Raw genomic sequence first — 72,089 nt, forward strand, 5'->3', positions numbered from 1 at the left:
AACGAAAAGACCGCGCATACGGAAACCCTTGGAAAGCAGTTACACCAGCAGCTGTATAAATAGCAGCTAATTGGGAAGTTCCAGCGGCCTCCGTTTTTCCATGCTCAGATTGCCGAAGCTCTGCCCATTTTTCTTTTCACGCTTTTGCTTATTTTTCTTTTCCAGCACTTAACATTGTTTATTTTATTTATTTCTTCTGCAAGTTCTACATTCTTTTTCCCTTGCAATTTACCTTTCCCTTTTTGGCATTTAGATATTTTTCGCATAATAGTTTCTACACCGGAAACTATTGTGCAACTTTTTATCGGATCTAACCTTACGTTAGATTCTAGTTTTATTTCCTTGGTTTAATTTATTGTTTAATTGAAGAATCGAAGAACAAATCCTACCGGCTTGTGGTGGAGTGTTCAAGACTATTGTATTACGCATTCAGGTTCTTTAATCATTATTTAATATTTTGTTTTATTATTTATCTATATTATCTGTCTGGAATGAGTCTGTTTATGCATGATATGTATTCTTGTTTATTTAGCATGTCTGGCTAATTCGCCTAGGTATCGGTATGTAAAGTAAGCAGAATAAGGGATCAAGACTGAGTCGGTCTATCTAAACTTAAAATTAAAATCAATCTTTTTACGGTCTCAACTTACAGGTTTAATAACAAGATTTTTTACAAAAGTAAAGGACATAAAGAAGTTAAAATCAATAGAGCGAGAGTTTGAGGTTTTAACTGGACAGTGTAAGTTAGGCATTAATTCTAGATCAGGGCGAGAGCAAGTTTTAGAGTTAATTAAATTCTGACCTTTTCCAAAAAGTATTTTTAAAGATTGAATGTGAGGACGAGAGTTAAGCATTTGGATTTGATTATATAACCTAAGTCAACAGAGCGAGAGTTTGAGATAAGGGTGTTTAAAACGGTCAGTATTTTCTTAAAAAGAGTTTCTGCAACTTTATTGTTTTCAAAATATGATTTTTGACTTAATTATAAGTGACAGCTACATTAATATAAAATCATGGTTTATTCAACAGAGCGAGAGTTTGAGATAAAACCTTTAACCAATAAAGTTAACCGAAACGATTTATTTTAAAACCAAGAAACCGACAAAGACTTGATTCCCTAGTTCTGACGAACTACATACCGATATCCGTTTTATTAATATTTAATCTAGATCTTAGTTTAGCTCTTAGTTTTTCCCCAAAAAAATCAAACATTTTCACCTTAGATTTACGTAGTAACCTTAGATAACGGTATATCGATTCATAAGTCCCTGTGGGATCGATATCTTTTAAAACTACGCGATAGAACTGTGCACTTGCAGTTTGTATCCCATTCTCGACTCACACAGTCGAGCGATCAAGTTTTTGGCGCCGTTGCCGGGGACTTTTATTTAATCGATATCGTAACTCTTCCGTTACGCTGTAGAGACTAAGGTTTCTTTTTCTTCTATTCTTTCTTTCGTTGATTTGTATGCCACGCACTCGCTCACAAGGCGAACCGCTCTATTTACGAATCAACGATATCGAACTATATCTCCGAGTCTTACGACGAATTCGGGAATATCGTGCTGCGAACAATCTCCCTCCTATAGACTTTCCTGATCTCAAAGATCTTCCTTCTTTAACCGAGATGGCAGAACCAGCTCGTGCTCTTAGAGATTACGCCGCTCCATCGCAAGATGAACCGCATTCAAGTATTGCTCCACCCGCAATCGAAGCAAACAACTTCGAACTCAAACCTTCGCTGTTGCAGGCTGTGCAACAGAACCAATTCTCTGGAAATCCTACCGAAGATCCAAACCTTCATTTATCCGTATTTGTCCAATACGCTGATACTGTTAAAGCTAATGGTGTCACATCAGAGGCAATTCGACTTCGTCTTTTTCCTTTCTCATTAAGAGACAGCGCTAGAAGATGGCTTCAATCTCTCCCTTCCAACTCAGTCACCACATGGAACGAGTTGAAGAAAGTTTTTCTTGCCCGATATTTTCCGCCAAGCAAAACAGCTATGTTAAGAGCCCAGATAAACGGATTTAAACAGAAAGACAACGAGTCTCTTTTCGAAGCATGGGAAAGATACAAAGACATGATGAGACTTTGCCCACACCATGGTTTGGAAGACTGGTTAGTAATTCACACATTTTATAATGGCCTCTTATACAATACAAGGTTAACAATAGACGCCGCTGCAGGTGGTGCACTAATGAACAAACCTTATGCTGATGCTTACCAGCTTATCGAGAGCATGGCCCAAAACCACTATCAGTGGGGAACCGAACGAACAACGGTGGAAAAACCTCAACCGAAAACTGGCATGTACGAGATAAGTAACCTTGATCACGTTAATGCAAAAGTGGATGCTTTGGTCCAGAAAATTGAAAGTTTAAACGTATCACCTCCAGCCGCCGTGGTTGCTATAACTCAGAATTGCGAGGTCTGTGGAATCCAAGGCCACACTCCTACGGAATGTCAACTCTTGACTGGAATCCAAGCAGAGCAAGTAAACTATGCTCAAGGAAGCCCCTATTCGAATACCTATAACCCAAATTGGAAGAACCATCCAAACTTTTCATATAAGAGTAATAATGCTTTATACGCACCTGGACAGTCTCCAAATCAAGCCCCATCTATACCTCCGGGATATCAGAAACTGAATCCATCCATACCTAACAATAATACCCCTAGAAAATCCAACTTGGAAATCATGATGGAAAACTTTATAGCTTCCCAACAACAAACCAATAAAGATTTCTTAAACCAGAACATACATACTGGCGAACAACTTAAACAACTAGCAAGCAAAGTAGATGCCTTGGCTACCCATAACAAAATGCTGGAAACACAAATATCTCAAGTAGCTCAACAACAAGCACCTACTGCTGCCCCAACTGGTACATTCCCTGGACAGCCCCAACCTAATCCGAGAAGCCAAGCTCATGCAATTATATTAAGAAGTGGAACGGAAGTGGAAGGACCGTCTGATCCAAGGATAGAAAACCAAAACCCTAAGAAATCAACTGAGGAAAGTGAACCTAAGGAAAAGGAAGAGAGAAATAAGGAAACCCTAGAAAAGAAGGAACCTTATGTACCTCCACCACCTTACAAACCACCTATACCTTACCCTCAAAGGCTTGTTAAAACCAAAGATGCGAGCCAATTTAGAAAATTTGTTGATCTCCTTAAACAATTAAACGTTACAATTCCGTTCACCGAAGCTATTACGCAGATGCCCTCATATGCTAAATTCTTAAAAGAAATTCTTTCTAATAAGAGGAAACTTGAGGATAGCGAAACCGTTACACTCCCTGCCGAATGTAGCGCTATAATCCAAAACATGCCACCTAAACTCAAGGATCCGGGTAGTTTCTCTATACCCTGTCACATAGGAAAATTTGTCATCGACAAAGCCTTATGCGATTTAGGAGCCGGAATTAGCGTTATGCCTTTATCCATATGTAAGAAACTGGAAATGGGAGAATTAAGACCAACCAAAATGTCCGTGCAACTAGCAGATCGTTCCATCAAATATCCTGTAGGAATCCTTGAAAACGTTCCAGTACGCATAGGTCAGTTTTACATTCCCACCGACTTTACAATTATGGACATTAGAGAAGATGATATTACACCCATTATACTAGGAAGACCATTCTTAGCAACTGCCGGTGCAATCATAGACGTAAAACGAGGACGACTCACCTTCGAAGTAGGTGAAGAGAAAATTGAATTCATTCTTTCCCAATTCTTGAAAGCACCTGCAATAGAAGATACATGTTACTTCATGGATATCATCGATGAATGCATAAAAGAAGCAGAGTCAGGAGAAGACAAATCATCAGACTATCTTTTAGAGGACAAATCTAAACAATGCTTAGCAATAACACCGGACCCTACGCAATGTCTTAACAAACCAACCCCTGATTTGAAAACACTTCCCAAAAATCTGAGATATGAATTCCTAGACTTAGAACTTGAACGACCTGTGATAGTTAATGCAGATCTAGGAAGACTCGAAACAGAAAAACTCTTACATATCTTAAGGAAATATCCAACCGCACTAGGATACCACATCACCGATCTTAAAGGAATAAGCCCTTCTATTTGTATGCACCGCATCATGTTAGAAGAAGACTGTAAAACCTCTAGGGAACACCAGAGAAGACTAAACCCGATCCTGAGTGAGGTAGTAAAGAAAGAAATAACCAAGTTATTGGAAGCAGGTACTATATATCCTATATCTGATAGCAAATGGGTTAGTCCTGTACACGTTGTACCAAAGAAAGGAGGCATAACCGTTATTGAAAACGAAAAAAGGGAAACTATAACTAAACGAATCGAATCAGGATGGAGAATGTGCATTGATTATAGGAAACTAAACAAAGCAACCCGAAAAGATCATTTCCCTTTACCATTCATTGACCAAATGTTAGAACGATTAGCAAAACATTCACATTTCTGTTATCTAGACGGTTATTCAGGCTTCTTTCAAATACCAATTCACCCTGATGACCAAGAAAAGACAACGTTCACATGCCCTTTTGGTACCTTCGCTTATAGACGAATGCCGTTTGGTCTGTGTAATGCCCCTGCAACTTTTCAAAGATGCATGATGGCGATTTTCGCCGACTTTCTCGAAAACATCATGGAAGTATTTATGGATGACTTTTCTGTATACGGACAAAGTTTCGAAGAATGCCTTGAAAACCTGGAAAGAGTTCTTGAGCGATGTGTAAAAGTAAACTTAGTACTTAATTGGGAAAAGTGCCACTTTATGGTACAAGAAGGAATTGTTTTAGGACACATCATCTCGAACAGAGGAATTGAAGTAGACAAAGCCAAAATAGAGGTAATCGAAAATCTTCAACCCCCAAGGACCGTGAGAGAAGTACGAAGCTTTTTAGGACACACCGGTTTTTACCGACGATTCATCAAAGACTTCTCTAAGATAACTAAACCTCTAACCGGACTATTGATGAAAGATGCTGAATTCATATTCGACGATAACTGTTTAAAAGCATTTCAAACTCTTAAACAAGCATTAATCTCAGCACCCATTATGCAGACACCAGACTGGAATGAACCATTCGAAATAATGTGCGATGCCAGTGATTATGCTGTAGGAGCTGTTTTAGGACAAAGGAAGGATAAAAAGCTTCACGTTATATATTACGCAAGCAGAACCCTGGATGAAGCGCAAATGAATTACGCCACTGCCGAGAAAGAACTCCTAGCAGTGGTATTCGCACTAGATAAATTTCGTTCTTACTTGGTAGGAGCCAAAATAATAGTCTACACCGATCACGCTGCTATCAGGTACCTTTTAACAAAAAAGGATGCTAAACCTAGACTCCTAAGATGGATCTTGTTACTACAAGAATTCGACTTAGAAATCAAGGACAAGAAAGGAACTGAAAACGTAGTAGCAGACCACCTCTCTAGACTTGAGAACCTTGAACCGGAAAGAACATCAATTAATGATGATTTCTCGTATGATAAACTTATAGCTACTTTGGAAGAGAACAACTCCGACATGCAAGTAGAAACCACCTTAGCTATATCTGTCACACCATGGTACGCTGATCTAGTCAATTATTTAGCTGCCGGAATAGTTCCACCTACTTTATCTTACCAGCAGAAGAAACGATTCTTCTACGACATAAAACACTACTACTGGGATGATCCCTTACTTTTCAAAAGAGGCCCCGATGGTATTTTCCGTCGATGTATACCCGAAGAAGAGGTAGAAAATATAATCCAACACTGTCACTCCGCTCCTTATGGTGGACACACAAGTACATCCAAGACCTGCTCTAAAATCCTACAAGCTGGCTTTTATTGGCCAACTATATGGAAAGACGTACATGCGGCTATTAAGGAGTGTGACAGATGTCAACGCACGGGAAACATATCTAGACGTGACGAGATGCCACAAAAAGGTATTTTGGAAGTAGAGATTTTTGACGTGTGGGGGATAGACTTCATGGGACCTTTCCCATCCTCTTTCGGTAACAAATACATACTCGTGGCAGTTGACTACGTATCAAAATGGATCGAAGCTGTAGCTTCTCCAACAAATGACACCCGAGTAGTAACTAGACTCTTTAAAAATATAATATTTCCGAGATTTGGCATCCCAAGAATAGTAGTCAGTGATGGTGGATCACACTTTATATCCAAGGTACTCGAAAAACTACTATTTAAATACGGAGTGAGACATAGGATAGCAACACCTTACCACCCTCAAACCAGTGGACAAGTGGAAGTATCTAACAGAGAAATCAAGCAAATACTAGAAAAAACGGTAGCCACTTCAAGGAAAGATTGGTCATTGAAATTACCAGAAGCTTTGTGGGCTTACCGAACTGCTTATAAAACCCCCATTGGGACGACCCCATTTAAGCTCATTTATGGAAAATCCTGTCACCTCCCGGTAGAATTAGAACATAAAGCCTATTGGGCTATTAGAAACCTAAATTTGAATTATAAAGCCGCCGGTGAAAAGAGAATCCTTGACATAAACGAATTAGAGGAACTCAGAAGAGACGCCTATGAAAATGCCAGAATCTATAAAGAAAGAACAAAACAATGGCATGACAAGCGTATATCAAGGAAAATCTTCAAGCAAGGCGACGCAGTACTTTTATTTAACTCTAGACTAAAGTTATTTCCGGGAAAACTACGATCCAGATGGTCAGGGCCTTTTCATATCACTAAAATCTTTCCCAGTGGAGCGGTAGAAATAAAAGGACAATCTACAGAACCGTTCACCGTAAACGGGCAACGTCTGAAACACTATCACTATGCGGAAACCAACGAGGATTCGCAAATCCTACACTTAGACGAAACGCCCCCAGGATCTATAGATTATATTTAACAGTTTCTTTGTCGAGCTTGCGACATTTAAACAAAGCGCTTAGTGGGAGACAACCCACAAACTAATTTGTTATTTTATTATTCTATTATTATCATTCCCCTATTTCTTTCTTAATTATTCTTTTAATTTCTGTTTAGTATTCATTCTTGATTTATTCAAAAAAATAAAATAAAATAAATAAATAATAATAATAATCTTTTCTTCTTTCGGCATTTGGCCAAATCCTGACTTAAACTCATGTTTTCTTTTCTCTAGCTAACACTAACCAGATGGGACATTTTGATCGTATGGGTATCAAGTTCAGAGGAATGGCTCAGAAACAAAAGTTTGAAGAACTAGCCGCTAGAGAGATGCTACCTAGTTTATATGCTGATGATTGGGCTATGACTGCCCTTGGACTGAGACAGAGTGTCCTGTATTTGCTGAATCAGATAGGATGGGAGACATCCCCTATTCTGAGACATTTCACCACCTACCGGAGACTCACACTAGAATTCCTTAGCTCACTAATCTATCTACCCAGCCATGGAAAAGGAATTAGCAGAGGTTTTATCCAGTTCAGAATGTTCAATATGGAGTACCAATTTAATATTAGAGACTTTACCAACCTTTTGGGTTTTCCTACCTCCTTTGATACATTCACTGTAAGCCAGGAAGAACTTTTTGAATATAGAGAGCTTGAACACTTTTGGGGTAAGCTGACTGGAAATGATGAGCCCGAAGAACATGAGTTTCTCTCTGGAAACATACATAACCCGGCTTTTCGCTATTTCCATAAGATCCTAACCCACACTTTATTTGGGAAGAAGCCAAATAGTACTTCAGTTTCACGTGATGAACTCTTCATCATATTCTGTGCTTCCCAGAACCGTCCAGTAAACGGTGCTACTTTTATGTTAGCTAATTTGGACCACCTTATCCAGGATGAGCGAGCACCCATTAGAATAGGCGGTTTGATAACTATGATAGGTAATGCTATTGGATTACGTCAGCCTATGCTTGACCTTAGCCCTTTTTGTGGCATTACTACTATGAGTATACCTTTCCTCTTCAACACTATGTTTATAGCAAACATAGGGTCTGATGAGTTTGAGCTTATTATTGATAACCAGGTTCTCTGCCTATTCACCATGCCCGATCCTAGGACTAGTGTTCATAACCAAAGGAACTGGCTCTATAACCTGAATGAAACCCCAACTCCTGCTGGATCCACTGAATCCATCCAGGATTATGAGATTTGTGATGACTATGAGAATTATGTTGACCAGATCTCTCATGCTGAATCTGACCCTCAGACACCATCCGGCTATCATGATATTGACCCTCCTCCTCAGCCTGTTCCGACCGAAGAATCAGCCATACCTGACCTCCGACATCATATGCCCGGAACTGATTATAACACCGCCATTGAAGCTTTGATGTCAGAACAAGACGCCCTCAGAGGAGAATTTACTAACATGAGAGACGAAGTTCTAGGATACATGAGCAGTATGACGAATCAGTTTCACGAGTTGCTACATCATGTTAACTCTTTTGCTCCACCGGCCAGAGATCGTACAGAGGGATAGAGTTTAGTTACTTTCCTAAGTTATTTAGTTTTAAATTAGATTTTTCATTAATGTTATTTGAATTCATGTTTATTTCTATTTCATTTCATTGTTTTCCTTTCCTGTATTACATTATGATCAATTTTTATTGAAGTTGTTTATTTAATTTTATTATGCAAAAGCTATTATGCTCTACTGTTGCTTCCTATGAATTATTACTATACAAGCAGATTAAGCGTGCACAATAAATTAAACTGCATACTAAACTGATCATAAGCAAAACAAAACATTAAAAATACGCTACAAGTAATTCTGTGAAGCGCCACTAAGCCTTTCCAAAAAGGAATGTGTGACGAGCGTCACACTATCCATAACGGACGGCACGCTTAGTGCCTGTTACGAGCGTCACACCCCTGTGACGAGCGTAACACTCCTCAGACTAGTGAACGTTAAGGAGCCGTTGGAGACGAACGTTACACCTTTAACTTTTTACCTTCCCCATTCATTTTTCATTTAACCACACTTAATTACTTTTCAACCACTTTTTCTTTTCATCTTCCAAATTCTTCTCCTATAAATACCCACCAAACCTTCCTTCATTCACCACAAAACAATTCTCTCCTATCAAATACATTTCTTTTTCTTTCCAAATCATCCCTTCAAAATTCATCACAATGGCGGGAAATCAAAATTTCGGAAATATCATCTTCCGATCCGTAGATGACAATTATCAGAGGGAGCAATTCGAGCGTTTCCAACAGCGAGGCGTCGTTTCCACCAGGTACCCCGATTTACCTTGTTTACAACAATTAGGCTTACTCCAAGGTATCGAATGGATGCTCCGTCAAGCCAACCTAACCTTCCTTTGCACCCATAATCAACCCACCTACCCATCCCTAACCTTAGAATTCTTAAGTTCCTACGACTACACCACCCCCGCCGGTGAAGACGAATTTCTAACTGGTACGGCAACCTTCCGTATGTTTAACACCGAGTACTCTCTAACCCAAAACCAATTGAGTACCATGCTACAATTTCCCACAGAAGGTCTGCTGCATGCCAGAATCCCTCCAACCTCAAACTGGAACACAGTTGGTGTTTTCGGCCTTTTTAAGAAAATTTCCGGTATAGATACCTACAACTGGGAAGAGCTCCTTCTCTCCCATATACATAACCCCACTATCCGGTACTTTATCCGCATCTTGCAAAACACAATTTTTGGAAGGCCAAACAACAACAAGGTCAACTCAAAGGAACTATTTTTCCTCCAGTGCGTCTTCGAACCAGATACTCAGGTAAACGCCGCCTCCTTTCTATTTCATCACATCCGCACCTTATGTGCTAGAGGCCGGCAACCTTTTATAATTGGTGGATTAATAACCACCATCGCACTTGGCCTAAACCTAGGGGATAAACTCCAAACTTTAGAATCCCTACCTCCCCTATCTATGGATATCAGCTACTGTCGATCTAGCCGCTTGATTAAGAACAGAGTAGGCGGAGGATATTATCTTATGGTGAACAACCAGGCAGTCCCAAGCGTTGTTCTACCAAATACTGCCCTCACTGATGTCACAAACCCCGACCGCCACCTCTATGATCTAAACGCTCCTGAAACCACCGAGCCTTCACAAACAAACCCGCAAACAGATGAGTTTGAAGAAATGGAACAAGGTGATCATCCGCCTACACAACAGTCAGTCCCGCTCAACCCTTCCGGCAATACAACTGGCCCATCCTCCCAACGTCGTCGACGAAGAAGGCCTGCAACCAACGACGACATTATGGATGCTATCGATGGCATGCAGGCACAGAATGTCGAAATGCTGCAGATGATGCATCAAATGCAACAGCAACAGGATGCTAGGAATGCCATAACCGACCAGCGGTTTACTGAGTTGTTCAGCAGGTTCGACAACTTAGACTTACGTCAGAGATCACCAGGTCCAAGAACCAGAGGCGGAAGACAACCTTAGTTGTAGTTTCTTTTTCCTTTCCATATTGTATTTCATTTCCTTAAAACATTGGGGACAATGTTTAATTTAAGTATGGGGGGGAAAACTTGTTCTTCCTATTTCCATTTTTCAAGTATGTTATTTTCCCTTTCATTGTTATTTCCCTTTAATCATTATAAAAAAAAAAAAAAAAAAAAATTTATTATAATTTTAAGTTAAGAGTGTGAAAAATTTCTATTATCTATTCCCTCAATTTTCTTGAGCCATAACAAAAAAAAAATTTTTTTAACACACCCAATAAGTATAAAGGTTGCTTACCTCATAAAACTTGAGTGAAATCAAGACAAAAAATCATTACCATAACAACGCTCTGAGAACCTCAACATGTTAGATCGGGATAAGTACCTATTATACCAATCCCTTGAACTTTTAGTTTTATAGTAACCCCGAGTAGTTTATACGAGAAGTCAGCACCATCTTAATAGCAAACTACGTGGAGAGCCGATGAATATAAGTGAATGATCCCCAAAGTAACATAAAATATATGAATATATCAGGAAATGCACTGATTAAATTAGGTGATCCTTACCAGATCATTTAATCTAAAGGTTGCAGATCATGCAAAAACACAATATGAAAAATCCATTATGAGTTGGTTCAGTAGGTATCTGGTACTGAACTCGGTAGGGCGGACTACGGTTCGATCCCCCACAATTTGCAATGGACTGAATAACGAAGTTATCCGACTTATGTACCAGAACTTCTAGCTAAAAGCGGATCATAATCACTAACCGGTTACTCCACTATGTGCGCGAAAAGATAAAGGGCTTAATGTGATTTCGCTAGAATGAAAACGGGTGAAATAAGAGTAAAGGAACTAGGATAGCTATAATAGGGTACTTGAACTGATTTGCACAAGGCAGGTTGTGACGGTAGTTGTTGATATCAAGATTTAACTCAAGTCGCTTCTAAACAAAATCCACTTGCAACCTATTACGAATTGATGTGTGTTTTGAAATTTCATCTGGCTAAAATTTTAAAACGATTTCTATACTGTATTTTGCTTGAGGACAAGCAAAGATCTAAGTATGGGGGAGTTTGATAACTTGAAATTATATCACATTTTAGGACTTAATTCAATTAGATTATATTATCATTTACTTTAATTTATCTCATTTTATCAGATATTATGCGGTATTTTCCTTTCTATTTATGTCAGGCATCCATTTTGAAGCAAAAGTGAAAAAGGGAAGAAAAGGAGGTGTAAAAAGGAATAAAAAGGAAACAAATAACAAAGACAAAGCCCAGCCCAAAGAAAGCGCACGTTATGCCTGTGACGGGCGTCACAAAGGTTGTGACGAGCGTCACACTAAGCACACTCTTGTGACGAGCGTCACACATGGTGTGACGGACGTCACACCATTCCCCTATATTTTTGGCGCTAGGAACTCAACTGACCATGTTGAAAGCTATTTCCACGCACGCTTAACCCTCGGAACGAAAAGACCGCGCATACGGAAACCCTTGGAAAGCAGTTACACCAGCAGCTGTATAAATAGCAGCTAATTGGGAAGTTCCAGCGGCCTCCGTTTTTCCACGCTCAGATTGCCGAAGCTCTGCCCATTTTTCTTTTCACGCTTTTGCTTATTTTTCTTTTCCAGCACTTAACATTGTTTATTTTATTTATTTCTTCTGCAAGTTCTACATTCTTTTTCCCTTGCAATTTACCTTTCCCTTTTTGGCATTTAGATATTTTTCGCATAATAGTTTCTACACCGGAAACTATTGTGCAACTTTTTATCGGATCTAACCTTACGTTAGATTCTAGTTTTATTTCCTTGGTTTAATTTATTGTTTAATTGAAGAATCGAAGAACAAATCCTACCGGCTTGTGGTGGAGTGTTCAAGACTATTGTATTACGCATTCAGGTTCTTTAATCATTATTTAATATTTTGTTTTATTATTTATCTATATTATCTGCCTGGAATGAGTCTGTTTATGCATGATATGTATTCTTGTTTATTTAGCATGTCTGGCTAATTCGCCTAGGTATCGGTATGTAAAGTAAGCAGAATAAGGGATCAAGACTGAGTCGATCTATCTAAACTTAAAATTAAAATCAATCTTTTTACGGTCTCAACTTACAGGTTTAATAACAAGATTTTTTACAAAAGTAAAGGACATAAAGAAGTTAAAATCAATAGAGCGAGAGTTTGAGGTTTTAACTGGACAGTGTAAGTTAGGCATTAATTCTAGATCAGGGCGAGAGCAAGTTTTAGAGTTAATTAAATTCTGACCTTTTCCAAAAAGTATTTTTAAAGATTGAATGTGAGGACGAGAGTTAAGCATTTGGATTTGATTATATAACCTAAGTCAACAGAGCGAGAGTTTGAGATAAGGGTGTTTAAAACGGTCAGTATTTTCTTAAAAAGAGTTTCTGCAACTTTATTGTTTTCAAAATATGATTTTTGACTTAATTATAAGTGACAGCTACATTAATATAAAATCATGGTTTATTCAACAGAGCGAGAGTTTGAGATAAAACCTTTAACCAATAAAGTTAACCGAAACGATTTATTTTAAAACCAAGAAACCGACAAAGACTTGATTCCCTAGTTCTGACGAACTACATACCGATATCCGTTTTATTAATATTTAATCTAGATCTTAGTTTAGCTCTTAGTTTTTCCCCAAAAAAATCAAACATTTTCACCTTAGATTTACGTAGTAACCTTAGATAACGGTATATCGATTCATAAGTCCCTGTGGGATCGATATCTTTTAAAACTACGCGATAGAACTGTGCACTTGCAGTTTGTATCCCATTCTCGACTCACACAGTCGAGCGATCATGGTCGAGCTTTGGAGCCAACGACCTCAAGATCTTTCCAACAACAGATCTTGATGTTAACACTTCTCCACATACCTTGATTTGATTCACCAATTTCATAACCTTGGTGAAGAAATCAGTTATATTTCATTGTCTTCCATCTGAAGCAATTCATACGTCCTTTTGTGAATTTGTAACCTCGTCTCTTTCACCTTCTCTCGCCTCCAAACGATTTCTCCAGAATTTCCCATGCTTCTTTCGCTGACTCTACATCACTAACCTTTTCAAAGTTATTTGCATCAACACATTGATGGATTATAAAGAGATCTTTATAATCTTTCTTCTTCAATTCTTTATGTGCAACATTTTCTTGATCTATCGTGTTTTTTGCAAGGGTTGTTACTCCTTCCTTCACAAGATCCCAAAGATCTTGATAATAGAACACACCATTTATCTGCTTGCACAAATTATCATAATTGTTGTTCTTGAGAATCAAAAGATTTGCTGGAAAATGCTCGTTTGGATGATTCATTGTCATCGTGATTTTCTTCCTACAAATTGTTTAAATCGGAGCTCTTGATACCAGATGTTGGAAATCCCCCATAATGAAAAGAGAAGAACAATGGAGAAAGAAAGAAAGTAAAGAACGATGAAGGAGAAGAAGAATTAAAATTCTGCAGAGTTTCTCTCTGCCCACAAACTGTGGAAAACTTCTTATTCACTTTGCAACTGCAAAATACTGTGAATTACAAATGTTATGAATACTCTACTTGCTTCATTACAAGAATAAGGGTTACTCCCTTTATTTATAGATTTAGGTTACCTTGCACCATAAGTCAAAACTCAAAACTATAAAAGACCAAAATAGTTAACACTACTAAAAATAAGTCTAAGTCGAAATCCTGTGTGAAATAACATGTTTCGACACTTTGACACACTAATGCAACTCAACACAATAGGTGATTCGAAACTCTCTCGCTTCTGTCGAGCAACCTGCTTCGACACAAGGAATTACAATTCAATATGTTAAGTTTTGATATTGAAATATTAAACATTTTTAATTTGTTTTATTTAAAAAATGGTCAATTTGATACATTTTTTTGAACTGGACAATTTTACAAAATTGACTCCGATTCTTTGCTTCGAATGTTTTAGACGATTTAATCCAGTTTTTCTGGTTTTACTCTAGTTTTTATCCACTAGCAATTTTAAAAAATTGATCCAACCGAATTCATCTCCGATTCCCGATCCAACCAATTGAACCGACCGGTTCGATGCGGTTTTTAAAACATGCAACGTCAGGCCTCGTTGACATTCCTAATTTAGATTTGAATACCTCTAAATTAATACATTTTCCTAAATTAATATTTTCTTTTATTTATATATTTTCTTTAATTTTTATAAAATACTCAAATCCGTTAGTATTTTGAAACGGAGAGAACATTGAATACTTAACTACCAAAAATATATTACTTATGAGAGTGTGGTTAATTCCCTCTCTCACTTCTTTCATACCATCGTAGACTATGGACACATCACATTTTACGCCTTCCCATTTCAGGTGAATTATCTTATAAGTGGACGACAAATTGGAAGGGGGTCACATCTAATAAATAGGCGATCGGTCTAAAATACGTGTGATTAGAAATGCGTTATAGGTGAGGTGTTGCATCACTTGCTTCCCATGTCACCTTTCGTGGGACATTCACAAATATACCAATACAACTTTTATTAAAAGAAATGTTTGAACTCACCATCCTACCACCCGAGATAATTAGTCTTATAACAGGAATTAGACTCATATGCTACTTGTTGAACAAACGACTCTAACACACAAGAGGGAGATGAATTATGATAAATGAATTTTAAAAACTTTTTTTTCATGAAAACAATTGATTTAAAACGATTTATGTTAGAAGCGGAGATGAACAAATAATAGGCAGCATAATAGATAAATAGAGGCTGAGAATATAAAAGATAGAAATATAAAGAGATAAGGTAAGAAAGATCACACTAGATATTATCCTAGTTTGACCTAAAACTACACGACTTACTATAGTCTCCAAGAGTTTTTCCTTGATATTTTCACTAAAATCAACTTGAACTTTTACACATGATCAACTCAAACAACCTTTCACAATTAAATTTTTTGTACAAGATCAACACAAATAACTAGAGCTTTCACAAAAGTTCAGGTTAACATTATACCAAATATTTTACAGGTTTATCTTGCAACATTAAAATTTATTACAAACCACAAGAGAAATATGCTCTTTAATAAAAACTGAGCATAAAAGGAAGATACCACAACTCTAAAGATGAAGCTTTTCAGTCTCTTAACACTAAAGCAATGATCAATGAATAAATCTTATAAAGTAAGAAGAATATGAGAGATAGAAGATTTGATAATTTAAAAAATTGGTGTATTGAGAAATGGGGAAAAACCTCCTTTATATAGGAAGAAATCTGGATAAAGGACAACAATCCATAAACTTTGGCACCTCCTAATCAATTAGAATTCCTACCAACTCGATTATGTTGAGCCAAAAAAGTAACTCTAATATTTGACGCCACTGTAGCGGTGTATTCGTCACTATATGATTTATTGATTAAACCATAAGCAAAGTATACAAAGAAATCGAGTCGCCACCACACTTTTATTTATCCAAAGGACTGGCTAAAAAGCGAACAAAAGCCTAAGAAGTTTTACACATAGAAAACTAATGAAAAGATCAGAAAATCTGGGTAAGGGGTAAATTACGCAATGGGAAGGTGTTAGGCACCCATCACGTCCTAGGTACTCCTAGGGAGCCCTTTTCACACTTGTTGAATGAAAATGTTTATTTGTTTATGACATATTGTGCAAACATGAATGGGAATATGAGAAAAGAATATACAATTTTATTATTTTTGTGTTTGAACGGATGAACCCGTTGCCTACGTACCTTCCATCAAAGGTAAGGATCAAAACGCCGTAGTTCGGCTAAAAGATTTCCAAAAATTAGTGAGTTCATTTTAAAACAAGAGCACTAAGGCTTTTTATTACCAATCGGAGAAAACTCAACCTGAATCAACAATCCACCATGCGAGGACGACTTCAACATACTAGTGAGGGGTTAACCCTATAATAAGTATGGAAGACTTACAATCAACTCACTAAGGATAAGGTAAGATTTACATCAACCACTATGGTAATTGAAACCTATGGCTAATGCATGAAAACATATCAACAATGGACAAAGCCACAAAACAATTGGATGGGTGAAGTTAATTGATTATGAGTATTCACAAAATATGGTCAAAGTATGATTAAGATTCAATTCGAAGAAGTATTATGAAATGGAGTTTGAAAAGTCAAGGACTTAGAGTCCAGGTTTCTAATTTGAAAAGAGATGAGAAAGTTTGCACAACATGTATTTACAAGTTTAAAAAAGTCAACAAGTGAAAAAGGGTTTTGAAACAAAAAGGATGTGGATGAAGGAATGTAAAACTTCCTAGAAGTTCACCTCTTGAAATCATATAGAAGATGATTCAAGTGTGTCCTTTGGAATGAGGCAACAAAGCAAGTAAGCAAACAAAAAGCAAGGTGATACCGGATGCCACCAATGGACTTACACCAATCTCACAAACAAAGGCGGATACCGGATACCAATAAATGGATTTACACCAATCTCCTAAAACAAAACCATGATACCGGATGCCAATAAATGGACTTACTCCAATCTCACACACAAAAGCGGATACCGGATACCAATAAATGGATTTACACCAATCTCCTAAACAAAAGCAATGATACCGGATGCCAATAAATGGTCTTACTCCAATCTCACAAAGCAAAACAGAACATGGATATCAGATGCCAATCTATCTGGACTTATTCCAATCTCCACAGGATGATCATAGGAATACAAGTGCCAACAACATGGACTTACAATTGCATCCTCACATACAACAAACAAACAGAAGCACAAGGCTAAGAGGACATGAGTGGCCAATGAAATGGTCTTACACTCTATCCCTTCCAAATCATAGGATCAATAGCCAATGAATGGACTTATAGTTGATTCCTCAATGGGCAAACTCAAACAAGTCACAAAGATATGAAGTGATGATCATGCAATAATGAACAATTAATGATGATAAATGCACAAAGGCAAGCAAGCAAACATGTACAGATGAGCCAAGCGAGCAATCAATGATTCAGTTAGCACACACTATAACCAAGCAATTAGGCTCAAGCAAGGGTTAGACTTTAAAGTCAACTGGAATGGGGTAAGGTGCTCTTAACCTTAACATTGAGAGTTAAGGTGAAGCAGATGAAAGGATATGAGGGGTGTGCCTCATGCTCTTATCCCTGGTCAGGGAGAGCATTGAATATCAGAAGGTGTGGGAGTTCAGAAAGTTGGAACTCTCTCCACAAGTTAATGACTCTATAGATCTTGGGTTAGGATCCACAATGCTTCAACATGTAATGTGAGCAAAGGGAAGACACACAGAATAGTAGGAGATGGACTACACATCTCTTCTATCTACCAATTGCCTTATTAAAAGGACTTTTCCTGCTTGGGGACAAAAATAAACAATCACAAACATTGCCTCTTAAGGAGGACTTCAGACAGGTGCCTGGCCAAGTAACAGACCAGGTCTTCCAGACTACATGAAGAAGAGATGTTATACCTCAATGCTTAAGCTAGCAAGCAAAGCAAAATCAAGTTCACAAAGGAACTATAGCAACTAAGGTACCTGAAATCAATCCAACATAATCAGTATACCAATCACAAAAGTCAAAACAGACAAGATAAGAACCAACAGTCAACACAATCAATCACATGTGCAAAGCACAAGCTCAAATCAAATGAGCTAGAGGCATCCTACAAAACAAACCAAGTTAGTTCATGACAATCCAATGAACCAAACTCAATCAACTTGAATTAATCTCCTTAAAGCAATTGCTTCTTAACCTGAAAATCAAACTCAAACATGAGAAGTAGACCACTAGGACAAGGCCTAGGGTCAAAGGAGGAGAAATAAACCAAAACAGAACATGAAAGTTGATTAAAATCAAGATTAATCAAATAAGAACAAAGTCCAATTGGTCTCATATCAAAACTATGCACCAAATCCATTTCATAAGCAAAATCATGTCAAACTATGCAAGTTGGAAGCTCAATGAGGTAAACAGAATGAACACAAGCATATCAATACCAAAATGGCTCAATAAATTCCAAGAAAAATCATGCTTAAACAGAACACATTCAATGAGCAACATACCAAAAATCATGGCATTTGGATAAAGGGAAGCAAGTCAATTAAAATCCCTAAGTCATGGCATGTTCTAACAAGCTCATACAAGGCACCAAATCATGCATCAACTTCAAGCAATCATAAAACAGAAACCAAACATGATAAATGAATGAAACCAAAGCCATGGCAAACTTCAAGATGTCTATAATACACATGCCAAATTTCAAGTCCATCCAATAAACACCAAGGATTTCCCAAATCATATGATATCATGACTCACAAAAGGTTCACAATTGGTCAAACAGAGGAGAAACTCTCAAACAAATAGAAAATGCATTCAAAATTCCAGGAAAAATCACAAGCAAACTTAACATCCATAAGTATCAACATGCAAAAATCCAGATCAATTCAAGTTCAATAGGCATTACAAATAAAATCAAGAAGTTGGACAAGAAATGGTGTGACACACATTGTCACACCTCCAAAGATCACATCATATCTCACAATCCAGAAATGCAAAAATAGCAAACTATATACCAAAATGACCAGGAATGAGTCTGGATTATGCATGTAAAATTTCAAGAATTTTGGATCAAACATCATGATTTCACAAATGAAATGGCAAGCTATGTGCAAGAAATGACATGTGAAAACAAACCCTAGGAAATTATTTTTTCCAACCGTGCACAAATTCATTAAAAATCATCAAAAAATAAAGGACATGGCAAGGATCATGGCATAAAAAATCTCATGTTGATTGGATTATTATTGAGAGAATTATGATTTTTTGAATGTGGAAGAAAATAAAAAAAATATGAAAGGAAGCATGTTAACATGGAAGCATAATTGAAAAAAATGCAAAAAGCCATATGAAGAAACGCTGGAATCCGGATTCGAACCGTGTAGCATTTCAAACTGAGCGCGCGCCTAATGAAACTATGCGTTTCATTAAAAGATGTGGCGCGCTGCTATTGGTCACATGGCTCACAAACATGAAATCCATGCAAAACAAAGGCCAGGCAAGATCTACACACGATCTGGAAACAAAACCTAAGCAAACTCATCGTGTTCTTGCTGTTCATCATCAACATAATCAAAACTCCACAGAAATGCATGAAAATTATATGGATCGATTCATCATTCAACACACATCAATAATCCAGCTTCAATTTAACCTAACTCTAACTGTATCCAAAGCATCGAGCAAATTAATTTTCATCAATCAACATTCAAATCCAGATATCTTCCTCAATTTTGCATGAAATTGCTAGATCTAAAGTGCAGTGTACTCTACATGCTAAGATCTACAAAAGCCACATGAGAATTGCAAGAAATGGAGTGGTCGAATTCCAACCTTAATGATGAAGCGGATCTTGATTTGCTTGTTTCAAGGCTCCAATTGTGAAAACAGATGCTCAATGATGCAGAGGAAGATGAATGAATGATGTACTTTAGCTCAACAATGCTCAGATTCGAAGAAATCTCCAACTGCCATGTGAATATGCAAGCTGCAACAGATGCGATTCTTCAAGAACTTTCAAAGATTTGCTTCAACAGATCTCCAACAATACCTGCAGATGATGATCAACACAAGAACAAGCAAAAGGAATGGTGAAATTCGATGAAAAAAAGTTGAAAAAGTTTGAGAGGATTTGAGAGAATTTGAGATGAAAATGAGTTTGGATCTGAAATTGTGAATTGTTCCCCCAGAATTCTGTTATGATTAGGGCTATATAGTACCTGTTAATCACACTAGCTAAACATGATTAGGCAAAATGAATTGGATTAGTGAAATGAACATGTTAATGGAAATTGGCCAAAATGCCCTCATGTTATGCTGTGCAATAGAACAGTGCAAATTCACTTGCAGCAAGTCCAAAATTCTGTTTTAAGGCAAATGCAATTGGTTTGGAATGAAAATTATGCATACTTTTCAAAATCACTTTTTCCCACCAAAATTCAAAATGAATTCACTTGAAAAATGCACTTTTTGTATGATGATTTTTGATGAAATGTAATGAATGATTATGATAGCTCATGTCAAATGGAGATTGTAGCAAAAAACCCCACTCAATTTGGCCAAATGGTGTGAAAGTTATCCAAGCTTGAAGTTCAAAATTTCTTGACAATGATTTGATCATAACTTGCCAACCATAAATGAGAAATGGATGTTCTTGGACTTTTTGGAAAGGTGGGAGCAAGATCTCAAACTTTCATGTTGGACAAAATTTCATTTGAAGCTTGCTTGATGATGTAAATTTGAGGAGAAGACCTTTCCATTTTTGGCAGTTTGAAATTACAGGTCACTTACTATTTTTGGAAACTTTTCATCTGACCTCAAATCCTCCAATGATGATGTTTGACATGTTATATGAGGCTTGTATGGACATGAATGAGACCTCTCCAACCTTCAAATCCCTGATTAAATGCACAGTTGACCACAGTTGACTTTGCTAGGGTTTTGGTTGACTGAACAATGCTTTGATGAATTTCAAGCCTCTACCACTTGAGATCTTGATTCAAAATGATATCATAACTCATATGAATATCTTATGAATGATCATGGTGCCCAAATTCTTCAGAATGGCCACCATCTATTGCTCAATGAATGCCTTTGACTGGCTTGGCCTAATGGTTGCTTCATCTGCAAGTAACAAGGTTAGATGACAATATTTTTGTACTTTTGGTTAGTAAACAAATGAAAAGCAATGATATACAAATGCTAGACATGCTTGGTGATCAAGAATCACACTCACAAGATAACCCACCCACAAGAAAGGAGGCAAAGTGCACAATGATCCTTGAGGCAATGATATGATATGATATGATGCCATGAGGGATCTTAGGGACAAAATTGGGGTCTTACAGCCACTTAATTGATTAACAAGTTTACCTAATTCATTAGGAAACGTTACTCTTGTTTTGATCGATTAGATGAATTGCCTAATTGATTAGACAATTGAGTTTTGTCTTGCTAATAAATTAGAAAGCTTCGTAATAGATAAAGTCCTTGTCCGAATTGGTTTTTAAGAAGTTTTAATAAAAAGATGAGAGTTTTGAAATAGTTTTGTGTGTATGTGTATTGTATTAGTAGTACAAGATTTACTCTTGCTTCATTTACATTTTTCCGATCAAACTATAAGATAAAACGCAAAGCCTAAGATTAGGCGAACCTTCACAACTTCACTTCCTTCTTGATTTAACTTTGGTTAGCTCTTTCAACTTGAACTTGAAAACTTGGTTTTGTGCTTGCTACCCATCCACCTTAATTATAACTTATTTAAAATAGAGAAGTTTTATATTTAAGTAATTTTAATTATATACTAACAAGTGTGTGAGATATTGGATCGAACTCTAGTATGGTCGAAGGGTAGCTTCTTGGTTCAACAATTCGACAAGACCTTAGCATGTCATCGAAGTTTGTTCATATGTTGTAGTTGAAGTATACTAGGATTGTTAGCATATCGAATTGGGCCTGACTATTATGCCTAACTATTTAAGTTAGTTTATTCTTTAAGTTAACTTATGTAATGGGCCTGTGTGTAAAAGTCAATTAGTTTAGTATGTTAGTTTTCTTATAAATAGCATACTAGTCTCTCACCCTTGAAAAATTCAAATCTTAATTAGGGTGAGAGAGGTTACTTGCTATTCTGTAACACTTGTAATCTTGTTTCAAAGAAAAAAGTAAAGAATAATAGTTTATAACCAATTTGTTGTGTTCTTCTTGCTTCCCCTTTCTACCATTGTGGGTTTCTTGCCGATAAAAAAATCAATTATACTTTGTAATTTTAGAATCGTTTTCACAATAAGTTTGTGCAATGAGCGTGTATAAGATGCCGTCAACAAAGTATGAGATTAAAAAATTCACCAGAGTGAACAATTTTGGTTTGTGGCGCTTGAAGATGAAAGCCCTACTAGTTCAGGAAGGTTGTTTAGAAGCGTTAAAGGGAGCCGCACCATGGACGTTGCATTAAAGGATAAAGAAAAAATGACTATGGTAGAGAAAGCCCACAATGCCATCTTATTGAGCCGTGGTGGTAAGGTTCTTTAACAGGGTTCGAAGGAGACGACAACGTCGAGTCTTTGGGAGAAACTCGAAAGTTTGTACATGACAAAATCATTGGCCAATCGCCTCTACCTAAAGCAAGCTTTGTATTCATTCAAGATGAGTAAATGCAGAATTATGGATGAGTAGTTGTATATGTTCAACAAGCTGATTCTTGATCTTGAAAATATCGATGTAAAAATTGAGGATGAAGATCAAGCGTTGTTATTGTCGTGTGCTTTGCCCATAACACATGCTCACTTCAAAGAAACTCTCTTGTATGGAAGAAAGTCTCTGACCTTTGAAGAAGTTCAATCATCCTTGTACTCTAGGGATTTGAACGAACGAAAGAAGAACAAGACATCTTCGATTGGTGAAGGTCTATCAGTTAAGGCAAAATTCACAAAGAGAGATGGCAAGTTCGACAAGAAGAAGGGTAAAAGTCAACAAAAGTCTTATAGTGGTGATACATCTGGTATTCGATGTTATCAATGTAAGAATGATGGTCATACAAGAAAAGTGTACCATGAACACCTGAAAGATCATGGAGGTAAGAAGAATGACAACGTAACCATTATTCAAGATGATTTTGACTCATCTGATGTTCTTTTGGTTTCAAGCGTCGACTCAAGTAAAAAGTGGATTATGGATTCAGGTTGCACTTGGCACATGACTTCAAACAAATAATTATTCGAGGAACTATGTGATCAAGATTATGGATCTATATTTCTTGGAAACAATAAAGCTTGCAAGATTGCAGGTGTTAGATCTGGGAGATTCAAGATCTATGATGAGTCAATAAGGTTGTTGACTGAAGTCAGGTATGTACCTGATTTGAAGAGAAATTTAATTTCTCTAGGTGAATTCGACAAGAAAGGATATGTTTTCCAATGAGAGAAAAGTATTCTAAAAGTCATGAAGGGGTCGAAGGAAGTCTTAAGAGGTGTGAAGAAACAAGGCTTGTATACCCTTGAGGCTGAAGTTGTCAGTGGTTCTGCAAATGTTGCATCCACGAAACCTCTATCGAAGACAAAAAATTGGCAAATGAGATTGGGCCATGCCAGTGAAAGAGGTTTGGTCAAATTGGGGAAACAAAACCTACTTGGTGGAGACAAAGTCTAAAAGTTGGATTTTGTGAACCCTGTGTACTTGGAAAATCTTGTAGAATGAAGTTCAATAAATGCAAACAAAGAACACATGGATCCCTTGATTACATCCATGCTAATCTTTGAGGGGCCTACGAGGTGTCCATCACATTCAGGAGCAAGGTATTTTCTATCTATAGTTGATGATTACTCCATAAAGTTATGGGTATTCATCCATAAGGCTAAGGATGAAACTTTTGAGAACTTCAAAAGTTAGAAGACTTTGGTTGAAAATTAGACTGGCAGGAAGGTCAAGAGGCTGAGAACTGACAATGGCCTTGAATTTTGCAATGAGACATTCGACAATTTTTGTGTAACTGTTGGTTGCGGTAAAGCAGCAAGCAAAAGTAAGTATTTTGTTTTATCATCTCCACAGGGATTAGCGCGACATCAAATGTCGTTCAACGATCTATATGTTTCTAAGCTTAATGAAGGGTTTGAAAGTAAAAAGATGCAGAAAGTAAAACATATGCACAAGTAATTAAAGTAACAGGGAGAACTCATCAGGAATGAATTTCATCCACCTATCTAATATGTAAATCTACCAATCAGTTGTATATAATCTAAAGCACTTATCAATATCATCACATATCGCTCATATCAGTGTCCATGTTTGGAACACCACGAGAGTTCTAATGTATTGTCTAATTTACAATCTCTTAGCATATCAGACAATATGGAACCTTAAGATTCGATACTCACGCAGATGTTAGATCTAAAGCTATGTATAGATTTTAGCATTTAACAGATGATTATCCTAGATCTAGATTCGAAGAGTATTTTTCAATAACGGTTTAAATCAATATATAAACAAGTAAACAAGGATAACATCAATATAGATTCATAAAATAGATCGTATACAACACCATGATTAATAAATATACATACTATCAAAACAAACTTACATATAATTCTAACAAGAAAGGTACAAAGAGAAGAATGAAGATAAATAAGAATCTTTCCACGTGTTAAGCAGACTGATGCAAATCCCACTCTGGATCTTCAATATTGCAACCCCTAATATTTTTTCTAAGCTACTCTCCACAAAAAATGATGCCGATGGAATTGGGGTTAAAAGTTTCCAAAACTATCCATAAAAAATCTATGTATAAAAGAATATATAGGGGTTGAAAAAGTGAAATCGCACTAAGCCCAAGCAGAGCTCACTTAGTGCGATAAGTAAAAATACACTTAAATCGCCTTGATTTGCGATAAACGCGCTCCTAGGACACTCATAGCGTGAATTTATCAAATTCCCCCTGCCCCTCTTTTTCTAAGCGCGTTAGGATCGTGCTAAGCCCAAGCAGGAAATCTTAGAATCTTTAAAAAATGTTATTTTATGTCTTGCTTGAAACCATGTTTTTGCCTATAATTTCAATGCTTCAATTATGCATGAAAACCTACAAAAAGAGATGAAAACTATCAAAATAAGAAATATTTACATGATAGCGCAAACTATACAATATATCCGCAAAAGTTGAGGCTTATGCATGAAACTCAATTGAAACAGGTCAATAAGTGCCAATTGTTCACACACACAATTACCACAATTTAGCACTTATTAGCAGCCTCTGGTATTGCAAGGCACAAAATTAATACAGGTACTCCCCAACAAAATAGTTTGGCTGAAAGGTTTTATCGAACCATTTTAGAAAAAGTTAGATGCATGTTGACTAATGTTGGGTTGAATAAGGTGTTTTGGACATAGGTTGTTTCGACAACAACATATATGATAAACAAGTGTCCTTCGACCGCATTAGATATGAAGACACCTGAAGAAATTTGATCGGGATATCCACTAGATCTCGATAAACTTAGAGTATTTGGCTGCATTACCTATGCTCATATTAGGTAGGACAAGGTCGAACCTAGAGCTTTGTAATGCTTGTTCATGGGATACCCTAAAGGAGTCAAAGCTTATATGCTAAGGTGCCTAAAGTCAAGTCACATGAGGTGTGTCACCAGTCGAGATGTAGTTTTCAATGAAGCTGAGATGGCTTTCAAGAAAACTGACGACGTTAGTCGAAGTGCACAGATATCTGAAGAAGAGATGGAATAAGAAAAGATTTATATTGAGGTGGAGCATGTCGGTGCTGAATTGCGTATTCCAGATCAAGTTGACGAAGAAACACAAGATGTTAAGGAAGATGAGGAAATTGTCGATGACTACGTGTTGGCAAGAGACAGGCCGAGAAGAGTCATCAAGCTACCTCAAAGACTCGGGTATGCAAATCTCATAGCTTATGCCTTAATCTCTGCAAGTGAGGTTCTAGATAAAGGACCTAGAGACTATAAGGAAGTTATGAGGAGTCGAAATAAGACTGAATGGTTGAAGACCATGGATGATGAGATGAAGTATCTTCATGATAACCACACTTGGGAACCGATCAAGAAACCTGATGGAGCCAGGTTAGTAAGTTGTAAGTGGATTTTCAAAGTTAAGGAAGGAATCAAAGGAGTGACGTCAAAGAGATACAAGGCAAGATTGGTCGTAGGGGGTTTCACTTAAAAAATAAAGTGTTAACTTTAATGACGTGTTCTCTCCTGTTGCGAAGCACATGTCCATTCAAATGTTACTTTCCATAGTGGCGCATTTCGACCTAAAACTGAAATAAATGGATGTGAAAACTGCTTTATAGTATGAAGATATAGATGAAACAATCCTGATGAGGCAACTAGAAGGGTATGCAGAAAAGGGTAAGGAAAATCATGTGTAAAAGATGAATAGATCTTTATATGGACTGAAACAATTTTCTCGACAGTGGAATAGGAGATTCGACAAGTTCATGGCACACATGTGTTTCATTAGAAGTCAGTTTGACCATTGTGTTTCAGGTTTTGATCTGGAAATTCATTTGTTATTTTGTTGCTTTATATGGATGATATTATCATAGCGAACAACAATGTCGAGGATGTAATGAAGAAAACTAGTTTGTTCCCTTGATGTTATCGAGTTTGTTCCAAGGTGGCGATTTGTGATACATTTGATCGAACTCTAGTATGATCGAAGGGTAACTTCTTGATTCGATAACTTAATAAGACCTTAGCATGCCGTCAAATTCTGTTTACATGTTGTAGTCAAAGTATACTAGGATTGTTAGCATGTAGAATTAGGATTGTTTCTTATGTCCAATTGTTTAAATTAGCTTGTTCTCTAAGTTAACTTGTATAATGGACATGTGTATAAAAACCCATTAGTTTAGTATGTTATTTTTCTTATAAATATCATACTAGTCTCTCATCATTGAAAAACGCAAATCCTAATTAGGATGAGAGAAGTTATTTTCTATTCTGTAACACTTGTAATCTTGTTTCAAAGAGAAAGTAAAGAATAGTAGTTTATAACTAACTTGTTATGTTCTTCTTGCTTCCCTTTTCTATCCTTGTGGGTTTCTTGCCGATCAAGAAACCAATTATGCTTTGTAATTTCGACATCATTTTCACAACAAAGTACAAATATTTATGAGTACAAATACAATTACTCATGCATGTCGCCTCTATATTCAATTATTTGCGGTTACTTAAAATATTAATTTATTTTATTTTGATGTAACTATTTTTTTAATAAATTAAATATTTTTATTCTTCGAACCCCCAAGTCACCATTAGCTCGGCTGATACAAACTTTTTCCCATTTAATCCAATAAATTTTCCTATCAACCCCACTCCCACTCCATAAAAAACATGTAAATAAAGATTCAATAGAAGGAACAATACTTGAGGGAGTCTTGAAGAAGGAAAGAAAATAATTTGATAATAAAGTCAATATTGATTTAAGTAACACAAGATAATCTCATATCGAAAGGTTTTTACTTTTCCACCCAAAAAGTTTGAACTTTGTATGTTCCACCATAAGATGGAAAAATGAATGTCGTTGCGTATGGAAAAATATTTAATTTACAATCTCATATATGGAAAAATGAATCTCAACCAAAAAAGGTTTTTACAATCTCATATGGAAAAATGAATGTCCTAGGAAGGACCGAGTAGATAAAAGAAATCTCCAATTTTGTAATTGAGAGTGAGTATTGCATCCACCAATCTAGATTAGAGACACCAACCAATAAACTTTTATTGAAATTAACTTTCAAGCCCGAAATAAGTTAAAAGAATCACATTCTCCTTCATAAATCTATTATTTGTCAAAATCTTCTCCCCAATTGATAATGTATCATCTATAAATTGCAAATGAAATTCTCTTTGGAGTTCTATTTGAATGGGAAAATGTGAAATTATAACTTTTAACCAAATTCTCATTCAAATATAACTCTAAACAAAACCTCGTAAAATCTCCTTTAATTTACATTTAAAAATCTTTTAAGAAATCAAAATTAACCTTTTTAGGATTTGGGCTTTTAAAAATATCATAGTCTCAAACAATTTATTTCGCATCCTCTTCACTGAAAGGTATATCTAACACATATGCATAATTAAAGCTAAGAGATATGAATGAAGATTCTTATGGACGGTTTGAAATGCATCTTAAAAACTCTTTTTTAGTTTTTGAAAATTTAAAATTTAAAAACTTGTTTGAATATAATGTTTTGCAAAAGTGTTTTTAAAAACTCTTTTCTATTTTTCAGTTTTTAAAAGTAAAAAAGTGAAACAGTTAAATTGTGTTTTGTTTCTTACTTTTTAGTTTTTAGTATTATAAAACTTGAAGAAAAAACATAAAAATTTATAATTTTCATTAATAGCATTAATGTAATTTTAATAACCTTTTATTTTGTTGTATTGGATTGGAATACCCTTGTATTTTCTTTGATTCATTTTGCCTATAAGAAAAACCAACCATTTTTCATTGATCTTTATTCTCCTTTTAATATTCAGTTTATAAAACTTAAAAATTAGAAAATTGGTTTGGTTTATATTTTTTAAAAACTATTTTAAATTTTCCTGTTTTCAAAACAGAAAAACCAAAAAAGCTCAGCAGAGTTTTGCTTTCCAATTCCAATATTTAGTCTATTACTATAATTCAAAAAACACGGAAAACACCAACAATTTTTATTAATGGTATTATTGTAAATAATGAGTTAAATTGAATTATTACATGTATAATTAAATTCTATAATAATATTAAATTAACTATAATAACATCACTTAAATTTTTTATTTAATTTTCAAACATTTATGAATTACAACATTACAATATTTTTTTTTGACTTTAATAATAATTACTCTATTTTAAACTAAATATAAAGCACCATTTAAAAAACTAAATATAAATACTATTTTAACTTATTATATTAAAATTTTAAAACATACTCTTCCTAAAACTACGAAGAGGATATAAACCTAATATTGACTACATAATTGGATTTCAGTACATATTACTAGTTTATAAATATTCAATTCATTCTAATGAGCATTTTTTTTAATTAATTCATTAATAACTCTATATTATACATTAATAATTTTATATTATTACAATTTTTATATTTTACTATTAAAAAAAGGTGGATTATGTGGTGAAAGTGTGTCAACAATAGTAATTTTTTAAATTCATTTCAAAAGTATTGATACCAAGTCCTATAATACTAATTTAGGATTAATGTAATATTATATAAATGACTATTTTTAGATATAAATTCCATAAATTTAAATTTTAATTAATTAATCAATGACTGAAATTAAATCTAATTATTGTAATTTGACTATTAATTGGCTAACTAAAGTATTTAATTACAAAAAAAGTACTCTCTCTATTCTTTTTTAAGTGTTGTTTTTTGACTTTTTACCTATACTAAGAAAACTAATCATTAAAAAAATTAGCTTAATGATCTATATCAGTGATTCAAATAGACACTAATTTCTATAATATTAATCCAACAATATTAATTGAAAGTACAATAATCGAGAGAGACTACTTACGGAATTGTGAGAAAATCTATGTGATTTCTTTGTGTAATTAGTGAATAATCCTTCATAATTTTGAGGTTGAGATATTTATATAATACTCTTTGGGCCGGGCTAAAAAAGAAAATGTAAATGTTTGCTTAGTTTTCTAATAAAAAATATGAGAGTGGAAGAAGACGGGTTATTACTCAAATCATGGGGAGATAATTTTTTCTTTTGACAAATATGTTTAGACAGTACATGTTAAATGTTAAATGAATAAGTCATAGATTCCAATTCCAGCGGGGTAACCTCTATGTGACTTGGAATGTACTTTGAGTTACTAGATTAAGTCCTTCCTGTACCAGATCGATTACGACAATTTCATGAACTTTTGCTCAATATCTATGCATATGATTCCATTACGACAATTTCATGAACTTTTGCTCAATATCTATGCATATGATGCCAATGAGATTGAATGATTGAGTTTTGACTTCTGACATAGATTTGTATGTAATATTGAATTTTAGTCTTCTAACTTGAGATTTGTATGCAATTTTGATATTTTGCACTTCGAGATAGATTGAAGAAAAAATTAGGAAGATTAATTAAAGGGTAAAAAATATCAAAATAAGAAGTATAATCGATGGACAAGAAAAATAAATTTTTTTCTTTGATGATTGGATTGCTGCTTCGTTTCAAATCTTTTTTAAATTTGTATATTTTGATTCAGTATTTTATTATTTTATTCATTTTAATTCAAATAAATTAATATCAAGACAATTTAATTCAATAAATTTTCTATATATAAAAAAACATGTAAAATGAGATGAGTCAATCGGAAGTGTACATATCACTCAAAATGTGCAACAAATTAAAGAAAATTACACATCTACATTTTTTTACTAGAAATGATATTTTTGGTAAGAATATAAAGATAATTAATATAAAATAGAGTAAATTTGATATTAATATGATTATTTGAATATCCACCCCACATATATTAAAAAAATATTCTAAAAATATATCATAAATTTTACATTTAAATTTAATATGATAAATATTATACTATAAATATTTCAAACTATATCTAGATTAAACTAAAATATATTGAAAAATTATTATAAAATTGAAATACAAATGATATAAATTTCATTTTTAAAATATATTTTAAAAATACATCTATTAAACAAGTTTTTTCATTTTCTCATCTCTAAAACAGTTTTCAAAAAATAAGATTACCAAATAGGTTTTATTTTATTTTATTCTTTAAAACAATTTTTTAAAATTGAATTCAAAATTATTTCACTCCTGAGATTTGTTTTTAACAATTTGTAAGGCCTAGGAAAAAAATATTTAGTTTAAAATCATACTATTTAATTTTTTTTTCCACAAAGTCTCAATTTAAATTTTAGTTTAACATGACTTTTGCCAAATTTTGAATATAATTTATATTTTTAAATAATAAATTGATAGCAAAATTTTTATACTCTTGAATAGTATTTTAACCTAGAAAGTTAAAATTTAGTTACTGCAAATATTAGAATTTCATTTAATAAATTTTGTATTTTAATATGAGTCATCTTCTTCTTTTATTGTTTTGGAAATATCTGAGTCTTTAACAAATATTATAGATATCACGAACAATAACTTAATACATAGTAAAAAAAAAACTAATAATTACTAGACTAGTATTTCCCCAACCCACATATTGACGAGAAAAACAATAGTAGGTGTTAAAAGTAATTCTATTTTAATATTGGTATTACCAGGCCCAACCGGCCCAACAAGATTGAGCTACTTGTTGTCCAAGCAGGATCGCAGTCAACAACACTTCATCACAGTGCATTTCTTCACAAAAACAGAAAAGAGAAAGCTTCGTCACATAGGTTTTGTTTGAATCGGAAAAGTAGAAGAAAGAAGAATATCAAAATGGCGAGATACGACAGAGCGATCACAGTTTTCTCACCCGATGGCCATCTCTTCCAAGTCGAGTACGCTCTCGAAGCCGTTCGCAAAGGTAACGCCGCCGTTGGTGTTCGCGGTACGGACAACGTAGTTCTCGGTGTAGAGAAGAAATCCACCGCCAAACTCCAAGACTCTAGGTTTCACACTTTTACTTTTTCAATTTTATTTTGTACTAAATCAAAATTAATCTTCATTTTCCATGATTATATTCAAATTGGACCTAGATTTAGGATCCTAGGGTTTAAAGCGTGTGATCGGTACTTTATGTAGTTTGTCTCCTCTGGATGTTTCTACTGTTTTTCGTTTGTGATTTTGTCAGTAATGATGACGTGGAGACTTTTGCATCCGAGTATAGTATGTTGTACATGTAATTTTGAGATTGCTATGATTTTGTTGTATTACGTGTTTAGTGTAGTAATTCTGCGATTTTGTCTGATGAATGATTTGTCATGTTGATCTTCCTTGATACTGTTTTTTTTTTTGCAAGACTTGTTATCTCCTCTTTCGGAAATGAATAGAAGTGTATGACTTTACAGTTTTTGTGTTGTGAGTGTAGATCTAGTTTGGATTGGTTTATAGCTCATAAGTTATAATGGCTTCTTTGTTAGAAAAAAAATTACAGTTCTTCATTTGCAAAAAAACTCTTCAGACTTATAGGTATTTACGATTAGAATCTATTATTATATGAGATGACTTTTGAAAATTTTGAGATGCTGTTAACAAATTTTAGCTTATATGGGAGTTTTTTCAGAAAGTGCATAGTCATTACTAATTCTTCTAAAGTTTCTGTTTTTATACCGATGCTATTGAGGTTTTACTGTTGTTTTACTTTTGTTGTGCAGATCAGTGAGGAAGATTGTTAATTTGGATGATCACATTGCTCTTGCATGTGCTGGACTAAAAGCTGATGCCCGTGTTCTTATTAACCGGGCGCGAGTTGAATGTCAAAGTCACAGGCTTACTGTTGAGGATCCTTGCACTGTGGAGTATATAACCCGTTACATTGCAGGTCTTCAGCAGAAGTACACACAAAGTGGTGGTGTAAGACCCTTTGGGCTTTCAACCTTGATTGTTGGCTTTGATCCTTACACTGGGTCACCTTCCCTGTACCAAACAGACCCTTCTGGCACATTTTCAGCTTGGAAAGCTAATGCAACCGGAAGAAACTCAAATTCAATCCGTGAGTTTTTAGAGAAGAACTTTAAAGAAACTTCTGGGCAGGAAACTGTCAAATTGGCTATCCGGGCATTGCTTGAAGTGAGTTAATTTGTTCTCTTTTGTGTTTTTTTAAAGAAATAGCATCTGATTCTATCATTTATATAGGTTCTTTGCAACTTAGGCAATTTCTTTTTTCTTTGCTGAATATATAGGTGTTGTGTATTGAAAGATATCAATACACATTATCTTCCCTATGCCTATATCCATTCCCTCATCCTTTTAATGCTATCAACGACCTAGGAGTTGGACTTTGGAATAACTTCTTTATGTTTTGGGAGGGACCTTAACAAAAACATTTAACTGCAAATTAGGTGGAAGTTTAGGATAAGCTACCTGTGTATTGAAAGATATTCATTTGCTTAATCTGGGTTTCACTTTTCCACTAGTTTAGATGAGTCATTATACTAACTATGTTAATATAAGGTAAAACTTCCAACAATTGACCCATAATGTGGTATGACCATTCCCTAAATCCTGCTATGGCAGGACCTTTATGGCACTAAGTTTTCCTCTTTTTCATTTGTTTGAGATCTTATCTCTTTCTGTTTCTTGATCAACACGGTTATTTTTGTACACATGAACATAACAAATTGTCAATGATATTTCAATCTAGACACATCTTTTTCTTTTGTTGAATATTTTTCATTTGAATAAGATTAAAGCACAAATCTTATATTACAGAACCGATACTACACCAGTAATAGATATTGGGGTTATGATGAATATCCGAATAAAGGATAGGAATGGAAACTAAAGAGCAGAGGAACAAAGCCTGCTGATGTAACTTTTAGCAAGTCAATTATTGAATGGACAAATGATACAAACAACTTAGAATCGGCAATTAAACAAATAAAGCAACCTCTAGGAATTAGAGCCTAGTCTCCCAAACCAACCAACATACAAAATACCTAATACAAACAACTTAGAATCGGCAATTGAACAAATAAAGCAACCTCTAGGAATTAGAGCCTAGTCTCCCAAGTTTTCCTCTTTTTCATTTGTTTGAGATCTTATGGCACTAAGTTTTCCTCTTTTTCATTTGTTTGAGATCTTATCTCTTTCTGTTTCTTGATCAACACGGTTATTTTTGTACACATGAACATAACAAATTGTCAATGATATTTCAATCTAGACACATCTTTTTCTTTTGTTGAATATTTTTCATTTGAATAAGATTAAAGCACAAATCTTATATTACAGAACCGATACTACACCAGTAATAGATATTGGGGTTATGATGAATATCCGAATAAAGGATAGGAATGGAAACTAAAGAGCAGAGGAACAAAGCCTGCTGATGTAACTTTTAGCAAGTCAATTATTGAATGAACAAATGATACAAACAACTTAGAATCGGCAATTAAACAAATAAAGCAACCTCTAGGAATTAGAGCCTAGTCTCCCAAACCAACCAACATACAAAATACCTAATACAAACAACTTAGAATCGGCAATTGAACAAATAAAGCAACCTCTAGGAATTAGAGCCTAGTCTCCCAAACCAACCAACATACAAAATACCTAATGCCCTCCCATTTCCTTTTCCGCCTATATTTATAAGAAAAATGCTTGTTGGGGCGAAATGAAAATTGACAATTGACATGGTCATCAGTTTACCTCACATTTATACCACCATTACACCTTTATTTTACAAAATCTGGAAGATATAACCATCCAAAGACCTCAGCTTCGTGAGTTTTACGAACATATATCCTCGTCCCAAATAGCAATGCCCTATTTATAATTCTGATTACCTACGGCAGTTACATAGCAGTTACTGCACATACAATATTTAATAAAATGAACTGCCTAATACTAACATAATGGATAGAGTAATTTTGTCTATTCCTATTGCATAATTATAGTACTATTATTGGCTAGTAATTTGTTAAACATTTGGAACTGGATCTGATAAACATTTTGCATTTGGCTTTTCCTTGTCGGCATATGTAATTAGGTTGTAGAGAGTGGAGGCAAGAACATTGAAGTTGCTGTGATGACCAAGGAGCATGGTCTGCGTCAACTGGAGGAAGCTGAAATTGACGCCATTGTTGCTGAGATTGAAGCAGAGAAAGCTGCTGCTGAGGCCGCAAAGAAAGCTCCCCCCAAGGATACATGATTTTAGATTTCTTTTGTTGGCTCTACTTATTGTAAGCTAAAATTGATGCTATCATATCTCTAAGATTGAAACACAAAAAGATCTGCTTAGGCTACCCAAGAGATCCTTAGACATGATTTTCATTTATATTTGTTTAGATCGTGAAATGTTCTTGTTGGGTTATGACCTAACTTAAAAATGATTTCTTTTATCGTTTTTTTGGGGTCATATCATGTTGTTTATTTTCAATTTAATAGCATGTCATTATTTTTCAAGTTTGTAAATGTTAATTTTTAAATATTTCATGCATATTTATTAAAAAGAATTGAGTTCTATTTTAAATAATCTAATAAGAAAATGCTATCCTTAACAAATCATGTACTTATGTTTTGAAATACATCTATTTAAATATGTTATATGATTTTAGTTTCAAATGGTATTGCCGCTCACCGATAGCTATTACTTATGACTATTTTAATGAGCATTTAACTTACATCTTCCACTTAAGACATCCCTAGACTGTTATTACCTTTTTGGAATTTTCTATTATTGTCATCGGAAATTTTGTAAAAATACTGGATTTTTTTTAAAAATTTCTTGTAAAACCAGATTTTTGAAAAAAAACTCTAAAATTATGTCCTCCATTCTTGGTAGATTACATCCAGTACCATTGTACCATATCGTAATTGATACCGCTGTCCAATGAAGAGAATGGAGGAATACCATCATGGTGAGTCCTATATTCCGTAGGAGAAAAACATAGGAAATTCAAATACAAGGATTCCTCCTATATCCTGTAGGAGAAAAACATAGAAAAATCCTATATTCCGTAGGAGAAAAACATAGGAAATTCAAATACCCTCATATATCCTGTAGGAGAAAAACATAGGAAATTCAAATACCCTCATATATCCTGTAGGAGAAAAACATAGGAAATCCAAATACGAGGATTCCTCCTCTTACAGGAGAACGGATGAGAGTCTCTCGTCAGTACTTCTTATATCCTCATCAGATCTTAAAGCATGATAGACGAGATGATGTTACGGTCATTCCTCCTCCATAGGAGAAAACATGATGGAAAAATACAATGGAAATTTCAACTCCAATTTAGTACTACCATAAAATATAGTATTTTTTTCCACTTCACAAGGTAGTTGTAATTATTCAACCTACGGTTATCCTCACAATTTCTTCAATTTACTTAGCAATCTTCAATTTACTTAGCAATCATTAGGCGAGACTTTCATGTAACATGCCTCAATCTAAACTATCTACTTACACATTATGTACATCTTCGATCCTTCTATAGTTGGGTGAACCAAACCAAATAGGGAATTACATTGGAAAGAGAATCTTAAAGTTCCACTAAATTATAACTCTCGACATTAGCTTTCCAACACAACTTACTGCATCTTGTTTTGAGTTAAAGATCTCAAGATATGCTACGATTAATATAATAAAAAAATTCAACTTTAAAGGTTCGCTTAGCCACGACCCAACGAGGTTAAAGCGATACGCTACGATTAATATAATAAAAAAATTCAGCTTTAAAGGTTCGCTTAGCCACGACCCAACGAGGTTAAAGCGAGGCCAGACAAAATGAAATTTTAATGTTAGAATTGCCCGTCTCGCTAAGCCACTGGCAACGAGATCAAGGGAGACGTTGCTAAGCAAACATATTTTTCCGTAGGCATCATATGATCATATACAACATGGATTCTCAGCAAAGTTCATAAAACCATGCCTTAATTCAACAATCATAAGGATTCTAAAAACCCCAAGTCCTAACTAAGGACTCGCCTTAGGAAGATTTAGAAATGAAGATAGAGGATCAACGATGAAATGAATTGGGATGAGCTTTGAAGAGTTTATTTTCTTCTTCTCTTTGCATTTCATTGGAAACTCTCCCTCACTCCTTTCTAGATTTTGTTTTGCAAAAAGTAACAATTGAAGTGAATGAGAGAAATGATAAAGTTATTTAAGGGATAGAATTACCATTACGCCCCCAACTAACCAATGGTCATTTAACATGTGATTTTTGATTAGTTTGGGCATTAGCATAAATAACACATGTAATCATCACACTAACGATTAATAGATGATAGATACCGGTGTTAGAAGGGAGTTATTACACATCTAAGAGATTTGGTTTTTGAGAAATAAGAAGTTTTTAGGATTTAGAGATTAAGGGTCCATTTGAAATATATCTAAAAAATTCTTATTTAATTTTTAAAAATTTAAAATTTAAAAATTTGTTTGAATATAACGTTTTGCAAAAGTATATTTAAAAATCTTTTTCTATTTTTCAGTTTTTAAAAGTAAAAAAGTGAAACCGTTTAGTTGTTTTTTTTTTTTACTTTTCAGTTTTTAATAAATTTATAATTTTTATTAATGATATTAATATAATTTTAATAATTTTTATATTTTTAAAATAAAATAAAAAAACATATTTGAAAGAGTATGATATTTCTTTTATTCATGTATGCTCTTTTTATGTATAAGTAACATTTTTAAATATATTTATTTATTTTAGTTAATTTTTTTTTGTGTTTCTTAATTATTTTCACTATATCTATTAAATGTACAATCCCATTTTTTACTTGTTTTTTTCTTCTTATTATTATTCTAGTTTTTAATTTTATTTTAAATCCTCAGACTAATAAAAGTTAACTTTCATATAAATTTATTTACTATTTTGAAAATCAGATTAGTCATCTAATCAATAAGAGTATTGAATCACTAATTTATTGGTTGAACCGCATGACTAAACCAGATTAATCTAGATAATTCAGTTGAATAAACCAATCTCTATGAAAAAAAAGTATAGTTATTAAATCGGTTTAAACAAATGATTTAATCTCTAAAAAAATCACGACACCTATAAAATTTTAAAATTTCAAAATATCATAATTTAACAAATTCATTATTTAAACTCAAATTTTAAACATATTCATAGCACACAACAAAATAGTACATAATACAAATCTAAATAAAATAAACTCGAATAATAAATAATGCATTGTCTAATAAATTAGATTTAAAGAGTGAAAGGTGTTCCAATAAAGTTTTAAGAAAAATCTAATTATATTTTTATTTTTTTTAATTTTTTTTATCAAAACAGTGCGTATTTTATGAAAAAAAGCAAGCAATTAATATGTCGATTTTTAAAAATTGTCCGTTCTTCAATTTTTATTGATTTTAACCGGTTTGGTCAATTCTCACCAATGACCCCTTTGATTTTTGATTCGACCGGTTCAATCGACATGTCAAATACGGTTTCTAAAACATTGAATTTATCTCTTCGACTTTGAAATATTATATAACTAAATCTTATTAATACTATTTTTTTCTTTTTTTTAATGTTCTTATAATTTATTTAATTTTTTTTTTGGTTTTATTATTTAATTTTTTAACACAATATTTTCTCCTCCATACTTTATATCACATTCTGCATGGTTATTATAACTTTATATACTTTTAAATTTTTTAAACTATTTAAAATTATCAAAGTTATTAAAAATAATTAATTCCTATTTCTTTTAAGAGAAATGTTATTAAAAATAATAATTAAAAAAATAAAGAAAAACATTCATCAAACAAGTGTTATGTGATTTGTAAAATTAAAAATTGATTTAACCCAATTATTTGTATTATAACAAATATCAATTAATTTCTTAAGTTTATAATATGTTATACAATAAAATAGATTTTAAAAGTAAATGACAAAATATGCATTTTTATTCTCTTCTTAAAATACTATTAAAAAATTAGATTATTAAACAAATTTTTTCATTTTCATATTTTCACAACAGTTTTTAAAAATTAGTTTATCAAACAAAATTTTTGTTAATTTTCTTCTTAAAAATAGTTTTTGATTCGACCAGTTCAATCGACATGTCCAATACGGTTTCTAAAACATTGAATTTATCTCTTCTTTGAAATATTATATAACTAAATCTTATTAATACTATTTTTTTTAATGTTCTTATAATTTTTTTTAACAATGTTTTCTCCTCCATATTTTATATCACATTCTGCATGGTTATTATAACTTTATATACTGTTAAAATTTTTAAACTATTTAAAATTATCAAAGTTATTAAAAATAATTAATTCCTATTTTTTAAAGAGAAATGTTATTAAAAATAACAATTAAAAAAATAAAGAAAAATATTCACCAAACAAGTGTTATGTGATTTGTAAAATTAAAAATTGATTTAACCCAATTATTTATATTCGAACAAATATCAATTAATTTTCTTAAGTTTATAATATCTTATATAATAAAATAAATTTTAAAAATAAATGATAAAATATGCCTTTTTATTCTCTTCTTAGAATACTATTAAAAAATTAGATTATCAAACAAATTTTTTCATTTTCATATTTTCACAACAGTTTTTAAAAATTAGTTTATCAAACAAATTTTTTGTTAATTTTCTTCTTAAAAATAACTTTTAAAAATAGATTTGAAAAACAAATTTTAAGAACTAAAATTGAAAAGTGTTTCAAACAGTTAATCATTTTTAAGAGAGAAAATTAAATCAGTATGCTTGTTATTGAAAATAAATAATTTTTTAATCAATTAGTATATTCCATTTTGTATTTTATTTTTAAAAAATTAGATTATTTTATATGTTTAATATATTATAAACAAAATAAAAATTTTAATTTGTTAATATAGTTACTTGTTTTTTGAAGAAAAAATTTATATTTTTGAGTATGCTTCATATATTGTGTTCGAATTAAATCAAGCTTAACGCTTATGCCCTATGGGCACAAGATAGGAACCTCACTTATATAATGTTTGTATTGAAAAAAACAATTAAAAAAATAATTTTATTTTTCATGATTAAAATCAATATACAATTTCTAATATAATATTACTTACTTATTTTTTATCTTATATCCTTAGGGGCACAAGATAGGAACCTCTCACTTATATAATGTTTGAATTGAAAAAAACAATTAAAAAAGTAGTTTTATTTTTCATTAAAATTAATGTATAATTTCTAATAATAATAATAATTAATTCTTATTCTATGTCATATATCTTAGTGCCTGTTAGTATATAAAAGAAGAGTAAGCAGGAATACTTAGGAAAGTCATCTTGACACCCAACATATCCAATTAATTAATTAATTACTAAATAAAAATCTAAATAGTCTTTTAAATTTATTTGACCATTTAATCAATTAAGACTCTTAATTTAATAAATAATTAATATAATTTAAATATGTATATTAACATAATAATTATTGAAATATGATATAATTAAATAATATTTAATTTATAAAATATTCCAACATATTGAACATTAAATTTTTAATCAATTAAAATAGTTAATTATAGATTGCATTAAAAGTTTTTTTATATATGGATAGTAAAATCAAATTTTTGATCAATTTGTATTATATAGAGATATTTTTTCCTTTTTAAGATTCATAATTATTCTTTAAAGAATAATTAATATTTAGTAGATATTTAGTTGGTAGTCTAATTCTTTTTTAGATGTAATTGCGCCATTAAACTATAACAATAACTAAATTAAACTATAACAATAACTAAAGGATAATATAGATAATAATTTTTGCAACAAAATAAATCCTAAGGGCTCAAGGGCTAAAGAATAGGTAAAAATAACCACTAAACTCTAAAAATAATACTGTAATTTTTACATACAACCTAAATAAACGTCACACTTCAATCATAAAGTTATATGTAATTATCATAGATTATTAAATAATTTAAATAAACTAATAAATTTTAGTTATGCAAATATGACCCCTACATTCAAAATTAAAAAGATAATAGGAATGGCTTAATTTCATAAAACATAATATGACATGATATAAAAAGTCATTCTATTTAATTGATACTAAATATTACAGTATTTAAATAATTATAAGAACATCACATAAAAGTACATGTCTCCAAATTCAAGCCAAGAAAATCCCAGAATTCTCCATAGACATGTCAAAATACCGCATATTCCTATATATAACAAGAACCCTTTTGCCATTATAAATAAACCAAATAATCAGAGAAACCCATACCTCCAAATAAAAAATAAATAGGCATATAAAAGTAGATTTAATCGAAGGAAGAGGTAGTGGTGGTGGTCGAGGATAGGGAACAGGTGATGGTGGTGGAGAGGGAACAGGTGGTGGTGTTGGAGGAGAGGGAACAGGTGGTGGTGGTGGTGGAGTGTATGTTGTATTGATAAATAAATTCTGATGTGATGGACTTTTCTCAGCTCTACATAGTATACATATGAGGCATAATGAGACAATAATAACCCTAACCATTAAGACCTGTCAAACAAAAATAAAATTTAATGTAAGATTGAATTGAAGATGAAAAAAAAGACAAACAAACCAGTTATATCAAGTGAATTTAAAAAGAGAGGAAGATACATACAAAATATTTAAAGGTCATGAACAATATTACAAGTAGATTGAGTGATAAGAGGAAACAAGATTAAGACTTGCTTTTGAGAAATAAGAAGCTTTGAGGATTTAGAGATTAAGGGCCTCTTTGAAATGATTTTAAAAAACAATTTTATAATTTTTAAAAATTGAAAAATAAAGAATTTGTTTCTCAAAACTATTTTTAAAAGTACTTTAAAATTCGGTATTTTAAAATCTAAAAAACTGAAACAATCAAAATATATTTTTCAGTTTTACTTTTTAATTCTCAATTGAGATAAGCGCATTATAATAATTTGCAATATTTTTTAATTGCAATATTTCACTTTCAATCTATTAATAATGAAAATTAAAATTTTCATTCTCAATTATTCTCTCTGTAATTAATCCTCATTAAGTGAATGATATATTAAGTGAATTTGTATATATATATATATATATATATATTCAAACAAATACTCAAATATAATTTTATACATTAGATGAATTGTATATTTGATCATTAATTATTAAAAATATTTTAATAAACTTAAATGTATATTAGCTGAAATTTTATATTTTCAAAAAATATATCTCAATTATTTTTAGTTAGTAAAATAGATTTTTAAAATATAGATTATCAAAAGTTATATTGTTCTATTTCAAATTTTTTTTTTATAAATTATACTATCAAACATATTTTTTCACTTTTTAATTTTTAAAACCATTTTCAAAAATTAAATTATTAAATGAATTTTTTTTTTCTCAAAAACAAATTTGCAAAATAGATTTATAAAACAAATCTTAAATTAAAATTGAAAAGTGATTCAATCAATCCCTAAAATTTTAAGATTTTGGGTTTGAGAAACTTCAACATGGCCGCGGCCCTCATCACTTTTACACAAAAGAGACAAAAGAGACAGATGAAGAAATTACACACAACAATGGGAAGGAGATGAAAGTACCCACGGAAACAAAGAGCGGCGTCGATGTAGTGGTTGGTCGGATCGGATGGGGAAGCACACGGCTGTTTCGTTCCCGTTTTGGTCGTTATGACGGTGATTATGGTTGCAACAGTGTTATGCGTGTGTCTCCTCCTTATAGTGCTTGAGTCATACCAAGATGGAAATATAATCACGCCAATAAAGAGCCATTCAACGTCCATAATTACTGTTTATGATTGTTTTTTTGGAAATATCAGATTACGTTGGAATTTGGTTTATTAGATTAATGGTGCATTGAAGACTGAAAAAGAATGGAATTGACATAAAGAAAATGAAAACTTTGTTCAAACTTCATTCGAGGTTTTTTTGTAGAGAATGTTCAAATATTTCTAATAATGCAGCAAAACTCTTCAACACTAAGCTCTACTTCAAAATGAAAACACTTGAGAGAAATTATTCAGATGCTAAAACTGTTTGATATGGTTTTGGAAAACTGTTTTTTAGTTTTTAAAAATTGAAAATTATAAAACTTGTTTGGTAGTCTAGTTTTATAAAACTATTTCTCAAAACTATTTTTTATTTCTGAGTTTTAAAAACTAAAAATCTAAAATAGATTTTAAAAGATTTGGGGCTTGTTTGATTCAATTTCAATTTTTTTGTTTTTAAAAACTGTTTTATAAATTAGTTTTAAGAATTGTTTTTAGGATGAAAACAAAATAAAAATTTATTTGGAAGTTTTGTTTTGTAAAACTATTTTGAAGATGATAAAAGAAAAAATTTGATTGGTTGATTTGTTTTTAAAAACTAATTCAAATATTGTTTGATTTTTACTTTTCTAAATGATAAAATATTATCTATATTAAATAGTTATTAAAAAAATATAAAATTATTTCACTAATTAATTAACCTAATTTATTTCTTTAATTTAAAATTTTAAACTATTATTTTACAATTGAGAAAATGGAAGATACATTGATAGTGTAAATTAATTTTTACACTTTCGATCATTAACGGTTATATCCCGCTAAATCATATTAATTTTTTTAAAATTATTTATATGATATAGCAAAATGATATATTTTTATTGAATGATCGTGTAATTGTTTTTTACTAGGTTAGTACATCTCCATTAATCTCTTTATAATTTGTTTTAATTTGTTGTAAAATACTATTTACAAGTTAATTTTATTCCAATCATATTATTTTACTGTGTTTTTGTTAATTTAATTATCTTAAAAAAGATAAAATTTACAAATTATTATGTTATAATTTTACAAATTTTTATTTATTTTCTATAAATTAAATATTTTTGAATGTAATTTCACGGAATGTTCATGTAAAAAACATAAACAATCACATAATGAATATATAAAAGAATGATAATTAAATTTTATTAAAAAATAAAAAGTAGATAAATATATAATGTACATGTTATAAACATGAAAAAATCAAAAGTAGATAAATATATAATGTACATGTTATAAACATGAATATATAAAAGATTCTGTAATAACTTTTGAATGAATTCTCAATTTTAGTTTTTAAAATCTGTTTTAAAAATTAAAAAGTGAAAAAATATGTTTGATAGTATAATTTGTAAAAACTGTTTTTTTAATATAATACAATATAGCTTGTTTGATAATCTATATTTTAAAAATCTATTTTACTAAATAAAAATAATTGTGATATATTTTTTGAAAATATTAAAATTCAGCTAATATACATTTAAGTTTATTAAAATATTTTTAATAATTAATGATAAAATATACCATTCACTTAATGTATAAAGATTATATTTCAGTGTTGGTTTGAATATATATACACAATTCATTTAATGTATAAAAATATACTATTCACTTAATGAGGATTAATTAAAGAGAGAATAATTGAGACAGAGAATTTTAATTTTCATTAACAATATATGAGGATTAACAATAGATTGAGAGTGAAATATTACAATTAAAAAATCTTGCAAGTAATTACTATAATTCGATTAATGAAACCGTATTTTTTTTCCAGCTTACCTCAATTGAAAATTAAAAAGTAAAAGTGAAAATTGAAAATCAAAACATATTTTGATAGTTTCAGTTTTTTAGATTTTAAAACACTTTGATTTTTTAGTTTTTAGTTTTGGAAAATAGGAAGAGAAAAAAACAAGGAAAAATGATACTATATTCATCATTGACAAATTTGTAAGATTGTTCAATTTTAAAACAATTTTTAAAAATTAGATACCAAACATGTTTTTTCTTCAAAACTCTTTTTTTAAAATCGATTTCCAAAATAGTTTTTAAAAACTAAAAATTAAAACGCATTCAAACGGGCCCTAAATTTGTGTATCTTGATTGTTACAATCCATTTATGGAGATCATTCAAAATCCTTCTAAACATTGTTTTAATGAGAGAAAAAAATGCTCTGTTAGTTATTTTCAAAATTAAACTTTGTTCTACTTGAGATGTGTTGAATCAATTCATATTTTGTAGAAATATGTTGATAAAGTTGGTTAAAGGATATTTTCGTATTTTGCAGTGTGTGTGCATTTTGTGTGCAACCATTTCAAGAGTAATGAAAGTTTGTTATTATTTCCTCTTCTCTCTCTTGTTAATCATTCATCTTTATCATCTTTTGCACCAACAATTAGTATCTAAAGCTCTGGTTTAGATCCACATGGAAAGACCACGGAAAACACGAGTGAAACGGTGAGGCGTTGTGTGATTGATTTATGTTCGGAGAATTCGTGTTGAATTTCTGTTCAGAATCACATATCTTGATTCTGCGGGATTGGGAAACACCGTGTTTAGGTGAGATCTGAGTGTATTGCAAGAGGTTGAAGATGAACGGAAACGGTAATTTGAGCACCAAGCTTCCAGTGATCGATGACAAGAACTGGAATCGTTGGATGATTCAGATGCGCGTGTTGTTTGAAGCTCAAGATGTTCTTGATCTCATCAACGATGGTTACTTTCAAATTGCACTTCCAGAAAATGCAATAGATACATAGAGAAATGCTCAGCGTGATCATAGGAAGAAGGATCAAAAGGCGTTGTTCTACATCCATCAGTGTGTGGATGTTAATGTGTTTGAGAAAATTGTTGATTCGACGACGGCGAAAGCTGCATGGGACCCACTAGTGCGGTGCTATGACGGTGTTGCATCAGTGAAGAAGGTGAAGCTTCAATCACTATGTAAGCAATATGAGAATCTCAGCATGAAGAACAATGAGAAGGTACTTGACTATATCTACAAAGTGATTCTGATCACAAATGAGATGAAGTCGTGTGGAGAAACTCTCTCTGAGGAAAGCATCATTGAGAAGGTACTTAGATCTCTTACTCCTCAGTTTGATTACATCGTTGTAGCAATTGAACATTCTAAGGATCTGAGCACCATGAGAATAGAAGAACTGCAAAACAGTCTAGAGACGCAAGAGTTGTGTCTGACTGAAAGAACCTCTGAGAGAGAGGTAGAGCAGGCTCTGAAAGTTTCTTTTGTCAAGAAAGACCAGAAGCAATCTTCGTCAGAAGCCAAGAAAATACATGGTAGGTCTCAGAAGTAAGAAACCTGAACTTCTGAAAGTCTGAAGGGAAAGAAGAAGTATGACAAGAGAAAAGTTCAATGTTACTGTTGCAAGAAGTTTGGCCACTTCGCTGCAGATTGTTGGTCAAACAAGGAGAGGAAATCAGAAGAAGTGAATATAGCCAGAAGGTCTGATGATGAACATGTGCTATTAATGGATCCTAATTCTGATAGCGTGTCTCTAAAAGACTGGTGGTATATGGACACTGGTTGTTCAAACCATCTTAGTAGAAATAAGAAATGGTTGGTTGATTTTGACTTTGGGAAAAGGACCAAGATCGGATGTGCTGATGATAAGTGTCTCAATGGTGAAGGAATGGAAAATGTTAGAGTAATTCTAAATAATGGAAAATCTGTGTTAATTCAGAATGTCTTGTATGTTCCTGGTATGAAGAGCAATCTGATGAGTGTAGGTCAATTAATTGAAAAGGGTTTTTCAGTTACCATGAAGGACAATTTTTTGAAGTTGTATGACTATAATCAAAAGCTGATTATGGAGTAAGAACAGGGAAGGAATAGAACATTCAAGATGAATGTTAAAACTGTAGACTCTGAAGTCCTTAATGCAACAAGTGTTGTGAAGGAAAGTGAGTTGTGGCACAAAAGATTTGGGCATTTGAACTTCAGAAGCTTAGGCATTTAAATTCAAAGTAACTGGTGAAGGAGAATTGCCATCCAAGACGCAGCGGAATTTAAAAATTTCTCCATTTAGTGATCCTTACGAATGGGCATGATCAGTGATAAAATCGTTACCTCTTGTGGCGATTCAAACCTTTGGTGCAGATCTATTATAACGATCAAAACCTTGAATACAAATCCACGGAGCGATCACGAACGTTGAACGATGACAACGTCTCTACTCAGTCCACACGAATGGGTTCCTTCAATTTCAGTGCTAGCTGGTACGAATGAAGGCTTTGGGTGAGAGAGAGAGAGAGAGAGGGAAACGAAATTCCAAGTCTTCACTTGAGTTTTAGTCTGAGTGATAATGCTTCTACCCAAGGGTTCTATTTATAGAACCACTTGTGTGGGCTTCAAGCTAAAAGCCCACTTAAGTGTATTTTGGCCCATATCTCATAATATGCCAAAATCACTTAAGTATTTGGTACCTTACCATATTTCGTATTCTACTTAAGTACACTGTACCTTAGGATGTTCCTTAGTTACTCTATCTCTCATCAATATGTCCTTTGTGTGTGACCCTGTAGGTTTTCGCGACGTTGACAATTATATTAAATCACGCATTTAACATAATAAACAGTGAGCGATATCTAGCAACACATCACTGCTACCCAAGACACGAAAATGTCACGTGATCTGACAAAACCTCCTGTGATAATAATTATGTGTATAATTACCCTTTTGCCCTTATGTCTATATTGAACACAAGGTATAGACCGTGTCATCCTTGTCCAGTTCAATATTGGGCCCATAGACATTTATCCTATTACGCAGGATGGGAAAATTCCATCTAGGTCACTCATGTCCCTTAGCATGCTTCGTGCAGTACCCATCAACCGTCTTTATGGTCATCCAGTTACGGGCAATGTTTGATCAGCAATAAAGCACTCGACTCTACATCTAGGGTCCATAGTGGTTTCAGGTCGAAGAGTGGTATACACCATTATCACCATGAGAATAACTTATGACACTTTGCATAACTTTCTATATAGTATTCTCATAGCGGGTCAATCCAGTATAAATATTACTCTTAATATTCATACCAATGTTTAAGACTTGATAACTCTTTATCCATGATCCATGAGATGTGATCATCAGTCTACAAACATAATAGTCTTAATGCTTTAATGTTATCCCACTTCACAATAAAGCTCGACTACGGATACTTTAAGAATAATGTCCTTATGTTTAATGTGATCTCATGATTAAGTCATACTTGATACATTAAACAGACTATCTATTCTAGGGACTTTATTAAACAAACATAATAAAGAAAAAGCCTTTTATTATTAATAAATAATTCGATACAAGTACCAAAAGTATTGGCCTCTAGGGCTTACACCAACAATCTCCCACTAGCACTATAGCCAATCAGGCATATCCCTAATGCCCATAGATCTAGTATGGCCATCATGCTTCTGCTGCGCAAGAGGCTTTGTCAGTGGGTCAGCAATATTGTCGAGTGTAGGTACTCTACATATTTTCACATCTCCTCTATCGATTATCTCTCGAATGAGGTGATAACGCCTAAGTATGTGTTTGGATCGTTGGTGAGATCTAGGCTCCTTAGCTTGTGCGATAGCACCGTTGTTATCACAATAGAGACCAATGGGATCCACAATGCTAGGAACTATGTCAAGTTCACTAATGAACCTTTTGATCCAAACAACTTCCTTTGTTGCACTTGAGGCAGCAATATACTCGGCCTCAGTTGTAGAATCAGCAATTGTATCTTGCTTTGAACTTTTCCAGCTCACAGCGCCACCGTTTAAACAAAACATGTAACCAGATTGCAATCTAAAGTCATCCTTATCTGTCTGGAAGCTAGCATCGGTGTATCCAAATACAGCCAACTCTTCCTGACCTCCATATATCAAGAATGAGTCCTTAGTCCTTCTCAAGTACTTAAGGATATTCTTGACAGCTACCCAATGGGCATCACCAGGATTAGATTGGTACCCACTCGTTGCACTTAAAGCATACGAGATATCTGGTCGAGTACATAACATGGCATACATGATAGATCCTATTGTAGATGCATATGGAACCTTATTCATGCGATCCCTTTCTTCCTCAATTGAAGGGGTTTGTGTTTTTGATAGACACAGACCATGTTGCATAGGTATGAATCCTTTCTTGGAATCATGCATATTAAAGCGTCTCAGCACTTTGTCTAAGTACGTACTCTGACTTAGGCCAAGCAGTTTTTATGATCTATCTCTATAGATTCTTATTCCTAATATATAGGCTGCTTCACCTAGGTCCTTCATAGAAAAGCATTTCCTCAACCAAGACTTTACTTGTTGCAGGGTAGGGATATTGTTTCCAATGAGTAATATGTCATCTACATATAATACCAGGAAAACGATCATGCTCCCACTAACATTCTGACTCCCCAGTGAAGTCTACGTCCTAATGGATGACTCACTATACGGTCTAGCGTACGACCCGATGTGGCACCCATGTCTTCGAATTGGTCTGACGTACGACGCACTCTGAAGCTCTCATCACCAAACTTCCTGGATGACATCTTTAAGCCCATCTCCGTCAAGACTAACTATTGATTAACAAGTGCAAATTTTTGGGGCATTCTAGTGTTCAATAATCTTCCACCTCCGGACCACGAATGGCGTACATACCATTCTAACTCTCTCGGTTCAAGAATATTGAACAGGGGCAGCTGTCATACCCCAAAATTTGCCTGTTAATCTTGCAAGACATTTTTCAAGGCACTCCAACTTATTTTTCAAGGCATTGATCTTAAAAGAATCAAGTGAAGGTGAGAAAAACAAGAAAGGGGGGGGTTTGAATTGTTTGAAAAAATAAGCGCTTTTGCAAAATGAAATCACACAAAGATTTTATACTGGTTCGCTTATAACACAAAGCTACTCCAGTCCACCCGGCCAAGGTGATTTCGCCTTCAACAAGGACTTAATCCACTAATCTTGAAAGATTACAAACAACCCCTAAGAGAGAAGAAAATCTCTTAGTCCTCTCAAGTCTACAGACTACAAAGAGTCACTTGAGGAAATCAAATAAAAATAAGATACAAGATGTGTAATCTAGAGTGCTTCTAAGAAAGCAAATATTACAAACTTAAGAACAAATTTTCACTTGATAAGCAAAAGCTTAGTGAAAATCTTTGAAGAACAAAGATGTTTTTCTTGAGCGTGATATGATTTCAGTATAGTTTTGGCTAGTGATTTCTTCGTCTGTACTGAATGAGATTTCTTCTCTATTTATAGGAGTTGAAGTAGAGTTGAAGTAGCGTTGAAACTGTTGGATATTGAGATGTAATTACGCCATTCCATTAATAGCTTCTGCAGTAGACTTTTTCATCTTAGAAGTGACTACTTACCACAATTAGTATCTTCTCTCTTGGAAGTGGAGATTAACGTCTCTTTCTAATTGAGGAAATTCATTTGCAGAACTTTAACTTGGCTTAAACGTTACTTCATCATGATTAACAATTCTGATTAGAGTCTTTGTGTATCTGGAGAAATTTGCTTCTGATGTTATTTCTTGAATGTTCAGATGGCGCTGATAACTTCAGAGTTTGCAGAAGACATTTGTTCAGAGTCAGAGCTTCTAGACTTTACTTCATGTTCAGATGCTTCTGATATTTTGTAGTTTTGTCCAGAGTCAGAGCTTCTTGAAACGAGATTTCACTTTAGATGCTTCTGATACTTGAGATTTTGCATCTGATCTTGTTTTGCATCTGATGACATCATCAGATTTATTTCTTCTTTCTTTAGAACCCTGCACACTTAGAAACTTTTCGTTAGGGTACCACTTTTGGTTTCATCCTTTGTTATCATCAAAATCATGGAATCTATTGTAGAACTATTTTTGTTCTTACAATCTCCCCCTTTTTGATGATGACAAAACAAATAAAATTATCAGATGAAACATGAAAAATATTAGATCAGATAGACAAAAAGCTCCCCCTGAGTTAGCGCTAGGGAGTTCAGAAGTTCTTACCAGAGCTTTTCCAAGTAATTAGGTTTCTGAAAACTTTCTGCAAATGCTTAACTTTAAAGTTAGAGTTATTTAATCAGAGCTTATTTATATCAGAACTATTTCTATAATTGTTGCAGAATGCTTAAGGTTTTAGACATAATTTTCATCAGAGCTATTTAATAATTTCTCCCCCTTTTTGGCATAATCAAAAAGGCATAAAAATAAAAAAGAATAATAGAGAGAAAAACACTTCATTAAAAAGCACAAAGGCAAACAGCAGTCAAAAACAACAGATTCAAAGAAATATCAGAGCTAACAAAGAAAAGACAGAAGCAAAAAAAAAAAAAAAAAAAAAAAAAAAAAAAAAAAAAAACACTAGGCAGACAAAAGAAATCCTAAGTGCCTAAGGGTTTGGAGGAGGAGGAAGTCTCTGTAGTAGCATAGCAAACATATTCTGGAGGTTTTCATTCAGAGCGTCTTGTTTGTCCATCCTTGCCCGGAGCTCACTCTGATCTTGCTTGATCTCTTTCTGATCTTGCTTGATCTCCTTCAGAGTGTTAAGAATCAGAGGGATCGCAGAGGAAGACTCCCCCTGAATCAGAGCCTGCTGAGTTTCAGCTTCAGCAGCAGCTTGGGCTTCTGCATCTGCCTTAGCCTTGGCTTCAGCTTCCTGAATTCTCAGAAGTTCTGCTTCCTTTGCTAGGCGTTCTTCTTCCAACCTCTTAGCTTCTTCTTCAGCTTCCCTAGCCAATCTTTCTTCTTCTAATCTTTTGGCCTCAGCTTCTCTAGCCAGTCTCTCTTCCTCTAACCTTTTGGCCTCAGCTTCTCTAGCCAATCTCTCTTGGAGTCTTTCCTCAGAGTCTCTGATGTAGCCATTTCTGACTTGTTCAGAGATACTCTTCAGCCTATAAGACTCAGAGGTCATCCAACTAATAACTCTGTTCTAGTGTGTCCTAACAGATTTAGGATCATCACTGACTTCAGAATTTTTAGCCAGAGACTTGATCTTCTGGACTGAGGATTCTGCAACCTGTATAATGGCCTCCTCAAGGGTAGGTATGATAATTTTAGGTTCAGGTTCAGGTGAATGAGGTGGAGAGTTTTGAGGGCTGAGATTTAGAGGTTGAGGTTCAGTTTCTGGTTCTGGCTGGGGTTCAGATTCTGCTTCTGGTTGAAGTTCAGAATCTGGGTCTGGTTGAAGACTGGGGGATGAAGCATAGAGTGGGTTTACGTCTAATGGGTCAGAGTCTGGGCTAGGTACAGCGGGAATTAATGGTGGAGTGATATAAGGTTCAGATGGGCGAATTACAGATGGTTGAGTTTCAGAGGGTGTGGTGGTTGTTTGTGGTGGAAGGGAAGTTTGATTTTCAGAGGTAATGGTGGTTGTTTGTTGTGGAATAGAAGTTCGGAGGGGAGAGGTTACTTCAGTTTGTGTTTGAGTTTGTGGGGCGAAATTTTTAGCATAAATTTCAGCTATTGTTGGGGAGTTTGGGTCAGAGTGTTCTTGATCAGAGGACTCATGATCAGAGAACTCTTGGTCAGAAGAGGGTGAAAGGTAAGGGGGTGATTCATAATCAGAGGATGATGAAGAGCTGTGGTGATATAGTTGATTTGGGTCAGAGGTTGTTGTAAAAGTACGGGCAATTTTTAGAACAGGTGGAGGTTGAGAGGTTCTAATGGTAGAAGGTGGTATTTCAGCGGTGGTATATATTGGTTGAGAGGAGAGAGGGTTAGAGGAAGCCATTACAGATTCAGAAGAGACAGGAGGAATGGACTTACCAGAGGAGACATTCAGAGGTGCTGAAGCTTTGGTGCCAGAGGTTTCTCCAATTCTGGCTTTCTTTGCCTTCCTTGCTTCCTCAGCTATCTTCTTCTCAGAAAGGCCTCTTTTGTATCTGACCAGATCTTCTACAGAGTCCAGACAGTCTTCTAGGCGAAAATCAGAGATATCAATGCCTTCATCCAGACGATCCTGAAGGTAGATAGCAATGGCATCTCTGGGTTCATTCTTGAAGAACCTTTCAAGGCCATGAGGCATCTTCCTCTGATCCTTCAGAGCTTCCCAGGTTACATTCATAGTGGGCTTGACTCTGATATCCTTGATGATTCCCATACTCCTCAGATTTTTGGCATTCAGAGGCTTTCCAACGTCAATTGCCAGATCATCCATACATCTGGTCTTCTCCAGAGCATCTACCAGCCCATGCTCAATGAAGATGTCAGAGAGCAATCTCCCCAGAGGAATGTAGGATCTGGGCTTCATATTATTCCTTGTTTCTCTGACAGAATCCCTCAGATATCTGAAGAGAAGAACAGGGAGGTTGATTGGAATACCCTTCTGAATACAGTAGAGGATGCACTTCTGATCAGCATTTATATAATCTGAAGAGTTGGAGGCTGGACGATGATGGATTGTTCCCAGAATAATCTTCAACCAAACTCGGAGGTTCTGATGAAGCTCCTTGTTCTTAGATGGGTTTCCTTCAACATTTGCTTTGAAGATAGTAGGGTTAATGACTTCTGTGATGCGCTTGGACCTTGGAGGAATGTTGTAAATCCTTTTACCTCCAGCCTTTTCCATATTCAGCAAAGAAGCAATAGACGCTTCTGTGATAATGATCTTCACACCCAGAACAAAAGAAACGATGAACTCATCATCAGCATCTGCACATCTCCAGAATTCCTTCACCAGAAGAGGATAGATTGGACCATACAATCTGTTGAAGTAGGTTTCCCAACCTTGCTTGCGAAGATCTTCAGTTAAATCAACGCCATTTCTTCTCAAATTTTCAAAATCTACCAGCGATTCACATAGAACATCCAAACCTTCAAAGGGAGTTGAAAGGTTTATGTGTTGTTCGCGTTCCAAAATGTGAGGTTCTTTGTAAACTGGGGTCGTGGTGACATCTACAACCATGGGTGTTTGAGTGTTTGAGGTTTGGGGGTTAGAAGCAGCTTCCATTTGTTGGGAGAAGTTAAAAACTGCTTGTTCTTGAGGATTCATGATGAAGATGATGAAGAACTGAGAAGGTTGCAGAGAAAACTTCGAGAGAGGGTTTAGGGTTTAAGAGTGAGTGAGAGTGATAAGTGTGTGAAATGTGAGAAAAGTGTTTATATACTAAGGGTAAAAACACATGCAAAACGACACACATACCAGCGTTAGCACAAAAACCAAAATAGCACGTTTGGGGGAAAAATGATTACAGCTCATTAATGAATGTCTAATCCCAACAGTAAGCACACTGCTCAAGGAGATTTCAAGCGTTCTGACCTTTGATTTCTTTAGACAGCTGTCTAGAAGTTCTAGGGTTAGACGCATGTTCCCCACGTGTTGATGTTTCTGATCTTCAGGAATACCAAAAGATTTCTGAAGATTTCTAACTCAGATATCTTCTTAACTTGGTAGAAGTATCAGAGTCAGAGGCAGAAGTATATTTGTTTTTATCAGAGTCTCATTTTACATGTTCAGAGCCAAATTTTACTCAGGACAATTTTTAATGTTCAGATTTTCTAAGATGAAACGAAATCTATCTTCAGCTAGAGGCTTAGTAAAGATATCTGCCCATTGATGTTCTGTATCAATGAACTTCAGCGTTACTATCCCTTTCTGAACATAGTCTCTAATAAAATGATGTTTTATTTCTATGTGTTTGGCTCTGGAATGTAGAATGGGATTCTTACTTAAACAAATAGCAGCAGTATTATCACAAAGGATAGGAATGTTACTCTCAAAGATTTGTAGATCTTCTAGCTGATGTTTCATCCAGAGCATCTGAGTTGTGCACAGTGATGCTGAGATATATTCTGCTTCTGCAGTTGATAGAGCGATAGTTGACTGTCTTTTGCTAGCCCAGGAGATTAGATTGTTTCCCAGAAGCTGGCAATTTCCAGATGTACTTTTTCGTTCTATTCTATCTCCTGCATAATCTGCATCACAATAACCAGAAAGCCTATACTCTGATGTTTTCTCATACATCAGGCCCAGGTTAGGAGTTCCTTTCAGATACTTAAGAATTCTCTTAACAGCTGTTAAATGAGATTCTCTAGGATCTGATTGGAATCTGGCACACAGACAGACGCTGAAGAGAATATCAGGACGAGTAGCAGTCAGATAGAGAAGAGAGCCTATCATACCTCGATAGAGCTTCTGACAAACCTTGTTGCTTACCTCTTCCTTCTCCAGAATGCAAGTTGGATGCATGGGAGTCTTTGCAGAATTGCATTCAGACATATCAAACTTCTTTAGAACGTCTTTAATGTACTTGCTTTGATGAATGTACGTGACTTCTGGAGTTTGATTGATTTGAATTCCCAGAAAGAACTTTAGTTCTTGCATTAGACTCATTTCAAATTCTGCCTGCATTAACTTAGAAAATTCTTGGCAAACAGAGATATTAGCAGAACCAAAAATAATGTCATCAACATAAATTTGGCATATCATGAGATCATTTTTATGATTTTTACAGAAGAGTGTAGAATCAACTTTCCCTCTGATAAAATTTTGTTCCAGAAGAAAATTACTTAAGCGTTCATACCAAGCTCTGGGAGCTTGTTTAAGTCCATATAAGGATTTCTTAAGTTTGAAAACATGTTCTGGAAAATTTGAGTTTTCAAAACCAGGAGGTTGATTTACATACACTTCTTCTGAAATATAACCATTTAGAAATGCACTCTTGACATCCATTTGGTATAATTTTATAGAGTGATTAATAGCGAATAATACAAGAAGACGAATAGACTCTAACCTTGCGACTGGAGCAAAAGTTTCATTATAATCAATACCTTCTTGTTGACTATAACCTTGAGCTACCAGTCGTGCTTTGTTTCTGACAACTTCTCCTTTCTCGTTCAGTTTGTTTCTGAAAACCCATCTGGTTCCAATGACATGAGTGCCTCTGGGTTTAGGAACAAGATCCCAGACATCATTCTTGGAGAATTGATCTAACTCTTCTTGCATAGCTGCCACCCAATCATTATCTTGAAGAGCTTCATCACAGGACGTGGGCTCAATCAGAGACACTAGTCCCAGAGGAATATCTTCAGAAGTTCTGAAGGTAGATCTGGTTCTAACAGGTTCATCTTTGTTTCCCAAAATCAAATCTTCAGATACGTTGCTACGACTCTTGACTTTCCTTGGAATTTCTGGAGATTTAATTTCTTCAGAGTCTGGAGTGACAGTTGCTTCTGGAGTTTTCTCAGATTCTACCAGAGTGATCTCCAAATCTGCAAACTTTTCAACTAGCTTTGACTTTTCAGGGTCAAGCTTATCATCAAATCTAACATGAATTGATTCCTCCACAATTTTGGTTTCTGTGTTGTATACTCTGTAGCCTTTAGAGCGTTCTGAGTATCCTAACATAATACCTTTCTGTGCTTTGGAATCAAACTTGTTCAGATGTTCTTTAGTATTTAATATAAAGCAAAGGCATCCAAAAGGATGAAAATATGAAATGTTGGGTTTTCTTCCCTTACACAGTTCATAGGGAGTCTTATCCAGAATAGGTCTAATAGAGATTCTATTCTGAATGTAACACGCTGTATTTACAGCTTCTGCCCAAAAGTGCTTTGCTACATTTGTTTCATTGATCATGGTTCTGGCCATTTCTTGGAGTGTCCTATTCTTCCTCTCTACAACTCCATTTTGTTGTGGAGTTCTAGGGCAGGAGAAATCATGGGATATTCCATTAGAATCAAATAATTCTTCAAAATCTTTATTTTCAAATTCTCCACCATGATCACTTCTGACTCTAATAATTTTGGAGTCAAATTCTTTTTGCACTTTAGAACAGAAACTGGTGAATACAGAGTGAGACCCACTCTTGTGCTTTAGGAATTTTACCCATGTCCAGCGGCTGTAATCATCAACGATTACTAGTCCATACTTCTTTCCATTGACTGATGCTGTTTTCACAGGACCAAATAAGTCAATGTGAAGAAGCTCCAGAGGCTTGGAGGTAGAAACAACATTTTTCTTTTTAAAAGATGTTTTTGAAAACTTTCCTTTCTGACAAGCTTCACACAGAGCATCTGAAGAAAACTTCAGTTTAGGTAAGCCTCTGACTAACTCAAGTTTAGTTAGCTGAGAAAGTTTCCTCATGCTAATGTGGCCTAAGCGTCTATGCCATACCCATTGCTCTTCGTGAACTGACATTAAACATTTAACATTTTGATCTTTTAAATCAGAAAGATTTATTTTATAAATGTTGTTTTTCCTCTTGCCTGTGAAAAGGACAGAGCCATCGTTCTGATTAATGGCTTTACACGTTTTTTGATTAAAGATTACATCATAACCGTTATCACTTAATTGACTTATGGATAACAAGTTATGCATTAATCCTTCTACATAAAGAACATCAGATATAGAGGGAAGAGTACCATTACCAATAGTTCCGGAGCCTCTGATCCTTCCTTTCTGATCTCCTCCGAAGCCTACAAAGCCAGCGTCTTTAAGTTCCAGGCTTTGGAACATAGACTTTCTTCCCGTCATATGTCGCGAGCATCCAGAGTCCAGGTACCATGATTGGTGTCTGAACTTTGCTGCATAGGATATCTGCAACATAGATAATCTTATCTTTCGGTACCCAGAATCTCTTGGGTCCTTTCAGATTAGTTTTCCCAGAGTTTCTTACAACTTTGGGTCTTCTAGCATTTTTAAATTTGTGTTCTTGTGTGTGTGTATAGTGGTATGAAAAAGATGATTTAATTTGGTTACTGGTAGAAGTTTTATCAGAATCAGAATCATACCCAATTCCCCTTTTATTATTCTGACCTACTCCATAAATCATGGATGCCATAATACTCCTATTTATCCCATTCTTCAGAAATTGTTGAAAGGCTTCTTCATATTTATAAATAATTTCATTTGAAGTTTGTGGTGCTTGAGACAACACTTCTTCTAATTTTAAGCTTTTTGTTTTAGCTCCATCTCTTTCTAACGTTAAAGATTTGATTGTATCTTCATGTGCTAGAATTGTTGTCTCAAGTTCACTACATTCTTCAGATTTTGCTTTAAGAAGGCCTTTAATGCTTTTAACTTTTTGTTTTAATTTCTGAAGAGAGGTAAGAGTTTCTGATAAACATGATTCTAAGTCAGATCTAGAAAGTTCAGAAAATACCTCTTCAGATTCTTCATCTGAGCTGCTGGATGTGGTGGCCATAAATGCTACGTTGGCTTGTTCATCAGAGTCAGATTCTGATGATCCTGATTCACTATCGTCCCAGGTCGCCATTAATCCCTTCTTTGTTCTGAAGGCATTTTTCTTGAAGCTTTCTTTCTTAGAGTTATCTTTCTTCAGCTTGGGGCATTCATTTCTATAATGACCTGTTTCTTTACATTCAAAACAGGTAATATCTTTATTAGGTTTACCTTTTGAAGTTGACTCTGATCTATCCCCTCTGGGTCTTGATCTTCTGAAGTTGTTGTTGTTCCTTCTTTTCCAGAGTTGCTTAACTCTTCTGGTTAGTAAGGACAGTTCTTCTTCATCATCAGAGTCTTCAGGTTCAGAGTCGTCAGTATCTGCAGTTTCTGCCTGGAGAGCTTTGGTTCTGTCTGACTTCCGTCTTTCAGGTCTGGACTTCAGCGCCACTGACTTGTTCCTTTTCTGAGGCTCATCCTCCTCTAGTTCTATCTCATGACTTCTGAGAGAGCTAACAAGTTCTTCAAGGCTGATGTTGTTCAGATCCTTTGATAGCTTCAGAGCAGTAACCATTGGTCTCCATTTCTTTGGTAGACTTCTGACAATCTTCTTAACATGATCTGCAGTCGTATATCCCTTGTCTAGCACTTTAAGACCTGCAATAAGAGTTTGGAATCTGGAAAACATAGCTTCTATAGCTTCGTCATCTTCCATCTTGAAGGCTTCATATTTCTGGATCAACGCCAGAGCCTTCGTCTCCTTGACTTGGGAGTTTCCTTCATGGGTCATCTTCAGAGAGTCAAGTATATCTTTAGCCGTCTCTCTGTTGGTGATCTTTTCGTATTCGTTGTATGATATAGCATTTAGAAGTATTGTTCTGGCCTTGTGATGATTTTTGAACTCACGTTTCTGATCTTCTGACATTTTGCTTCTGGGAACTTCAGCTCCATTTAAGGTTGGAGGTTTGTATCCATCTGTGACAATGTCCCAGAGGTCAGCATCATAACCCAGAAAGAAACTTTCGATTCTATCTTTCCAGTAATCAAACTTTTCTCCATCAAAAACAGGAGGCTTGGCATTGTAAGAATCTTTCTCATTTGAGTGGGCCATTTGTTTTTCTCGCACTGGATCTCTCTACACGGTTAAGTGTTTGATTTGAAAATCAATAACAGAGCCGGAGCTCTGATACCAATTGAAGGTGAGAAAAACAAGAAAGGGGGGGGTTTGAATTGTTTGAAAAAATAAGCGCTTTTGCAAAATGAAATCACACAAAGATTTTATACTGGTTCGCTTATAACACAAAGCTACTCCAGTCCACCCGGCCAAGGTGATTTCGCCTTCAACAAGGACTTAATCCACTAATCTTGAAAGATTACAAACAACCCCTAAGAGAGAAGAAAATCTCTTAGTCCTCTCAAGTCTACAGACTACAAAGAGTCACTTGAGGAAATCAAATAAAAATAAGATACAAGATGTGTAATCTAGAGTGCTTCTAAGAAAGCAAATATTACAAACTTAAGAACAAATTTTCACTTGATAAGCAAAAGCTTAGTGAAAATCTTTGAAGAACAAAGATGTTTTTCTTGAGCGTGATATGATTTCAGTATAGTTTTGGCTAGTGATTTCTTCGTCTGTACTGAATGAGATTTCTTCTCTATTTATAGGAGTTGAAGTAGAGTTGAAGTAGCGTTGAAACTGTTGGATATTGAGATGTAATTACGCCATTCCATTAATAGCTTCTGCAGTAGACTTTTTCATCTTAGAAGTGACTACTTACCACAATTAGTATCTTCTCTCTTGGAAGTGGAGATTAACGTCTCTTTCTAATTGAGGAAATTCATTTGCAGAACTTTAACTTGGCTTAAACGTTACTTCATCATGATTAACAATTCTGATTAGAGTCTTTGTGTATCTGGAGAAATTTGCTTCTGATGTTATTTCTTGAATGTTCAGATGGCGCTGATAACTTCAGAGTTTGCAGAAGACATTTGTTCAGAGTCAGAGCTTCTAGACTTTACTTCATGTTCAGATGCTTCTGATATTTTGTAGTTTTGTCCAGAGTCAGAGCTTCTTGAAACGAGATTTCACTTTAGATGCTTCTGATACTTGAGATTTTGCATCTGATCTTGTTTTGCATCTGATGACATCATCAGATTTATTTCTTCTTTCTTTAGAACCCTGCACACTTAGAAACTTTTCGTTAGGGTACCACTTTTGGTTTCATCCTTTGTTATCATCAAAATCATGGAATCTATTGTAGAACTATTTTTGTTCTTACATCAAGACCCAGCACACAGGTGGTCAAATCCAGAAAATGACTTAAAATGGCTTGCTCGCTAGGCGAGCAAAATCATTCGCCTATCCTTCGCTGCACCACTCGCCTAGCGAAGCTTGCGAATACTAGAAATTTTGGGCTTCATTCTGAGCCCATTAGGTCACAAAAATCATTATAAATACCAAGACCTCATTCAGAACCAGGACGAAAAAAAACCCTGAGACAGAAGGAGGCGGACAGAAACCCTAGCAAGGAAACCCTAACAGAAGCAACCGAGCAAACCCTGGAGGCTAACCAAGAGAATTCATAGCAACCCTAAAGGAAACCCTGAAGGCAACTCATCTGCACAAAGGTTACCTCCGCCCAACTCAATCCGACACCAAGAGTGATCTGCCAATTCAACGTTGCAATTCAATTGCAAACAGGTTTGCACTACCATTACCGTTTTATGTTCCCAATTTGCATGTGACATTATGATTAAATTTCTAAACGTATCTTAGGCTTTGCATGTGGGTTTAAGTATATATGAATGTGCAAAACCATATCTTGAATGTTTAACCATGTAATTGCTGTAATGAATGCCATAGGGTTTGGAGCTCGCTGAAATCGTACTGTTCTTAAATTCAAAACCCGCAGTCGTTCGCTAGCACATCGCTAAGCGAACATGTAGCGAGTGCTCGCTAAGACTTCGCTAGGCGAGGCAGCAGCGAACATGACAGTTGCTGATTTTTTGCTGTTTTGATCTTTGCTCATCTGGCGTGTTTTATTATAACCATGCATTGTTTACCTGACACTAGTACTGTTATGATTCCTTTTTTTTGGTGCAAGCTCTTGATTGCACCCTGATTTGGTATTCTGACCTGTTTGCTGGATTTTGTAAGGGCTCACATACTCCTGGAAAAGGTAGCTTGCTAGGTATTCCACTTTATTTGTGGGATACCCTTGTGGAGAGTCATCCTAATTATCTAATTGATTATAAAATATTGCCTTTTAATATGTGATCTTGGCCCACTCTTTGTTGCCTTACGGTATTACGGTATTACGGTCATGTCCCGCGAATGTGGGGATACACTTGGCAAAGACCCTTCGATTAAATCATCACGTCCCTATAAAATAAATCATAGTCCCTCGGATGTTGCCTGTGAATATATGATTTTGTCCCTCGATGACCCTTCGTTGTAGCCTACGGTTAAATGATGATTGTCCCTTCGAATGCTAAGGTATCCTTGCAAATGTTGCCTTCAATGACCAATCGATGACCCTACGATGTCCCTTTACATCAAAAGGATAAAACTACTTACTTCTTAATAGTAAGGACAGTTTTACCCTCATAAGGATAGGAAATGCCCATAAAGACCTTGGGTAGGTATAACTCTTAAATGATGAATCACAACTCAAAATGCTTTTCACACCTCACACTTTGCAAAACATCTACTAGAAAATCATCACTTGGTATACATTCGTACTAGAATCATTGCCAAGTTATATTTTTCTAAACAACTTTCAAAATTAAACGAGATAAACACTTTGTATACATTCGTACAAGAATCATTACAAAGTTAAACTCTCTTTCCAAAATATTTTCTAAGCAATTCACAAACACTTTTTCAGACAAGAAAAACCTAAGTGATTCAGCAGTTAAGATCCCATGGATAACCATGGATACAAAGGGTGCTAACACCTTCCCTTTGTATAATATACCTCCCGAACCCAAAATCTAATCTAGGTCTTTCCTGTTCTTTTCCGCCTTTCCTTATTGGATAAAAGAAAAGTCGGTGGCGACTCTTACTATCCGCGACATTGCGATTCAAAGCAAAACACAAAAGTCCAGTTCACTGTATGACAGAACTGGCGACTCTGCTGGGGATAACAAAGAGAGGTTGCCTTAGAAAAAAATCACTTACTTGAATTGTCTGATGTACTTTTAAGGGATTGCTTGGGTATTTTATGCTTGAGTGAAAGATCCTACCCCCGGATCTAGTGTACCTTAGGTAAGTAGCAAGAGATCATCGCGACTATCCGGCGTATACTGGAATGGTTAAAATGATGGCTACGGTTAATGTGACACTTTGGATGTCCTGATGTTCCTCATGTTACTTGAGGAGAAATTTGGCGTCTGCGTGGTGTCTTCAAAGCATTAACCAGACCTTTAGAACCCTAATTGACTCATCCTAGCCATTAGAAAGTAGTGAGATAACTGACTTCGGTTCTGACTGGGGTTGGTTGAGACTCGATACTACACTCCTCGATATTGGACTTTAGGGAAGCTTCGGTCAACCACTTGGTGTTGCACTGAAGTGGACTTAAAGGAAGGTCAATGATTGGAGATCCTTTTAGAACCCGATTACTATTCTAGGACAGGTTGAACCAACCAAACTTCAGTGGGGAGGGTACTTACCTATGGAACTCATGCAAGCCTTAAAACTTAGGAATGATGGTTGTGTGACTTGCTTGTGCTTGTTATTTATTTAACATCTTAACATCATAACATCATAACATCATAACATCATAACATCATAACATCATGGCATTGTACTAACCGTTCCAAGGACTTTAAACATTGAAAACATTTCCTACATTGCATAGCATAACATAACATTGCATAACAGGTACTCTAAAGGGATCAATGTTCTCACGGTCTTCCTATTGCAAACAGAAAAATGACCCTCGAACAAACTGTCAAAGATCTCCAGGCTCAGAATGCTCAACTCCAGGAGATGATCTTGAACTTCTCCAAGGGGCAGGAGGAGCTGAAGGCTCTTTTGCTCGAGAAGAAGAAGGACAAGAAAGCTGTGAGTTGCATCAACACGGGAAGAAGGCTTAAAGGACAGGCCGCAGGAGTCAAGATTAGAATTCCGAAGGATCAAGAAGAGGAGACAGAAAATGATTCGGAAGAGGAAAATGTTGATCTCTTCAACCCTGAAGACGACGATGAAGATTATGAAAAGGAACAGTACTCTCCAAAAGAGGATAAGTATAAGTTGCTGGAAGAACGCATGCTAGCTATGGAGGGTCAGAAGGCGCCCGATCTGGATTTCGAAGGTTTGGGTCTGGTATCTGATGTGGTCATTCCGCACAAATTCAAGGTCCCCGCTTTCACTAAGTACGATGGTGCGTCTTGTCCTCAGATGCATCTGAGAGCTTATGTGAGAAAGATTCAGCCGTATACCACTGATAGGAAGCTATGGATCCATTTCTTCCAAGAGAGTCTGTCTGGCACACAGTTAGAATGGTATTATCAGCTCGAGAGCTCTAAGATCCACACCTGGACTGATTTAGCGACAACTTTCTACAAGCACTACCAGTATAACTCTGAACTAGCGCCTACTCGGTTACAGTTGCAAAATATGACTATGGGATCTAAAGAAGGCTTCAAAGAATATGCTCAAAAATGGAGAGATTTGGTTGGCAGAGTCAAACCCCCTATGATTGATCGAGAATTAGTGGACATGTTCATGAGCACACTGACTGGCCCATTCTACAACCATCTATTGCGAAGTTCCTCATCAGGTTTCACTAAACTTATATTAACAGGTGAACATGTTGAAAGCGGCATTCGAAATGGAAGGATACAGGCGACTATCTCTGATCCTCCGGAGACTCCTAATGTCATCACTGCTCCTCTGCCTAATCATGACAAGACTGTCAATGCTGTAGAAGATGTTGATAACGGTTGTGACTTGGATAACTGGATTTTCCCAACAATTGGTGACAGACTCAATAATTGGAAGGCTGAAGACACTATCCCGATTTCCTTTAGTCAGGAGTAATTGTTATTGCCTATTTTAGTGTTGCAATTTTTAATTTTACAATTGAACTTCTTAAAGCATTGTGTCTATGCCCGGGGCACAATAGCTAATTTGTTAAGGGTTGTGTCATTTTCATAAGCATATTCATATTCAATAAATCAATGGACCTTTTTGCATTCAAATATTGCGCTCTTTATCTTTACTGTCATCTTTTAAACAAGCTATGTTTTCTTCCACACACTCACGTAACAAATTTCATGTCCATATCCACTATGGATCCTGTTGATAATAATTCTGCTACTGTTAATTATGGCTTTGAAAATCCGATCTACCAAACCGAGGATGGAAGTGAGGAAGATTGTGAAGTACCTGAAGAGCTTGCCAGACTGTTACTGCAAGAAGAAAAGACTATACAGCCGCATGAGGAATCAATTGAAACTGTAAATCTGGGTACTGAAGTAGACAAGAAAGAAGTCAAAATAGGAGCAGGTTTGGAAAACAGTGTCAAAGAAAGAATTGATTCAAATGTTACGTGACTATGTAGAGGTTTTCGCTGGAAAAATCAAGAGATAATGTGGAATGATGAATGTCAAGAAGCTTTTGACAAAATCAAGAAGTATCTCCAAGAACCTCCAATTCTGATGCCACCAGTGGAAGGAATACCTCTAATCATGTATTTGACCGTGTCAGAAAATTCGATGGAGTGTGTGTTGGGGCAACATGACGAGTCTGGTCGAAAAGAGCATGCAATATACTACCTTAGTAAAAAGTTTACCGACTATGAAACAAAATACTCACAGCTCGAGAGAACTTGCTGTGCTTTGGCTTGGGCTGCTCGCCGACTAAGACAATATATGTTGAATCATACCACTTTATTGATTTCTAAGATGGATCTTATCAAATATACATTTGAGAAACCTGCTCTCTCCGGAAGAACAACAAGATGATTACTGAACTCTGCACACAGTTCAAAATAAAACACCACAACTCTTCCCCGTACCGTCCAAAGACGAATGGTGCCATAGAAGCTGCTAATAAGAATATTAAGAAGATTATACAAAAGATGACAGTAACATACAAAGACTGGCATGAGATGTTACCATTCGCTCTTCATGGTTATCGCACTTCAGTACGCACTTCGACAGGGGCAACTCCTTTCTCTTTAGTCTACGGAATGGAAGCCGTTTTACCAGTGGAAGTCCAGATTCCCTCTCTAAGAATCATGAAAGAGGCGGGCTTAGATGAAGATGAATGGATTCAGACTCGACTCAATCAGATAAATTTGATTGATGAGAAGAGACTTGCGGCTGTTTGTCATGGGCAGATATATCAGAAGCGCATGACCCAGGCATTTAACAAAAGAGTCAAGAGACAGGTGTATCAAATTGGTGACTTGGTAATAAAGCGTATCATTATACCACAAGGTGATCCCAGAGGCAAATGGACTCCCACATACGAAGGGCCATTTGTAGTTAAGAAGGTATTCTCTGGTGGAGCCATGATGCTTGCTACAATGGATGGCGAAGATTTCCCGCATCCCGTGAACGCGGACATAGTTAAAAAATACTACACATAAAAGAGACCCGCTAGGTCGACGTATCTAGGCAAAAGTAAGGGCATCCCGGCGAACCAAAAGGGTTCGGGAAAAATTAGGGATAAACATATAAAAATGTACACCCGGCAAGTCGAAAACCTGAAAAGGCGGCTTGGGCAAAAAAGGGTATCCTGGTGGACTAAAAACCTGAAAAGGCGGTCCAGGCAAAAATTAGGGATTAAAGCGTATGACTATGTCCCGTTCTCAGTCAGCTTCACCCAAGTTCAAAGGACTGAACAAGCCAATCACTTTTATCCGACAGCAGGAGATGAGAGGCTTGAAGACATAACGACAATCGTGGAATTAAAATCAATAGGACTTTTTCTTCATAGCTTTTTCTTTGTTTTTTTTGACAATATCCTCTTACTAGGATTTCTGTCTCCTTGTACACAAATTGCCTGTTTATAGGCCCTCTTTCAAAATCAATATAATTTTATTTCCAAAAAGATGCTTTTGTTTTACTTTCTCTGTTTTGTTTGCATAAACGTCCATTGATTTAATTCGAATTAATATATGCATTTGAATATGATCGATGTTTACCGAAAATACATGCATAAAATAGAAATGGCAGTTACAAAAAGACTTTAGGGTCGAGGATAAGGTCTAACCATGCTTTCCAATGAATCCGGTTGCTAATTCTATTCCCCAGCAAAAAACCAGTTATTCCCCAGAAGAAATTGGCATCACTAGACGGACTGGTCATCTCTTCCATCCCCAGCCAGGCTCTGTTGAATATTTCTACCATCAGACAGAAATCAAGTATCACCGGCTAAGAAAGGGTCATCAATACAAATATCTCCAACCAGAATATGGGGATTTATTTTCCCCAGTGGAGTCGCCAGGAAAAACTTTTTAGACGCATAATTCATTCACTACATCATTTCACAACATACGCATGCATACAATGTTCGCATTTATTTTCGAAAGCATAAAACACCTCATGCATCATGACATGGCATGAAGCTACCTTTATTTTTCAGGTTAATTATCCTCCTGATACAGTCAAAATAAAGATCCATTCAGACGGACATCTTTATCGATTACATTTACATCTTTCAGATATAATCCACATGAACATCCATTCCGACAAGCACTCTGATATCCTCCTAATGGTGGCATCTTTAAGCCCATCCCAGACATTTATTGCAAATACAACATATACAAATATTGTCAGATAAAGCCTAACGTACGGTTCATTCTGATTCAGCCTAATGTATGGTTCCTCCAACTGTTCCAATACGGTCTAGCGTACGACCCATTTGGATGTTCATCCCCTCAGATACGATCTAGCGTATGATCCATTCTGATCTTTATTCCTCCGATACTACCTAGCGTACGGTACATTCTGAAACGTGGTCTAGCGTACGACTACCCTTTCATCCTCAGATACAGCCTGATGGACGGCTCATTCTGCAACTCGGATACGATCTAGCGTACGATCCATTCTGATCTTTCATCCTTAGTGAAGTCACCCGCCTAAGGGACAACTCATTCTGCAACTCAGATACAATCTAACGTACGATCCATTCTGATTATTACTCCGTCAGATACAGCCTAACGTACGGCTCATTTTGCAACCCGGATACGGTCTAGCGTACGATCCATTCTGATTCTTATTTCGTCAGATACAACCTAACGGACGACTCATTCTGCAACTCAGATACGATCTAGCGTATGATCCATTCTAATCTGTTATCCCCAGCAGCGTATGACACATTCTGACTCCCCAATGAAGTCGACATCCTAATGGATGACTCACTATACGGTCTAGCGTACGACCCAGTGTGGCACCCATGTCTTCGAATTGGTCTGACGTACGACGCACTCTGAAGCTCTCATCACCAAACTTCCTAGATGGCATCTTTAAGCCCATCTCCGTCAAGACTAACTGTTGATTAACAAGTGCAAATTTTTGGGGCATTCTAGTGTTCAATAATCTTCCACATCCAGACCACGAATGGCGTACATACCATTCTAACTCTCTCGGTTCAAGAATATTGAACAGGGGCAGCTGTCATACCCCAAAATTTGCCCGTTAATCTTGCAAGACATTTTTCAAGGCACTCCAACTTATTTTTCAAGGCATTGATCTTAAAAGAATAAAGACCCAGCACACAGGTGGTCAAATCCAGAAAATGACTTAAAATGGCTTGCTCGCTAGACGAGCAAAATCATTCGCCTAGCGAATGCTTCGCTGCACCACTCGCCTAGCGAAGCTTGCGAATACCAAAAATTTTGGGCTTCATTCTGAGCCCATTAGGTCACAAAAATCATTATAAATACCAAGACCTCATTCAGAACCAGGACGAAAAAAAACCCTGAGACAGAAGGAGGCGGACAGAAACCCTAGCAGGGAAACCCTAACAGAAGCAACCGAGCAAACCCTGGAGGCTAACTAAGAGAATTCAGAGCAACCCTAAAGGAAACCCTGAAGGCAACTCATCTGCACAAAGGTTACCTCCGCCCAACTCAATCCGACACCAAGAGTGATCTGCCAATTCAACATTGCAATTCAATTGCAAACAGGTTTGCACTACCATTACCGTTTTATGTTCCCAATTTGCATGTGACATTATGATTAAATTTCTAAACGTATCTTAGGCTTTGCATGTGGGTTTAAGTATATATGAATGTGCAAAACCATATCTTGAATGTTTAACCATGTAATTGCTGTAATGAATGCCATAGGGTTTGGAGCTCGCTGAAATCGTATTGTTCTTAAATTCAAAACCCACAGCCGTTCGCTAGCACATCGCTAAGCGAACATGTAGCGAGTGCTCGCTAAGCCTTCGCTAGGCAAGGCAGCAACGAACATGACAGTCGCTGATTTTTTGCTGTTCTGATCCTTGCTCATCTGGCGTGTTTTATTATAACCATGCATTGTTTACCTGACACTAGTACTGTTATGATTCCTTTTTTTTGGTGCAAGCTCTTGATTGCACCCTGATTTGGTATTCTGACCTGTTTGCTGGATTTTGTAAGGGCTCACATACTCTTGGAAAAGGTAGCTTGCTAGGTATTCCACTTTATTTGTGGGATACCCTTGTGGAGAGTCATCCTAATTATCTAATTGATTATAAAATATTGCCTTTTAATATGTGATCTTGGCCCCCTCTTTGTTGCCTTATGGTATTACGGTATTACGGTCATGTCCCGCGAATGTGGGGATACACTTGGCAAAGACCCTTCGATTAAATCATCATGTCCCTATAAAATAAATCATAGTCCCTCGGATGTTGCCTGCGAATATATGATTTTGTCCCTCGAGGACCCTTCGTTGTAGCCTACGGTTAAATGATGATTGTCCCTTCGAATGCTAAGGTATCCTTGCAAATGTTGCTTTCAATGACCAATCGATGACCCTACGATGTCCCTTTACATCCAAAGGATAAAACTACTTACTTCTTAATAGTAAGGACAGTTTTACCCTCATAAGGATAGGAAATGCCCATAAAGACCTTGGGTAGGTATAACTCTTAAATGCTGAATCACAACTCAAAATGCTTTTCACACCTCACACTTTGCAAAACATCTACTAGAAAATCACCACTTGGTATACATTCGTACTAGAATCATTGCCAAGTTATATTTTTCTAAACAGCTTTCAAAATTAAACGAGATAAACACTTTGTATACATTCGTACAAGAATCATTACAAAGTTAAACTCTCTTTCCAAAACATTTTCTAAGCAATTCACAAACACTTTTTCAGACAAGAAAAACATAAGTGATTCAGCAGTTAAGAGCCCATGGATAACCATGGATACAAAGGGTGCTAACACCTTCCCTTTGTATAATATACCTCCCGAACCCAAAATCTAATCTAGGTCTTTCCTGTTCTTTTCCGCCTTTCCTTATTGGATAAAAGAAAAGTCGGTGGCGACTCTTGCTATCCGCGACATTGCGATTCAAAGCAAAACACAAAAGTCCAGTTCACCGTATGACAAGTTTCCTTCAAGGTTTCCCTTAGGGTTGCTCTGAATTCTCTTGGTTAGCCTCCAGGGTTTTCTCCGATTGCCTCTGTTAGGGTTTGCTTGCTAGGGTTTTCCTTCCTCTCTGTCTGTCCCCTTTTCTGAATGAGGTCTTGGTATTTATAATAGTTTTTTTTGACCTGATGGGCTCAGAATGAAGCCCAAAAGTTCTGGTACTCGCAAGCTTCGCTAGGCGAAGGATTTTGCTCGCCTAGCGAGCAAGCCATTTTAAGTCATTTTTTTGGATTTGGCCACCTGTGCGCTGGGCCTTTGTTCCTTTAATATCAATGTCTTGAAAAAATGAGTTGGAGTGCCTTGAAAAATGTCTTGCACGGTTAACGGGCAAATTTTGGGGTATGACAGCGTGACTCATCATGGATCGGACCATGTCTAACAGGGTTCGATTTCTTCTCTCAGATACACCATTCCATTGGGGTGTTCCAGGAGGAGTAAGTTGGGATAGGATCCCATACTCTTTCAGATGGTCATCAAACTCTAGGGTTAAATACTCACCACCTCGATCTGATCGAAGAGTTTTAATATTCTTACCTAGTTGGTTTTGTACTTCATTCTTGAATTCCTTGAACTTTTCAAAGGACTCTGATTTGTGTTTCATTAAATACACATAACCATATCTACTGAAATCATCAGTAAATGTGATGAAATACTGAAAACCTCCTCTGGCTGGTATGTTCAGTGGTCCACATACATCAGTATGTATGAGGGCCAAAAGATCATTAGCTCTTTCACCTTTTCCTGTGAATGAAGACTTTGTCATCTTTCCAATTAAACAAGATTTGCATGTCTCATATGATTCATAATCAAAAGAGTCCAACAGTCCATCTTTATGGAGTTTGGAAATGCGTTTCTCATTTATGTGGCCTAATCGACAATGCCAAAGGTAAGTTGGATTTAACTCATTAGGTTTCATCCTTTTAGTATTAATGTTATAAATAGGCATTTCAAGATCAAGGACATATAGTCCATTGTTCATTTGTGCAGAAGCATAGAATACATCATTCAAATAAATTGAGCAACAATTGTTCTTTATTATAAATGAAAAACCAAACTTGTCCAAACAAGAAACGGAAATAATATTCCTGCTAATTGCAGGTACATAATAACAGTTCTCTAATTGAATTATTAAACCACTAGGTAAAGTCAATACATAAGTTCCTACGGCTAAAGCAACAACCTTTGCCCCATTGCCAACTCGTAGGTCGACTTCACCTTTTGCCAAATCTCTACTCCTTTTTAGTCCCTGCACATTTGTACAAATGTGAGAACCGCATCCAGTATCTAATACCCATGATGCTGAAGTAGATAAATTAATTTTAATAACAAAAATACCTGAAGTTGAAGTCTCTACTCCATTCTTCTTATCTTCCAGGTACTTTGGGCAGTTTCTCTTCCAGTGTCCGGTCTTACCGCAATGGAAGCAGGTGCCTTCTTTTGCTATGCCTCCACTAGGCTTTAAAGCAGCAACGGTGGGTTTGGATTTGGCAACTTCCTTGCCTTTCCCTTTATCACCCTGCTTAGTGGGCCTTTTGTTCTGTCTCTTTCCATTTCCGATCATCAGAATGGACTTCCCTTTTGACTTCAGATTCTGCTCAGCAGTTCTTAACATGGCGAGCAGTTCAGGAAGAGATTTGTCCATATCATTCATATTGAAATTTAGGACAAATTGACTAAATCTATCTGGCAACAATTGCAAGATCAAATCAGTCGCAAGTTCCTTTCCAAGGGGAAAACCCAATCTCTCAAGGTTTTCCACATACCCAATCATCTTGAGCACATGGGGACCTACAGGGGCTCCCTCAGCTAACTTGCCTTGAAAAAGGGCTTTTGAAACTTCAAACCTCTCATGCCTCGCTTGCTCTTGATAGAGCATCTTCAGGTGTTCGATCATATCGAACGCTGCCATGTTCTCATGTTGCTTTTGCAATTCTGAGTTCATGGTAGCTAGCATGAGACAAGCAGTTTCATTGGCATCATCGACATGCTTCTTATAAGCATCTCTTTCTACCTTAGGTGCAGAACTAGGAGGTTCCTCTTCAGGAACAGGTTTCTCCAAGACATACAACTTTTTATCATGTTTGAGGACAATCCTCAGGTTTCAGTGCCAATCCAGAAAATTTGTCCCAGACAATTTTTCTTTGTCAAGGATTGATCACAAGATGTTGTTAGAGGTGTTTGTTGTCATGGTAATCTACATAAGAATTAATGAAAATATAAGTATCATAGACATATTTAATTAGGCCTTTAATTAAATATGCTCCCACTATGTTACTCAAAACAAATGACCCTCGTCATTTGATTCGGAAAATCCCGTTGGAAGACTTTCTAGTGGGTTGAGATCCATATTTCACTTCGTTCTAAGTCCGCGTAGGCGGATTACACAAAACTAGGTTATTTAGGTAGGAACTATTTCCAATTGTATCTCATACAACTCTTGAAAATTTCAGTTGGGTGAATAACTCCTTATTCCAATCCATCATATGGATCATTCCCAACTCTTGCTTCTAAACATATATAATCTTATTATAATTTGTTTAGTTAAGTTTGACCCATTGTTTTAACAATTGGATATTACAATTATCCCATCGCATCTTACCAATATAGAACATGCACCTCGCGTAGGCGAAACCTACATTATCCGATACTAGTCTTAATGAGTGTTAAAACTTGGAAAGCATAAACTTAATATTAAATTTGAGGGAATTGCAATTGTTCTGATCTCAACGGCTTATTTATCATATAAATCGTCTCTCACATGCATCAACATACATTCACATGCATCAACATACATTCACAATGAAACAGTTATGGCCCCTAGCGCAATTGTTCTCCCAAGCCAATGAGAGAACCTAAGCTAACCTAATGACGATCTAAGCTTCTCCAAGCAATATCTTCAAGGTTGTCCTCCTTTGGCACTGACTTCTTTGCTTTCTTCATAACATTACATTACATAAAGAAACTCGTTTTACATGCGAGGGAGTGAGATGAGAAAAGAAGTTACATTGAGAGATTAAAAGAGA

The 72,089-nt window shown here is 35.1% G+C and overlaps 1 protein-coding gene and 1 pseudogene across 1 annotated transcript; one reads left to right on the plus strand and one right to left on the minus strand.

Annotated features, from left to right (window-relative positions):
- Nucleotides 1–2,012: 2,012 nt before the first annotated feature.
- Nucleotides 2,013–2,112, minus strand: LOC127077216 (uncharacterized; annotated as a pseudogene).
- Nucleotides 2,113–31,296: 29,184 nt separating this feature from the next.
- LOC127074711 (proteasome subunit alpha type-7) lies at nt 31,297–34,973 on the plus strand. The gene is made up of 3 exons (XM_051016052.1): nt 31,297–31,578; nt 32,284–32,698; nt 34,617–34,973. The coding sequence occupies exons 1-3, from the start codon at nt 31,406–31,408 to the stop codon at nt 34,776–34,778; spliced, it is 750 nt and encodes a 249-aa protein (XP_050872009.1). The 5' UTR covers nt 31,297–31,405; the 3' UTR covers nt 34,779–34,973.
- The last annotated feature ends 37,116 nt before the right edge of the window (nt 34,974–72,089 follow it).

The sequence above is a fragment of the Lathyrus oleraceus genome, chromosome 4 (genome assembly GCF_024323335.1).
Source record: "Lathyrus oleraceus cultivar Zhongwan6 chromosome 4, CAAS_Psat_ZW6_1.0, whole genome shotgun sequence".
Lineage (NCBI taxonomy): Eukaryota > Viridiplantae > Streptophyta > Magnoliopsida > Fabales > Fabaceae > Lathyrus > Lathyrus oleraceus.

Coding starts and splice junctions, on each gene's coding strand:
- LOC127074711 (XM_051016052.1), top strand. CDS start 31,406: ATGGCGAGATACGACAGAGCGATCACAGTTTTCTCACCCGATGGCCAT. Junction 31,579..32,283: donor GCCAAACTCCAAGACTCTAG/GTTTCACACTTT, acceptor TTTGTTGTGCAG/ATCAGTGAGGAAGATTGTTA. Junction 32,699..34,616: donor CTATCCGGGCATTGCTTGAA/GTGAGTTAATTT, acceptor ATATGTAATTAG/GTTGTAGAGAGTGGAGGCAA.